At 32.1% G+C, this 52,575-nt stretch overlaps 1 protein-coding gene across 1 annotated transcript; it reads left to right on the top strand.

Annotated features, from left to right (window-relative positions):
• The first annotated feature begins 33,024 nt into the window (after nucleotides 1-33,024).
• On the top strand, nucleotides 33,025-52,003 carry LOC100790115 (very-long-chain aldehyde decarbonylase CER1). The gene is made up of 10 exons (XM_003528959.4): nucleotides 33,025-33,182; nucleotides 33,586-33,809; nucleotides 34,135-34,367; nucleotides 35,197-35,416; nucleotides 46,277-46,652; nucleotides 46,737-46,844; nucleotides 48,984-49,184; nucleotides 50,733-50,831; nucleotides 51,268-51,441; nucleotides 51,636-52,003. The coding sequence occupies exons 1-10, from the start codon at nucleotides 33,123-33,125 to the stop codon at nucleotides 51,813-51,815; spliced, it is 1,875 nt and encodes a 624-aa protein (XP_003529007.1). The 5' UTR covers nucleotides 33,025-33,122; the 3' UTR covers nucleotides 51,816-52,003.
• The last annotated feature ends 572 nt before the right edge of the window (nucleotides 52,004-52,575 follow it).

The following is a 52,575-nucleotide window of genomic DNA, read 5'->3' as shown; positions in this document are numbered from 1 at the left end:
ATAATCTGACAATAATAATTTTGCGGATTGTCCATGGTTGGAGACCAATATATTTGGACATTATTTATTTGGGCCAGGGCCCATAGGTCCAAAGGCCACATCTGCAAATATCATATAAAGCATCTAAAATATATAAAAAAAACAGATGATTTCACTAACAAAGTACATAATATAATATAAACTGAAATTTTTAACAAAGTCCATAATTTAAATAAACAACTGAACACCATAAAGTTTCTGCAAGCCAAGACAAAAAATATGCAGATTGACACCAAGTCAAAACCAACAAACATAAAATGTTAACCCATTGGTTACAAATATACATTATCCATTAAATAAATAGAAAAGAGCAAATGTTTGTATCAAAATGATCACCAAAATCATTACCTGTAGAATATTTTCATCAAAATGTTAACCCTTTCAGCTTCATTAACTTCTCTTCTATGTTAGCTACATGCTTGGCATTGTTGGCTTTCTCCATCTCCCATTTTGATCTTTCAGATAATCCAACCTATATCTTCTCAATAAGGCTTGGAATTGAGTTGGCAGTGTAAACCAGCCTAGAGTTTAGCTCAGCTTTACTCTTTTACACATCTTCAAGTGTACTGGATTTCACCAGTAGTGTCTCATGAAGTGGTATAATTTTATCATTGATTTGTTGGATGTTTAAAATCAATCCCTCAATTACAGCATTTGCTTATCTTACTTTGTGTTTCAATTCAATATAGTCCTTTTCCAAGCTGGAAACTTTAAGTTTCTTTTCCTCTAGATCAGCTAACAATTTTTGTGCCTCTTTAAACTTCCCCTTAGCCTCTAAGTAAGCATCACTTAATAATGAAATTTGTTCCACCAACTTCAACTCTACCAGTTGATCAACACTTAAGTTAGTATCTTTATGAACTTGTGAGACAAGCATCGCAACTTGGGCAACATCATCATTAGAAGAGACCAAAGAACAGAAGTCTAAAGCAAGAAAGCATGAAAGCTTCTTCTTGTGTCTAATGTCAGATGGTACCATGACTAACATCATTAGAGGGTCTAATGTCAGTGTTAGGCATACCAAGTATGTCATCCAGGGTATCAAGATACTCATCAAAATTCTGTGTAGGAATTATTTTCCCTGCTAAATGCATACCAGCTAATTCCTTAGAATGCAACTTGTCTCCTAAATTCTCACTTGCATCACTTGTTTCCTCTTCCTTCAGATCACACATGTCAATCACCTCATTTGCATCTTGCCAGCTATTTTATGTGCTCAAACACACAATAGTCTGAAAGATTTTTGAGTTAGTTGACTACAACTTTCTATTTTTCGCTTTAATTTTCTTTGTTGGCCAATGTATTTTGTCACATATGTTTTAGTCACCAGTGAGTTTAGTGGATGCGTAACGGGGAAAGAATGGTGTGCTGAAATGGCAAAAGAACAAACACATTAAACAAAAAACTCACAACAATACTTGCAACAATATCATATACATCACATATAGGATCCCAAATTAGTTCACATAATTCAAACCAAAATTAATCAGCTTTTTGAAAATTTCTACGACTTAAACAAACATCCCACCACCAACATATTCCAACCTATTCACATATACAAAACACCGACACCACATCAAATAGAAATAGTGATTTCATAAAGTAAAACTCATCACTACCATATTGTTGCTTGACTTCATACACCGCCAAGTATGAAGCAAGAGTCACTCTAAAAATAATAAAACACTATAAAAATAATGGGAGTAAATATTTTACAATTTAAGGGATATAAACAATCATGGATGAAAACAATCGACAAAAAATAATCAACCGACCCAAATAAAACAACTTTAGTGTACAAGGAAATTATAAATACTTACACATAACATCAATAGAACGCTTCTTCCAGGGTCTTCAATTTAATCTTTCCCCCTGTAGAAGCCTCAAGTAACTGCTTGGACTGCGGCCTTAACCCATTAATAAATATATTCACCTGAATTGGCTCTGAAAATCCATGAGTCGGAGTTTTCTACAGCAAGCCACATAATCTTTCTAGAGCTTTTCTCAAGGATTCATCTGGGAATTGGTGAAATGAGGAGATGGCTGCCTTTCCTTCTACAGTCTTAGACTCGGGGAAATACTTCTTCAAAAAAATTTCTACCACTTCATCCCAAGTCTTAAGATTGTTCCCTTTAAACGAATGTAACCATCTTTTCGTTTCTCCAGACAGTGAAAATGAGAACAAACTCAGCCTTACAGCATCTTCCGGCACACCTGTAATCTTGACTGTATTGCAGATTTCAATGTAAGTCGCTAGGTGTGCATACGGGTCTTCATTCGGTAGGCCATGAAATAAATTGCCCTGTATTAGCTGAATCAAAGAATGAGGATAAGTAATATTATGTGCTTGAACCTCTGGCCGCGTTATATTGGTGAAGAATTGTGGCACAGCAGAACTAGAGTAGTCTTCAAGGGTCACTCTCCTAGGTTGATCAGCCATTATGTTAGCCTCAGGTGCCTTTGTTTTAGATTCCCATGTATGTGGAAAGATGGAAGACAACTCGGATGATTAAGGTTCCTCAAGAATTGGTGATGTTATCCTGTCCTGTAGTATTTTTCTTCTTCTTTCTACGTTGTTTCTTCTACAAGTGGCTTCAATTTCCAAATCCAATGGAACTAAACCACCTGCAAAAGATTTACCTCGCATACAAAGCACTAGCAAGAGCAGCGGTTAACCAATCCAAGAGAAAAATAAATTATGAACTAACTAATTATTCACACAAATATTAATAAAGGAATAAAGAATCAATGCCTACAAATTGAACTAAACTTTCCTAAATGGAAAGAAACTCCTCTGCAACGGCGCCAAAATACTTGTTTTGCCTCTAGGACAACTGCGAAATTTATCAGCAAGTGTAGTGAGTCACAAGTAATATAAAACAGTAAGAATCGAGTATCGAATCACATGGAGTTTGTTTCATTAAGAAAAGCGTTCATTCAATAAGTAGACATTTGTGTAACATCATGAAATAGAAATGAAAATAGGATATAGTTGCAATTTTAGAGATAACTACAAAATTAACTAAGTAAATGCGAAAGATAAACAGATGATTAAAACGTTGGGCCTTTCTACTGGGTAAGTTGATGCAATTAAAGGTTTTTCTCTATTTAAGGTTATTTCTGTGTTCTATGCTGAGGGCAAATATACCAAACACCGATCCCTTGCGTGAATGGACTAATTCTATTTAAACCTAGTTCTCGGATGTCTCGTCGAACTTAGCCTAAATGAATTGCATTATGATTACAACATATTAAAAACTAAAACCCTGCACTCTGTGTCCAGTAATGCAGTTATCTAGCCCTGCTCTATCCAGTTCTAAGGATTCAAAACATTTTTCAATGCTAAAAATCCTAACTTTACACACAAATAGATGATCAAACCAAAAGCATGCAAGAATTCAATGTCGATAGAAGCAATGAACACATCAAAACAACATTAAATAGATAGTAAAGAATAATATTTACATCAAGACTCAGCAGAAATTCCCAACAAAAGCTTTAGCCTTCCATGGCAAGTTATCACCTTTCAATTACAATAGGAGGTTTTGGAAGCAAAATTCAGATTACACAGTAGTGGGGATGTCTCCTCCACCTCTAGGAACCTAGAAATCACTCTAAAATCTCAAATCTTCTTGAAAGCTGCGGTTTTTGGTGCTCCCTTGCCCTGTTGCATCTCTCACGTAGTAATTCTCTGTGTTTTCTGCCAAAGCTCCCTTCTTTTTCGCCAACTTCAGCTTTTAAGGGCTTTCTATCCTTGAAGGCTCGCTTAGCGCCATTTTTGTGCTAATCATGAGTAAGTGAATTTTGGCTTAGCGCGTCAGGCGCGCTAAGTGTCAGAAGAGACAAATGACTCGCTGGGCAAGCTGATGGCGCGTTGGGCACGTGCATGCGTAGCAGATTCTCTTCCAGATTCTCTTGACTCGTTAAGCAAGCTGATGTCTCGCTTAGAAGATGTTGCTCACTAAGCGCATATGTCTCGCTTAGCGAGACACCACCTGCAACAACCTTCTATTTCTTCATCTTTTCACCTGAAACTGAAGTTGAAAACTCATTAATTCATATTGAGGGGCATATCTACTGCATAAAAATCAAACTAAACCTAAAAATATGTATAAACCTACAAAAAGAACCATAAATTGGGGAAAAGACATGATTTTCATAAAGTTTTTCAACACAAAAGTTAGTCGTAAATGACGACTAACAGTATAACAACAAAACATTATTTATCAGAACCTTCTTCGTCTTCGCAATGAACTACAAAAAAAAGTTTGGTCCAAAATAAGAACACACGACTTCTATCATCTTAAAATAAACCTTGCATATAACATTTCATCCATCAATTGGAGGGAGTGCCATCAATTGGGGAAAATGCCAAAACTACACCTCGAGAGAGTGCCATCAATTGTTCCACCCATCAATCGGTCTGTATTTTAGACGAAACAAACAACTAAATGTTACCACACACTTAGGGTTCCTACTTTAAAGATGAGAAAACCAACACATTTAGGGTCCCTAGATAAACAATGCACACACTAACACACTTAGGGTCCCAAGGTTAACAAACAAAAGAAGTGGAAATGAACATGTTGAAAACGAAAAGGGCCCCAAGGTTACCATGGACAATAAATGGAAATGAAATCCATTTAAGTACATATAAGGTGTGGAAGACAAGAAGTCGGTGCCAAATGCCGATTAAACGCACGAGTGGTCTCGATTATGTCTTATGTGCACCTAAGGTCCGGAAGACGAGAAGTCTGTGCCAAATCCAACTCACATGCATGAGTGCTTTCCATGTTGTCTTATGCGCACGTGACGTCTAGAAGACAAGAAATCGATGCCAAAGCCCAATGAGATGCACGTAAGGTATCTATTTTATAATAGTGGGACAAAAACCGGTAGCCGTGAACAAATCATGGTCGTTTATTTTTTAAAAAACAAAACATGCGGCTAAGATTCAACTTCACAAATTTAAAAATCATCAAAAGTAAGTGACGTACGGTGCGAAAGTAATTTTGCTTTGGCACCGTAGATTTCATCTTTAAACACACTAAATAGCAACATTTGATCTCTACTATGTATGAATAATGATTGAACTTGAGAGTTCCACCTACTCAGCATGTTCAATCAATGTACTAGTGGTCCACGCAGAGTTATGCTGCAGCACGTATTCTTATAGCGAGTTGAAACGTGGCAAAAACACCCATGAATCTATCACTGAAACAAAACAAATCACGTTGCGAGGTTTCAACTTTCAAGTGATATATGTACGGTTGATTGGGGGAAGTTATATATGCATGCCACATAATTGTTAACCTTCAATTTATCTCTGCTCATCACAAATGCAAGAATTTTGTTGACGAGGTGGGGTCACCATTCAATATATTTAACTATTAATTATTTAATTTATTTTACATATAAATTTAACCAATTATTTAATTATAAAAAAGAAAGACTTAATCTGATTTTAGTTCTTATAAAATAAACGAATTTTATTCACCTAAAAAAATAAAAGAATTTTTATTTTAGTTTTTCTAAAAATATTTGTGTTTTCCTTCTAAAAATCAAAATAGTTTTCGGTCATTGTAAAATGAACTAATTTTAGGTTTGGTTCCTGTAAATTATAAAAATAAAAAATGAATTATCTCTGCATTTATTTAAGAAATAAATAATATTCAGTATTTTAAAAAAATAGAGGCATCACATATATTAATATAATACCGCAAATACTATATCAATAAATTGTTCGTCTGAGTGATCCGACTCAGCTTTCTTCGATAAGGTCTAAGGTAAAATTCGTAAATATTTTATGTCAATATGATGATGATAAAATAAAATATTACTAACACTATCATGTCACCCAAGATTATTACGTAACATTTTATTAAACACATAAATAATTAATAAGAACACGTAAGAATAGAAATCAAAAACAATAATTTCATATTTTTAAGGGTTCTGTCTAATCGATCCTCACTATATACGGTATCATGTTTTCAGCTTTTCATTATGCATTCGACCAATTGATAGTACATGTTTTGATTTCTTATGAAAAGGCGCGCAATAAGGGTTTCACTTTAAATCTTGTTAAATCTTTTATTAAAACAACTATATTGATTTCTGTTTGGGTGATTATACTTTTAGATTAAATTGACATTTTGTCTTCCTATAATTATTAATTTATGATTTTGATCTTTTTATTTTTTTATTAATTAGTTTCCCTTTTAAGAGAAAATGAAGGGTTTTTATTTTTGTGAACAGGCTTTCTCTTCCGTGTGTACACTTGAACACACATTAGTCCAAACAAATTAATGAGAGGTTATAAAATGATATTGCCTCTGAAAATGCAACATTAATCTAATAGCTCGATCATATTCAAATGCTTTACAGATAAAATGATCTTCAGACAAAGGCTTAGTAAATATACCAATCCATTGATGATTTGTGTTTACAAACTTTATATAAAAAATGCCTTTTGCACATAATCATGAATGAAATGATATTTTATTTCAATATGCTTAGCCTTTGAATGTTGCATGAGATTCTTAGATAAATTGATTGCTCTAGTATTGTCACCATATATAGGTATAATATTTTCAAAATTAGAGTAAGCTTGTAACTAATACTTTACCCGTAACAGTTGTGAAAAACAAATGACAACAAACACATATTTAGCTTCAGTTGTTGGTAAAGCGATTGAGTTTTGTTTCTTGCTTTCCCGAGATATTAGATAGGGTCCAATGTAATGGCATCCACCACTTGTGCTTTTTCGTCCAACTCTGTCTCCTGCATAGTCAACATCATAGTATCCTATTACCCTAAAATCTTGATTTATCTTATAAAATAAACTTTGGTTAATGGTACCTACTAGATAGCGTAGGACCTTCTTAACAACTTTGAGATGTGACTCTCAAGAATTAGACTGAAATCTAACACACAGACATATACTATACACGATATCTGGTCTACTAGCAGTCAGATAGAGAATGAGCCAATCACACCTTTGTAGATCTCTTATCTGTTGGTTTACATGATTTATCTTTGCTCAGAGGATTGGAAGCATGCATAGGTGTTTTCATAGGCTTAGCACCTTCCATCTTGAACTTTCTCAAAAGTTCTTTAGTATACTTCTGTTGATGGATATATATGTCTTTGTTGTCTTGTTTTATTTGATGCCCCAGGAAGAACTTAAGTTCTCCCATCATGCTCATTTCAAACTAACTCTTTATCAGGTTAGAAAAATCCTTGCATAGAAAGGTTCATTTGTAGCTCTAAAACTAATATCATCAACATAGATTTGAACTATAATGAAATTCTTACCAACTTCTCTTCTAAAAACAGTTTTTATCAACTTTGCCTCTCATAAAACCATTTTCTAAAATTAAAGAACACAATTTTTCATACCAAGCACGAGGTTTTTGTTGTTCTAGACCACACATTGCCTTTTTTAGTTTAAAAACATGATGTGGAAGAGTATGATCTTCAAAACTAGGAGGTTATTTAACATTCACTTCCTCTTCAATAAAATAAATTAAGAAGCACTTTTAACATCCATTTGAAATAAATTTATGTTTTTATGAGAAAAAATAGCAAGCATGATTCATATAGCTTTAAGTCTAGCAATTAGTGTAAAGGTTTTAGTGAAATCTATACCTCCTTGTTGGTTATAGCCTTGAGATACTAACCTAGCTTTGTTTCTCACTACTTTACCTTTCTCGTCTAGTTTCTTTTTTAACACCCATCTTGTTCCAATGATGCTTTTGCTTTTAGACTTGTGGACAAGTTTCCATACGCCATTTCTTGTAAATTGGTGAAGCTCTTCTTCCATAGCAATAATCCAGTCATCATATGTCAATGTTGTTTCTATCGTCTTGGGTTCTCTCTTTGATACTAGACCATAAGATGCAAGATCTTCAAATGATGACTTGGTTTAATTCCTTCAAATTGATCTTCAATGATATAACCTTAAGGGTGGTAGTTAACAAACTTTTAGTTGATAGTTTGAGGTTTTTGATCAGATTATTCTCTAGTTTGAGGAATAATTTCATTAGACTATTTGATTTCATCTTCTTTAGGTGCTACAGACAGACCAATTTCATATTTGCAAAATCATCCTCAAGATCTGATAGCTTCTATAAGATTGATGGATTCTTCTACAACCAAAGTTATTAAGTTAAACACTTCATATGCTTTAGATGCGTCAGAATACTCTATGAAGATTTCTTTATCCACCTTTAATCAAATTTTGCAAGTTGATCTCTGGTGTCTAGGATGAAACACTCACATCCAAAAGGATAAAAGTATAAAATATTAAGTCTTCTTTCACTCCATAATTCATAAGAGGTATTTTTTATCAATAGTCTTATCAATATTCTATTTTGAACATAGAAAGTTGTGTTCACTACTACTAGAAGTGCTTAGGAAGTGAGTTTTTGCAAAGCTTGGTTCTAGCCATTTCTTGTAGTGCATTATTTTTCCTTTCAACGAGCCTATTTTGTTGAGGTGTTCTCGGTGAGAGAATTTGTGGAAAATACCATTCCTTTCATAGAATGATTTGAACTCAACATTCTCAAATTCAGTCCCATGGTCACTTCTGATAGAGGAAATACAAAAACTTTTTCATTTTGAACCCTCTTACAAAATATCTGAAAGACCTTGAAAGACTCATGTTTATGCGCAAGGAATATACCCATGTGTATCTTGAATAGTCATCAACTATGAAAAAGCCATATTTCTTACCTCCCAGACTCAACATTCTTGTTGGTCCCAATTGATCCATGTGCAACAGTTATAACAGTATGAAAGTGGAAACAACATCTTTAGATTTAAAAGAAGTTTTGATTTGTTTTCCTTGTTGACATGCTTCACAGAAAATATGGGTTTTCCAAAAAGTATTAGGCAGTCCTTTTACTAAATCCTTTTTAGAAAAATTTTAAATGTGCTTCAAATTGACCTGCTCAAATTTTTTATGCCAAATCCATCTCTCATCTTCTTTGGACAACAAACATGTTACGTTCTTTTTGCTATGACCCATCAAATCAATCTCATATAGATTATTGTTTCATCTAGCAGAGAAGAAACACTTGTCATCTTCTGTCTTGACTATATACTAGTCTTTGTTGAAGGACACAATATAATCACTATCACAAAATTTACTTATGCTCAGTAGATTATACTTCAAACCTTCAACATACAAGACGTTGTCTGTGGAGGCTAGAGAAGGAATACCAATTTTACCAATATTGGTGATCTTTCCTTTGCCCGAGCTTCCAACGACAACAATTCCTCCTTCAACTGAATTTAGGTCGAGGAACATAGATCTTTCCCCTATCATGTGTCATGAGCAGCACTATCCAGTTACCAACTTAAACCTTGGCCTTTTCCTACAAAAGATATTTGCAACATGAACAATTTGAGATTTTAGTACCTAAATGTTTTTGGTCCAATCGCATTAGTACCCTTAGACATCTTTTTCTTCTTATGGATACATTTGAACTTAGAATGTTCAAACTTACCACAAAAGTCACATTTTTCTAAGTCAGACTGTGACTTGGAGGATGATGTCTCTTTTTCTAAGCATACACCAGACTTATCATGAGGATGTTGATTGAATTTTAAAAGCATAATTAAATTATTTGAGCTTTCCAAGAACTTGTTAAAGTCTTTTGTAAGACACGTTACCTCTTCTCTTGCCACTCCCTTTAGCATTTTAGGCTATTTAAATACCACTCCTCTCTCGATATTTTTCCAGCGCTTCACTTTACGTCTGCAAGTTCTTTTCCTTTGTTGGCTTTGGCAATCAAAAATATTTTGTGGTATGAAATTCTTTAAAGTATGTTTTATATTTCAGACTTTCCATAGATTTATTAGTGTGTATTTAAATGTGTAAAATAAAAGAAAAATTAAGTGTTTAATGTTGTTTATTTGAAGAAAATTTTATGAGTGAAAATAAAATATTTTGAATATGAAATTTGTAGTACTTTATTAATTAGATTAGGTTAATGTTGATGATTTATTAGTGTGTTAATAATTGATGAACGTTTGATCTTTCATTTAAAAAAATTGTAGATCATATTTATTTGAAGTATTTTGAGTACGAAATTTATTTTAATATGAAGTTGTAGAATTTTTTTAATTAGATTAGGTCCATTTGTTGGTGTGTTAAAAATTTATAAGTGTTCAAGTTGAAAGTATTATTTGATGATGCTTTGTTGTTTCTGGTATCATATTTATTTTATTATATTTGTAGTAATTTTGTAATTAGCTATTTTCATTTTGAATTTATTATTGTTAAGATTAATTATTTATACTACTAACTTTGTTAATGAATTATTTTATTTTGTCTTTAAAATTACTATCTTGAAATTATTTATTTTTTTTAAGTGTGTCCCATGAAATTAATTTGAAGTTAATTAAATTTTTTTAAAAGAAAAATTGAATGTCAAGTTCCAATAAAGGGACCTTTTGTGATTACATTTTATTAGTTTGGATTTAAAGTTTTATAAATCGTTCGTGTTATTTAAGTGTGTTAATGTGAAATTTATTTAAAGTTAATAATTTTGATTACATATTGATTAGTTTAAAATTACTACATTGAAATTGTAAATTTTGTTAAAGTGTCTTAATGTGAAATCGATTTGAAGTTAAATTTTATTTTAAAATAAAGTTTTATTTTGAAGTTCCAGTAATGATTTTTTGTGATACCCATTTTATAATTTATTTGACATGTTAAAATATTGTTTTTGTAGGTACACGATGAATTCGGTTATAACAGTGTTGTATTTCAATGGAAGGGTATATGAAGATAATAATGGTGTAATATTTGAAGGCAGTAAAAAAGCGATTCAGATTAAACGTGGAATTAGTTTCAATGCTTTGAAGAAAAAAATTGGAGATAAGGTAAAGTTACAAAATAATGAAATTATTTTTGCTATCAGCTGTAGATTTTTAGTGTCAGAAAAATATATTGTCTTGCAAATTTGTGATGACGAAGACGTTGAAACGATGTTGGAAAGTTTTAAACAACAAGACCAAATGTCAGTTCTGGAATTGTACATTGAAAAGGATGTGGCTGGTGGTTCAATGTTTCATTCTGCAAATTCGCTTACATCATGTGGAAATTATTTATCTAATGATGAGACACAACTGCCAACAAATATGAGCAATTTACATATTGACGAAGTTGATGATGATGATGATGATTATCTTATGTCTAACTCATACGTTGAAGAGTCTTTAGACGAAGATGACAGTGTTGACGGTATATTTGATACAGACAATGAAGTCACCGACATTCCTCAACCAGTAAGAATTGTTTACCCAGCAGAAGGTATAATTTGCTGTATAAACAAATTAGACAATACACTTATTATTTGATGACAATTGTATTTAATGCTAAATAAGTATGATTTGAATTTTTATTTTGAACTGTTAGGTGCACAACGAATTGAAAATCCCATTTTGGAATGATGCTTTGCATTATAACAATATCAACTGGAGTTATCCTGATGAGGAGGACATTTGCGGTTTGGAGATGCCGTCGACCTTTAATGTTGGCCAAGAATTATATGTTGGCATGGAATTTGATAGTAAAGATGCGGTCAAAAATGCAGTCAAACAATATGTTATGAAGGTGCATCAAAGTTTCAAAGTTGTTGAAAGCAAATCGAACAAGTATGTGGTTTGTTGCTTGAATAAAATGCAGAGTGTCCTTGCCCTTTCTATATGAGGGCAATTTTATCTAAAAAAACAGATACGTGGAAAGTCACACAATGGGGTGGACCACACACATGTCTGAATATGACCATGACACAAGATCACGAGAAACTTGATTCAGATTTAATTGCCACTTGTGTAGTAGGTACGTATTTTATGTTCATATTATGTTAATTTTTGTTAATTGTCATTTAAATTTTGTTATGTTATTGACAGGCATGATCAGAGAAGATCCATCAATAAAATTTCTTTGATTCAAGAGAGGATTAACAGTGAATTTGCGTACAAGGTGTCGTACAAAAAAGCTGGTTGGCGAAACAGAAAGCCATTGCAATTGAATATGGCGATTGGGATGAGTCATATGCGAAACTTTCGTCGTGGCTAACACACATGCAAAATCATTCTCCTGGATCATATTTTCAAATACTACATGACGATTTTATCGTTGGGAATACGGTTAGTCGCGAACACCGTCAGTTTCATAGAGTTTTTTGGACTTTTGGCCAATGTAAAGAGGCTTTCAAGTACTGTAAGCCAATCATACAAGTTGACGGCACACATTTGTACGGCAAATACGTGGGACCCTCTTAATGGCCACATCACAAGATGGAAATGGTGGTGTCCTTCCTCTAGCATTCGCGGTGGTCGAAGGTGAGACGTTGACAGCGTGGTCATGGTTTTTGGCACACTTGCGTGAACACGTCACAGATAAAAATGGTATTTGTCTGATATCTGATCGACACGCGAGTATAAAGTCCGTTGTCGCTAACGAAGCACTTGGTTGGCAACCTCCCACGGTTATCATGTCTACTGCGTGCGACACATAGCAAGCAACTTCAATCGGAAATTCAATAATGCAAACAAAAAGAAATGTTGAAGAAATTGGGTAAGATTTCATATTTGATGGTCACGTTTATTTAACTTTCATATATACTTAAAATTGTTATTCATAACTAATTTTATGCAGCCTACACTCCTTGCAAGCACATTTTTGATCAAAATTTAGAAAAATTTCGTCAACTGAGTCCAGCCATAGCAACATGGATTGATCGCATTTCAAAGGAAAAATGGACGATGGCTTATGATAGAGAAGGACGTCGATATGGCCACATGACAACCAACCTCTCAGAATGTATCAATAAGGTTTTGAAGGATTGTCGCAACATTCCCATAACAGCATTGGTCAAATCAACGTACAGTAGGTGTCGAAAGTACTTTGTTGAGCGTGGCCGCCAAGCCCAAGACAGTTAAATGAAGGCAAGTATATTGTTCAAAGCTTGTTAAAGAACTTAGAAAAAATCAAGAACAAGCTTGTTCGCACATCGTTCGCGTGTATGATATCCACTCCACAAGGTTTGAAGTAGAGGAGACCTTCAATCCTATTACGCAACGTGGCGGACAAAAGTGGGCAGTTAACTTGAATGGTCATTATTGTCAATGCGGAAGGTATTCTGCCTTCACTATCCATGTTCACACATTATTGCAGCTTGTGGTTACGTGAGCTGAACTACTACCAATATATAGATGTTGTTTAACAAATGAGCACATCTTAAAAGCTTACTCCGCACAATGGTGGCCTCTTGGGAATGAAGCGGCTATTCCTCCTTCTAATGACGCATGGACACTTATCCCTGACCCAACTACAATTCGTGCGAAAGGTCGGCCAAAATCAACAAGGATAAGGAATGAGATGGATTGGGTCGAACCATCTGAGCACCGACAAAAATGCAGTAGATGTGGAGCCGAAGGGCATAACAGGCGTCGCTGTCCAATGCAATCTGAGCGTGGGAGTTGTTCAAATCATTGATTTATGTATGTTAGTCGAGTGACTTGTATTTGTTTAAGTTCTCTTCAATGTATTGAATTTTGGGGTTGAATAAATTTGTTAGTTAAAAACATTACTTATTTTGGTTTGTGTACATTAGCTATTTGTGGGGTTCACATGAATTCGTTAGTTAAAAACATAACCATAAACCCTAAACCCTAATCCAAACCCTAAAACTAACCTAACCCTAACCAAACCCTAAGCCAAACCCTAAACCCTAAACCCTAACCCAAACCCTAAACCCTAACCCTAACCCTAACCCTAAACACCACACTAAACCCTAAACTCTAACCCAAGCCCAAACCTATCCCTAAACCTAACCTAACCCCTAATCCAAACCTAACCCTAACCTTAACCCTCCCCAAACACCTAAACCCTAACCCCAACCCTCCAAACCCTAACCCCTAATCCAAAACCTTAAACCCTAACCATAACCCTACCCCAAATACCTAAACCCTAACCCAAGCCCTAAGCCAATCCTAATCCATAAAACCTAACCCTAACCCCTAATCCAAAACCTAACCCTTAAACCCCTAAGCCCTAACCCTAACCCTCCCCAAACACCTAAACCCTAACCAACCCAAAGCCACATCCCTAATCCATAAAACCAAACCCTAACCCCTAATCTTAAACCCTAAACCCTAAATCATAACCCCTAACCTCAACCCTAACACTAACCCTAACCCTAACCTACCTAAACACCTAAACCCTAACCCTAACCTCACCCAAACCCTAAACCCTAACCCAACCTAAGCCACTCCTAATCCCTAAACCTAACCCTAACCCCGAATCCAAAACCATAAGCACTAACCCTAACCCTAAACCTAACCTTACCCTAACCTTAAACCCTAAGCCTAACCTAACCCTACCCAAACCCTAACCCAAGCCTAACACATCCCTAATCCCTAAACTAACTCCTAAGCCTAATCCTAATCCTAAACCCCTAACCCTAACCCTCAACCTAAACCCTAACCACAACCTATGCATAAAACTTAACCCAAACCAAAACCATAACCCCAAACCCTAAAATAACCCTACAACATAACCCTCAACCCTAAACCTAGGTTAGTGAAAGTGGGAGTCCAATGTGTAGTTAAGGGTATTCAAATTGATATAAAGGAGAACTATCTACAATGATGAACTATGGCTTAGTCAATGTGGAGTATCTGCACATATGGCGTTGGTGTTCGGCTTTAGTTACTAAAACTACTTATTTTTCGTTTGTCTACTTTAGTTTTATTTTAAACTTTGTTTATTATTATAGTTTGATGCGCCACATAAACTCTATACATTAGTAAGCATAATAAATGAGATGCGATAATTAACTGTCAAAATCAAATGTCTTACAAACAACAACAAATTTACACAGAGACATCAAAATCAGTCATTATGGTGTCCGTGATGTCGTGAGGATGTGTCACATGGTCGATCCATCTTCGCGCTTGACGATCAGGATTTCTTCTGCCGCGTTGTCTCCCCGCTTCTGCTTGCTCAGCCTCAGCAGAAAACTCCTGACGCAAATCAACACCTAATAAGTCGCCCATATCAGGTATTGCTCCGGGTACATTCCATTGCGGAGCAAATGGGCGTTAGGTGTTGCCATGGGGGCATCGTGCTGCTGTGAAGGAGTCATAGTGGGCCATGAAAAATGAGGTTGTGTTTCCGCAACACCACCGAACGAATGTTCGCTGCAGAAGTATCAGTGTGATGACCTTCAAAAGGATACTGATACATCTGTGAAGGATATTCGGAAAATGTGTTGGCGTGTAATACATTCCATGACCACGCTCCATCATTTGTTGGGAATATTTTCCGCTTCAACAGCTCCCTTCGTCTCCTATGCCCCGAGTTTCAACACTTGACTGAAGAATGTGAAACTCTTGTGCTGGAATTCACGCTCTGATGCTGGACCATGTGACACTGGCTCAGTGATTCTCTCTTGCTCTTCTGATATAATCGCTAACTTATCCAGTAAGGCACGAGATCATCAACTGTCCATGTGTTCCTCCCTTGTGGTGACACCATATACTGTAAGTCTCCACAACTTCACCCTGCAATTATTAGCGTCAAGAAATTAATGCTCATGCTTAAGAAAATAATTAGAAGTTAAAAATTGAAAAAAAATAAATACCAATGCAGCTGTGTTTGCATTGTTTGGGTCGACAAACATCTTTGTTTTACGCCTATACCACACCATGTAGTCGAGTTAAAACCCAGTAGGCCCTCCTGTCGAGGATAAACGTCGACCCTAAACTCAGCTCGATTGTTCCACTGACTAATCATTGGGGCCAACAGGTGGAACCAATTCTCATCTTGTTTGCCTTTGAGCGTTATGCCATGGAGATTCTGCGGTTGCGAAGGACACCCGGGAATAGGTTGTTGCAATCCAAATTGTCGTAAAACTCTATCGGGTTGGTGCACTCAACAACATGGAAACAAATCAGTGGCACCACCGCGAACCAGGCTACACTTCCAACCACACAAATTGGAGGCAACGCTGCATCACAGTTGTGTGTATGGCTCCCAGACAAACTGCATATAACAACACACTTGTCAATTTTCAATCAAACATACATATTAACATTTCATTTAACCAATACATTACGATGTTCTTACCTCATGTCGTTTCATCAGATCCAATTTGCGACGGAAAACTCTAAGATCATCATTGCAATATGCTGATTTCCACGTCGCAGCCACCTACAATAAAAATGAAATCATCATTGTCAACACGTTCCATCATTAAATATTTTCAATTCAAATCTAATTTTTTAAACGACAAACCTGTGTCCAGTGGTTTATTTTCTATGACGGGAGGCGTCCTCTTTGGAGCCAAAGTCGTGCATCGTTCCATGCCCACATTTGGATTAAGATGCACATACCTCCGATTGATTTAACTTTGTAATCGATGGCACTGCACATCTCTTCTATATAAATACGCAAGCACGGCAGGTCCCCACGCATACGTGCTGCACTGTTCAAAGTCACGTAAAAATTGTAGGTACCTTAAGGAAACTCTGCTACTGCTTTTGTTAACAAAGAGGACACCTCCTATGAATCGAAGGATCCATGCACGGGTAAACCTTTGTAATTGTTCAACGTTACCCTCATCAATATTTATGTGAGAAAAATGGTGAGCCAGCCAACTTAATTTTACCACACTGCCTTCAATTCGCCTTCCTGTGGTCTGACTCCTAATAATTCTTCACATAAATCGCCCAATCAAGATTTGTTGAACCAATTAATGGTGCCCGTCAGTACGAAGACCTAATAAAACTGACACATCTTGAAGAGTAATGGTAGCCTCTCCGCATCTCAGGTGAAACGTGTGGTTTCGGGCCTCCATCTTTCAATGAACGCACTAATTAAGGCCGCATTTATCTTTAGGTATCCCATCTTCATTATCCAATAAAACTCAATTGCCGAAGCAGAGGAACAATTTCCTCTAGTATTTGTTCTTCACCTTGATACGTCGGGACTGCTCGTCTGATGTGTAGTTTTCTGTCTGGTTCCCCATTCCAAACATGTTCTGAAACATGCTTGGGTTGCATCCACAAACGTCACCATCAATTGGACCAGACCTAGTTTGTATACTTGATGAACATGACGACGAAGATGTCATTGATCCTACAAAATAAAATATAATACAATTAATTGACGATAAAATTTATAATTAATTATACATACACAAATTATGTATATTTACAAAAAATTAATTAAAATAAATTAAAAATATACTCTCCAAATAAGAAATTATATTTTTAAAATTTCAATAACAAAATATATTATACAAATAACCTAATTCATATATATTCTATAAATAAATTAAATTACATACAAACATAAATTTAAATATATAAAATAATATTTATATTTTCAACTAAAAATTAAAATAATATATATACAAAATTAATGACTTCAAATAATTACGAGTAAAATAATTTAACATACAAAATCAATAATTTAAAATACGTAAAACTATTCTAATTTAAACATAACATATGAAACTAATAATAACTAAAACTAACGTAATATAAAAAATTTAATTCTAACCTAATTTAAAATTACTAATTTACACTACATACAATTATTCTTAATCTATCATAACAAATATTTAAACTAAATGTAATCTACCATATACAAAATTAATGACTTCAAATAATTACGAGTAAAATAATTTAACATACAAAATCAATAATTTAAAATATGTAAAACTATTCTAATTTAAACATAACATATGAAACTAATAATAATTAAAATTAACGTAATATAAAAAATTTAATTCAGACCTAATTTTAAATTAATAATTTACAATACATAAAATTATTCCTAATCTATGATATCAAATATTTAAACTAAATGTAATCTACGATATAGAAAATTTAAACTAAAGCTAATCTAAACTTAATAAGTTATGGTACCTAAAATTATTCCTAATCTAAAATTAATAAATTATGGTACCTAACACTATTCCTAATCTATTATATAAAAAATTTCAACTAAACTTAATCTATCATATAAAATTATTCCTAATTTACCATATAAAAAATTTAAACTAAATCTAATCTACCCTATAACATTAAGAATTGAAACTAAACTATACAAAATTATTAGCTTACACTACCTAAAATCATTCTATTATCAGAATATAAACATCTATATAAATAAAAACATACAAAAGATTCAATATATAACTTACAAGTTTTTAAGAGAATGGAAGAACACCAACAGGAACAGCAGCAAGCAAGTAGTTCTCTCTCCACACAAGTATTTCACTCTCTCGGATAACAAGCAAACTCGAAAGCAAGGAGCAAGGAATGCATGCAAAGAATGAATGCCATAACCCAGCTTATAAACGAAGAACAACACAAAACGCCAATGGCATCAGTGACTTCAACTGAAAGCAAATCGCCAATGGGTGTTGCGTTTCCTCTGCAAACCTGCAGAGCTAGCTTCTGTTGCTGCACCTAGGCTATTATTATTATTATTATTATTATTATTATTATGTGTTTGTAATTTACTGTTATTCGTTTAGTACTTATGCAATATATTTTTGAATTATCTTTTAATATATATATATTATTATTATTTTGATTTCCTCGCCAAACCTTAATCTTTACTGTTAAAAAAAACTTTATCTTATATTTTATACTTTTATCAAATTTCTACTAAATTTCTCACTTTTAATCTTTAAAATTATTCTATATCCCAATTCCAACTTAAGTACTCTAATATTTAGATTGAAATTAATGTCAAGTGTTTCGAGTAGAAAAAAACACAACAAGCCGCATGACCAAATTTATTTATTTATTTATTTTTAAGAAATAATTTAATCAACTATTTTTTTTTTAAAAAATGTCTCAGAAAATTTAAACTAGATAGAACTAAAGTGAGATTATAAGTCTTTTTCCTTAATCAATAAAATGTATATATATACCTCAAATATGAAAGAATCTCGTGGATAAACCTTATGTGTTTCCACTCGAGACAACACTTATTATACATAATGTGAATGAAATAAAAAAAAAAGTTACTAACAAATAAAGAACTCAAATAAATTTAAATAAAAAATACAATAATGCTCAAACTAATAAAGAGGTTGACTTAAAAAAAATTAGTACAGAGGTTTATTACTTGCAGAACATAGAGTTGTATCTCTCATTGATTTAGAAGTTGCAACGACCTTGCATTTCATTTGACATATTATGGAAGAACACATAATAAAGATTAATAATTAATTGAAGAAAAAAAAATTTCAAGAAATAAAAGACTTTTATTTTTTTAAATGATAACTCAATTGATTAAATTTTGTGAGACTTTTTTTTTTAAATTCCACTTTAGTTTTATCTAATTTAAATTTTGTGAGACTTTTTTTTTAAAGTCGATTGTGTTTTTTCTACTCAAAACTCTCGACATATTATTTTCAATCTAAATATAAGATTACTTAAGTTGAAATTGGGATATGAAATAATTTTAAAGATTAAAAATGGGAAATTTAGTAGATATAAGATAAAGTTTTTTTAACGGTAAAGATTAAGGTTTGACAAGGAAACCAAAATAGTAAAAATATATATTAAAAGGCAATTTAAAAATATATTATATAAGTACTAAACAAATATGAGCACTAAATTATAAACACATAATAATAATAATAATAATAATAATAATAATAATAATAATAATAATAATAATAATAATAATAATAATAATAATAATAATAATAATAATAATAATAATAATAATAATAATAATAATAATAATAATCATCATTAGTCACAATCTATTATTAACATTTGGATATATTTGTTTTACTTTTATACTTTCGGGGACTAAACTTTGTATTATCATCTTTCAGGGATGCATCTGTCAGCGGAGTGAAAAGATGAAAAGTCAAAAAATATTATGACAAATATGTCCCTATGTTGGCAACCTATGTTGGTCATCATTTCAGTGACAAATTTGTTCTTCTATGCCACGTAGGCGACTTTATTAACGGTGACGGATGAAAGTTAACGACGGGATATATTTGTCGCACTTTTTACACTTTCAATGACTAAATTTTTGTATTTTCATCTTTCAGGGGTGCATTTGTCAACAAATTACACATTGAGGGACAAAAGTGGCTATTTACCCTATCAAAAAATGATGGAGGAAAATACATCTCCATTGGACAAAGGACAATGACAGCCTCATTCTCCAAATCATCCAATTGTCGAGGGTCAATAACTTTGCTACATATAACATTAAAAACAAAGCACAAACGAGTTATGGCTACCCTAACTTTGTCAGGCAAGATACCGCGAATGGCTACAGGAATTAGTTGTTGCATTAACATATGACAATCAAGAGATTTCAAGCCAACCAATTTTAAATCATTGACAGATACAAGGTTATTAATATTTGAAGAGTATCCTTGTGGGGCTTTTAGACTCTGAAGACAATGACAACAAATTTTCTTCTCTATTGTTGACATTGTATGACATGTTGGTGGCAGATACGTTCGTCGGTCGTGTGATATCGGATGCAACTGCTCTCGTATACCCATTTCAACCAGGTCTTGACGACACTTCAAACCATCCTTTGTCTTGCCTTTAATGTTAAGGAGGGTGTCAATTAAACTATCACATGCATTTTTCTCGACATGCATCATGTATATACAATGTCTAACATCAAGATCGGACCAGTATGGAAGATCAAAGAATATTGACCTTTTCTTCCATATGTTTGGCTCAGATGATGGCTTCTTTTGGGTCTTCCCAAAGATATTTACGATGTCCTTGACCCGATCATAAACTTATTTTCCAACTAATGGTTTTGACACACTTTCATTTTCATGATTCCCATTAAAAGCTTTCTTCAATCGCTGATACGGGTGATAAGGTTTGAGAAATCTTCGGTGTCTGGTATATACTTTCTTATTTCCATGTTTTAGTTGGATGAAGCTCGTATTTTTCTCACAAATAGGACATGTGTAATGTCCTTTGACACTATACCACCTCAAATTTCTATATGCTGGAAAGTCATTAATGATACGAAAAACCATTGCACACAACTTGAAGGTATGCTGTAGATACCCATCCCACACATCAACCCTGTCTTCCCACAGTTTTCTCAAGTCTTTAATCAAAGGATTCAGATACACATCAATATCCTTCCCTGGCTACCTTGGACCCGCTATCATTATACAAAGCATTATGTACTTTCGCTTGATGCGCAACCAAGGAGGCAAGTTGTAAATCATCAACAAAACAGGCCATGAACTGTGGTTACTGCTTAGGTTACCAAATGGATTCATTCCGTCAGAAGCAAGAGCAAGCCTTAGGTTTCTTGCCTTGGCCCAAAAATCTAGATACAAAACATGATTGTCTTCCATTGCGGAGAATCAGCTGGATGTCGCAGCAATTAGTCCATCACTTTTTTTGCCATCTACATGCCATGTAAGGTTTTTTGCATCTTGTCCATTAGCAAACAACTGCTTACACCTTGGTATTATTGGAAGATACTGGCACACCTTTATTGGACATTCAATGTTTGTGGTTCCATCATCACTACTTTCGTCGTCCATAACTTTGTACCATGATACACCATATGTCGGGTACTTACGCATTTTTGCAAACTGATTTTTGTACAATATTCAGTCATTAGGGCATGCATGGATTTTCTGGTGCTCTATTCCCACTAGACATAAAATCTTCTTCGCCTTGTAGTGATTCTTTGGCAAGGTGTTATCTTTGAGAAACATCTTTTTCAACAACATAAGCAATTCAATGAAACTCTTGTCCCTCCACCCAAATCGGGCCTTCAAGTTGACCAAAGCTAACACCGCTGACAACCTTGTGAAAGCTGCACACCCTGAATATAGAGCCCTCTTTGAATCATTTTATATTTTTTCATACAAAGGTGCATGTGCTTGTTCAAAACCTGTAGAAGCGAGCTTCATGATGATGAATCAAGTTGATTCAAGTAGTTTTGATAATGACAAAGTTGATGACAAAAAGGCCAAAGAATGATTTCAAGATTAAGTCAACAAGAAGAAATCAAGAAGATTCAAGAATCAAGTGAAGTTTGATTTCAAGATTCAAGAAAAGATGAATTCAAGAATCAAGAGAAGAAATCAAGAAGACTTCACAAGGGAAGTATTGAAAAGTTTTTTCAAAAAACAAACATAGCACAGTTTTGTTTTTTCAAAAGAGTTTTCTCAAAATTTTCTAAGTTACCAGATTTTTTACTCTCTGGTAATCGATTACCAGTTTCCTGTAATCAATTACCAGTGGCAAAGTTTGATTTCAAAAGTTTTCAACTGAATTTGCAACGTTCCAATTGATTTCAAAATGGTGTAATCGATTACAAGATATTGGTAATTGATTACCAGTGCATCTGAACGTTGGAATTTAAAATCAATTGTGAAGAGTCATATCCTTTCATGAAAAGCTTTGTGTAATCGATTACATGGTTTTGGTAATCGATTACCAGTGACAAGTTTTGAATAAAAATCAAAAGATGTAACTCTTCCAATGGTTTTCAAGTTTTTCTAAAGGTTATAACTCTTCTAATGGTTTTCTTGACCAGACATGAAGAGTCTATAAAAGCAAGACATTGACTTGCATTTCAAAGTACAACTTTTACACAACTTTTCACATATACTTTGAATCTCTTTGAACATCTTTTTGAACTTCTTCTTCTTCTTCTTCTTCCTTTGCAAAAAGCTTTCTGAGTTTTCTGGTTTCCAAACTTTGTTTTTTCATAGAAAACAAAAGTGTGCTATATCTTTTCATTCCCTTCTCCCTTTGCCAAAAAGAATTCGCCAAGGACTAACCGCTTGAATTCTTTGTGTGTCTCTCTTCTCCCTTTTCCAAAAGAACAAAGGACTAACCGTCTGAATTCTTTTGTGTCTCCCTTTTCCCTTGTCAAAGAGTTCAAAATGACACAGTCTGAGAATTTGATTCTTCCCTTTCCCATAAACAAAAGATTTCAAAGGACTAACCGCCTGAGATATCTTTTGTTTCCCCTTCACAAAGTTTCAAAGGACTAACTGCCTGAGAACTTTGTCTTAACACATTGGAGGGTACATCCTTTGTGGTACAAGTAGAGGGTACATCTACTTGGGTTGTTGTAATTGAGAACAAGAGAAGGTACATCTCTTATGGATCAGTTCAAGTGGGGGGTACATCCACTTGGTTTTTCAAAGAGAACAAAGGAGGATACATCCCTTGTGGATCTTTTCTTGTAAAGGATTTTACAAGGTTGAAAAGAAATCTCAAGGACCGCAGGTCGCTTGGGGACTGGATGTAGGCACGGGTTGTTGCCAAACCAGTATAAAACTCTTGTGTTTGTCTTCTTCTTCCCTACACTTTTAATTTCTGTTGTGCACTTTAATTATCGCTTTTACTTTTGGTTAAGTTTCTATTTCTGATCTTTACTTTCTTAACATTATAGTAAAAGCCTAATTGAATCTAGTAACATTAAGAAGGATAGATTTTTAATTAGTAAAGGTTCATTAATAATTAATTCAACTCCCCCTTCTTAATTATTCCGAGGCCACTTGATCCAACAAAACCGTGTTGCCCAAGATCATGAATAATGTCTTCTATACGATGTCCCATGTCAACATTAACTGGTTTTGCGTGAAAGATTGTTGGTCCGTCTGCCAGTTCCCCGTGCCATATACATTTTTTGTAATTAGGAATGATCCCATGACATATAAAATGTGTCCTTATGTGATTTAATGATTGGCGTCTCCCATTTGCACAATTAACACATGGACAAAAATTTTCCACGCAAAGATGGTGCATTACGTTCAGCATATTGCAACAAGTCTTCAACACCATTCTCATACTCTTCAGTAACATGTGATGCTTTCATCCAACTCCGATCCATGTTTCCCATTTGTTGTGACACTTCTTTAAGTTATTCGGCATGCATGAAAACCTCACTTTTTCATTCAAGGTGTGGCCCTATCCCATTTAGGAATATATTTTTTTTATAGTTGATTGGTATGTATAGGTTAATTGTCTTTTGTTAAATTTGATGAAATTTTGACAACATTATGCATTGATCTCCAAGTACACGACATGAAAGTGGTGGCATTTGATCATCCACCACATTCTAGTATGGACTAGAACAAATTGAAATGCAGTACACCAAAATTTCATCAAATTTAAGAAAAGATAATTAACCAATACGTAGGAATCAACTATAAAAAATGAGTCTTTCCAAATTGTCCAAACGGACAATTCAAGATTCAATACAATGATTGATGCAAATTGTCCATATTAATTGTTGATTGAATCTCAAACGGGAAACTAAGGTTCACTCGCAATGCACATAATTGCTTAAGTAAAACAACAGTGACATATTAACAAGCATGTAATAATGATAGGTGTGGGAATATCAAATACATACCTCGTAAGATGGTGACTAACCATAACAACAAGTGTGGTCAGGGCAGTGATATATTATAGAAAACTGTCGACTCAAGTATAGTACTTGAAAAACACGACTTAAGTTGGTAAGTGTGCTTGAAAAACTTGTACCTACAATGAAAACCAATTGTTAGAGATTGAAGACTACTTAATGAAAACAAAAGGTAAACCAACTTATGTTTGCATTTATGTGTATAAGCCCAATGGTAAAAAGTGAGAAAAATATAACAAAAAATAAAACAAAACAACAAGAATTTAAGCAAAAAATGGCATATAAACATGCCATGAACACAACAAACTCGATGATTAAGGATTGAAGTAGAGAGTTAGAGAATGAAATGAACCAACTCCTATTAATTTGTTATGCACAAATAGTGACAACTCATACAAACTTGATATTTGTTGTTCTCTCTACCCTTTTTGTATTCTTAACCCGTACAGAAAAGCATGGTGATGCAACTGTAAGTATACATAAGATACGTATATTACCCTTCTAATGTTGAATATGACAGAAATTGAACCTCTAACTTATGTTTAATAAACTTGTTTCGCACCTTATGGAAGATGGGATACTACTACTAGTGAAAGTGTAATAACATGGTGAGTGACACGCATGTTTGACATCAACGCCTTGAATCATTTTTTTTCTCATAAGGGTTTATTTTCTACCACTATCTGCCCAATAGGTAAATGGCACTTGCGAGAAGGCAACATTGAGGTTCCTAAATTAGTTAACGTCATGTTTGGGAGGGTGGGTGTTTACTTTCTTGTGCCATTGCTGCTATTGTTTCATTCAAACTCCTTATAAAGATTTGAGGGATCTGAATCTGATGGTTCACTTCACCACTGGCCTTTGATGTGGTTAAAATTAGTGTCATGAGAAACAAGAAAAAATTAAGAAAATACCCATTGCTTAGAAAGGACAGTGGACTTTAAGTGGATAAGGTATGCATATCTAATTGGTGCAGACAATTGATAATTTTACATGACCTTATTGGCTTATGAAGTGGCATAGCTCCCTAAAATAATAGGGTTACAAATACTATGGTCATCTAACCACTCACACTATTGCTTCAGCAAATTACAGTTGGATACAACTCCCAAATGCAAGTAAACTTGGTTGTGGTTATTCATTTGATTAGGCTAAATATAACCTTGAGCTGGAAAAGTTGAGAATTGAAGTAAGACATGCCCAAGGACTGCATGAAGTACTTGAAAGTCATAAAATTGACCACCCAATTAAGGTCTTCATAAATCGTCAAGTTGTGTACACAAAATTAATCAAAAGCATGTTTGATTACCAATTGCATCATCATCACAATGTTATGAAAGCCCGTAGACACAATTATTATTATTATTTTGTTATGATAATAATAATAATTAATAAAAAAAGAACAAAAGTTTAGTTTGATGTATATACATAAAAGCCTAGTTGGCTAGAAACATTGTTAATGTACATGACACATATGTTCATGTTGTCATTTGGACAATTATTCCTTTTTATGTGTCTTTTGGTCTTTTGCTTTGGATTAACATTGCTTGACAATTTGGTGAGTGTGTATGGACACACGGGCATGGATGTTTACTAATAAGAGTAACAATGGGCAAAGCAAACTTAAGAACTTCTATAGCCAAAGTGACGGATCATAATGAAAAAATATATACCTAAGTCTCCCTATTTTTCTTTTAATCCATTGTATCATTGGCATTCAAACATTTGACAAGATTTTTCCATCTCTGAATCTTGTTCGGGGAAATGACCTGCTGCACTTTCACTTTGACTATTAAAAGACTTGAAAATTTTTACTTTTTATGGAAAATAAAGATTAAGGAAGGCATTTGGTTTGGGTTTTCTTTTCCCTGTCACACTCACATAAGACATAATGATTTTCATAGTTAGTTACAAACATCATTTTGCTTTCATTTAAAATGGTTGCAAGTGGAATATTACCAGTTAAAACATTTACATTTGGAAAAGTGAACAGTGTTTCTCATAGACGATTTGTTATGTTTCTACCGCTTCAGTAGTATAACAAAATATGAAACTATACAACATGGTTCAAGATTTGAAAGGTTGATGTACTTTTAGTTTTGAGTATGTTTAATTTAAAGGCTCATTTTCTTTATGAGTATTCTTGACCATGAGTTGATTTTGTCATCCTTTTGAAATTCAAAACTCAGGGAATATTCGAGTTTACTATAGAATATGGCCCTCCTTCCAGCCTAAATCCAACAATGTTGTTGATTTCATTGGGGAACATGGTTATCTATTCACTTTAGATCCAACAAAAACACTAAAAGATGGAAGGAAAGTATTTTAGTTTAATCGAGTTTTTGGTCCAACAGCTGACTAGCGTAGAGTTCCACAAAAGTTTTACTGAAATTTTTGCTCCATTTTGACTACCTTTTTCTCTTTCTTTACATCTCTTTGTTGAATTTTATTGATTTTTACTCATATGAGTTTTATAAGGATACTCAACCATTAACTAGATCTGTGATGGATGGGTACTATTTTTAAAAATTTTGCTTATGATCAAACTGGATCGGGGAAGACTTACACCATGGTAAGATTCTTAATAACATCTTAATTGATTTTAAAAGAAGAAAAAACAAGTGTTGCACTATTATCTTTCATGTTGATGAATGCAATAAACAAGAATGATTGTCTATTACATTTGCAAATTGAAAACCAGGATGTTTCCATCTAATATTTCTTTCTTGTTGTAGAGTGGTCCTTCAGAAGAAGTGACATCAAAGGATATGGGAATCAATTATCTGGCACTTCATGATTTGTTTCAAATGTATAATGAAAGGAATGACATCATAAGCTATGATATTTATGTGCAAATGGTTGACATTTACAATGAACAAGTTAGAGACCTACTTGCAGAGAACAAAACAAACAACAAATATCCTTTCGATAGGGTCAAACATTTTCACACTACTAATAAGAGATTAGGAAGAAAAATCTTTATTTCTAGTTTCTTGATCTTAATATTTGCAAATCATTTATCTGCTTAAATAACCTCAAATTATAAATCCGGAGTTGCAATGGTGACGGGTTCAACCTTCCTTATGCTAGATTGCATTTGCTGAAGTCTCCAACTGATGTTCTGACCCTCATGAAACTTGGTCAAGTTAATTGTGTCGTCAGTTGGACTTCAATGAACAATAGGAGTAGTCGTTCCCACGGGTGAAATTATGCTTTTCATTGGTTTATCTAACTGAATTTTGATAAATAAAGTAGTTGGGTTTATTTTAGGCACTGATAGGGCTGCTCAATGGGTCTCAACTTAAATAGTATGCATGTTAATGGTAAAGATTTGTTAGGGAGCTCCATTCACAGCTACTTGCACTTAGTAGACCTAGCTAGAAGTGAACAAGTTGACAAGTGTGAAGTTACAGGGGAAAGACTTAAAGGAAGCACAATTTATTAACAATTTTATTTCCTGTTTGGGAGATGTGATCACAACCCTGTCTCAAAAAAATTCTCACATCCCTTATAGGAACAACAAACTCACTTCTTTTGCAGGACTCCTAACAGAGGGAACAAACATGTTATTAAAACTCTTTTTAACTTATCTATCAACCTTGCAAATAAAGGTAGGGCCATTAGACATGGCATTGTGTCACCTTTGCTTCAATTGTTGAAGTACACAAAGTTGGGCATGATTGTAGAGGCACTCTACGGTTTGTTACTCCTTGTATGAAATTCAGAAGCAAGACAAGAGACACCGTGCTTATGACATTGACTATTAATACAATATAAAATGGGAAGTTGTCACTGACTACTAATTCAACTCCAAATGGGAAGTTGTCAATGTCAATGGTAACACATAGCATCTTAAATAGAAGCCAGTAGCTAATAATCTTCCAATTTCTTACATGTACAAATAGAAGCGAATTGTTTGATTCCAGAGTCATCACTGGATTAGTATGACACTAAGACCTAACCCACATGGTATGATTCATCACACAATGAAACAGAAGCTGACTTTGGTAGCAGAGTCTTCCTAATCCAGCAGTCAAAGATGATTGATTGCCTTAATTTAGTAATAATGTTGTAAAATAGCAACAACAACATCACATCCCCAGATCCCCAACCCATTTAGATAAAGATACTAGCAACTAAAATATGATATGATTAATACAATCCTTGAAAGACCTGTCCTTTTAGCAGTTGGCCAACAACCCAAGTTTCAATTAACAACAACTCATATTGTCATATATAGGTCTAAGTCGATAATAAAAACATGTGTTCAAAAATGAAGTTAGATAATATGTAATATGCCTGCTATTATTTGTCAAAAAGTCATGAAATGTATATAGTAGTTGTTTTTTTTGTTTTGTTTCCGGAATTGTTTGTTTGGCTTTTGTGTAATGTAAATGTGTGATACATTGCACTCTATGTTGGTTGTTTGATGTGGTGCCCCTTAATCTTCTTCTTCAATGTTTTTAAACAAGGGAAATGTTGCCTATATAGAGCCTAGAGGTTGACAGTAATCACTAATTCAGCATGGCTCTTGCCCAATTAGTTTTTAGGGGAAGCTCATAAAATCTTTTATACAAGTCTATTATGAGCTTTTGGAAATGAAAAGTAAATTGCCAACAATAAACAAACATTTATGGTGATGCTCTTAGCTATAAAGATGAACAATGCATATAAAATGCAATGCAAATGGTGTTTGATAGGTTTCTATGACTATTTTTGTATATAGCAAAATTTGCACTCCTTTCATATAGGTTTAGACAATTGTGTCTAATATGAAGAAATGGCTGCCAATGTACTTAAAAGCATCCAAAATTGTATGTACTGCTATTGAGGTTTCATGGCAAACAAACAAGTGGCTTGACTAGCAAAGTGGTGATATTATCATCAAAGGTAAGATTAAAAGGTAGCCATAGCTATCAACAACATGAGCCTAGGATATAAGATTACTAGCAAATAATAAATCATTTTTAAAATGACAAGAATAGCTTTGATATGGTTTTATAAGGGCAAAATGCTACAAATTTGGTCTCAAGTCAAAAATAGAATAACAGAGATATACTCAATAGTATCATATAAGAATAAAGAGTTACTCAAAAGATGATTGTAGAGGCCAAAATTACAAAAGCATTTTTTTGATCAACTTTTGGTTATTTAACTAGTCTCTAATCATTAAGTAATCTTCTTGAGAAGAGTTTCACACCAAGAAAAATTTAATGGTATCATACAAAACTGAATCCACATCCATAAAGAAAATAAGAGTTAACTTAGAATCCTTAATGAATTTTGTTTATCCACGTTAACTTCTATAATTACATTTGTTTATATAGTTTACCTCCAATTGAACTTGTTATTTCTAATCAGTAGTTGGGAATTGATTGGCTTATAGCTATAATGACTTCACCAAATTGTTAATTTGGTATTTCAAAAATGTATTATATATGTAAAAGTGATAATAATAGTCCTACTTTAAATGAACCTCCTTCGTAACAAAGAAGTACTCATAATTCCATACAAGTTTAATTAATAATTTAATACATGACATTTTAGAGGTTAATTCAAACCTGGTTTGAGCTTTGAAAATGGTGACAACGGCTTAAAAAATGCAAGAAATTATTAACTTCAGCTTATGGTTGACTACAACGACTTTAAACTATACACAATATCAACTCCTGCACAAGTAAATGAGCATTACTTAAACAAGAAGCCTTTGTAGTTTGTTCGTGCCAAACCAAACTTAAAATAGGTAGTACTGGTAACAATTTTCAAAGCCAAGTACTGCATAACTATGAAAGATTTGGTTTATATGGAAAACTTATGATCTATCTACAAAACATCAGAGAACCCAAACAAAACCAAAACAAATTAGAAAATGAAATAAAATAAAGTACCCCATCAAAAACACAACCAATTTTCCCTTTAGATTTACACCATTTTTACACAGGTTAATGGTTACTCAGTTATTGATTAACCAATTCTATGGTTAATGTCGATAATGATTCAATTATTGGTTCACAAAGGGTACTACATATCAGTAACAAAATTGTAGTTCATTAACCAATTTATATAAAGTATAACCCAATTATTGAGGCATAACTTAACATTTGTTATTTTGGATCACCAAAATAACAATATTACCCCAATCAAATCTCCTTTTGGAAGTACTGGTCTGCATGCATATGTATCCTCTTTGTATGGTGATATTAAATTAGTCATGCAAATAACACCACCATCTGCAAAGAGTTGTGCCACTTCACCTGAAATTTTTAAAATCGTCATGCCAGACTATTAATAAAACAACATATGATTGGTAGAAATTGTGGGAAAAATTACCCAACAAAAATATAGCTAAACTCACCAATCCTTCTAATATTTTTATAATGATCTTCTACTCAAAAACTAAGATCCTTGTTTAGACCAACTCGAATATTGTCACCCTCAACGATGTAACACAGTTTCCCTTTGGAGTGCAACCTTCGAGTTAGAGCACATGCAATAATGGTTTGTCCTGCCATCAATATAAATGATTAATGAGTCTCCAACAGAGGGCATGAGGGATGGAGTAATGACATCAATAGTCTATTCTAGAAGAATTCAAAGTAATGGTGTATCCTGATATATGTAGAAAGTAGAAACTCATCAGACAAGCTTTTATCTCATTCTTCTGAACAATTATATTTGATAAGAAACATGAATTGCTTCAACCAATGCCATGCTACAACATACACATTTTTCAACATATCATTACAAAATTTTATTAGGTCGTATGGATTTTAATCTATTTAAAACACCGCCAACATATTAAGTTATTAATAAAGTTGGATGTTTATAGGCAACCTACATGCTGATACTAATACGTTATGTTAACAAATTAGGGAAAATGATAGTAAGTATAATTTGACAAGCATTTGCCATGTATTGCACTGAATACCATGAATGACCATTATTCATTTGGCATGAAGGTCAAATAAAACACCATAGGGACGAAAATGAAGCACAAATAGTAACAGTGACCTAGAGAAGAACTTGGCGAGGGAACAGTACGACCTCGAGCTAGCTAGTGCTGAAATACCATCAAAGAGTTCAAAATACGAATTGGGTGAACATTCAACAGGGCCAACTAATGGTCTATTCAGCCCCCAGTAGTTCATTACACAATCAACCCCACAAAGAATGAAACTTAGAGGTGAAAATGAGACACTCAAAACTAACATTGAACAATGTCGGTGTAACACCACAACGGTGGCACACGACATTCAACGACTCAACGGTTTTCGAAGACACCTACAACGGTCGATGAGTCAGGGAGGCCAAGACGTGAGCTGAGGGAGGGGGAAAATGTAACGTCAATCACTAGTGACTTCAAGCGTGAGTGTTATTCACTTAATTGACAGCGCATTCCATGACAGTGTATACTAGCAACGTCATGGATTTCTCATTTCTATGACGTGAAAATAACAATCGTCATTGTATTAATATTGTTCGGTTCAAGACGGGTTGAGTAAAACTGTTGTCGTTTAACACATTATAATTACAAAAATACCACCACTTATTCTTCTAAAATGGATTCTAAGCACCAATGTTGTGCGTCGTAAAATGATGATTTTTTTAGTAGTGACAAAATGACAGAAGATTAGAGTAAATGTCCACTAAACGAAGGGATACAATTATTGAACCGCATATTTTATTTACTTTTTCTATAAGAAAATAATTTGCTAAAACAAATTCAATTCATTTTGCATGTATTTGAAAAATATTTTGCATGTATTTGAAAAATATTTTGCAACTAACGAATTGCTTCCTGGCTTAACTTGTCACTTATAATAACCGTATAACTTGAATTCGAACGAATAAATTGTTTATAATTGGAAATTTATTATAATCTATTATAAATCACTGTTATGTACTTATATTAACACTTTGTTCTAGTTTTGAAAAGGCAGAGCATTTTTTTACTCTAAATTCTTCCATATAAAAAAAATGCTTTGCAACATTATGTTCACAAAACAACAAAACCCAGCTGATAGAATTAAAATTTACCTTAAACATTTAGTTTTGTCCAATATTATGTCAAGTGATCAAAATAATTCGAATTTAAATTTCAAATGGAACAAAATAATATAGAACTAACATTAATAAATAAATTGATAAAAAATAAAATATGTTAATTAATGACCAAAATAATTTTACAAAAAAATTACCAAAATATTTTTTTGGCAGTATACTATTTTTTTTAATTTTACGTCATTATGTTTCATTAAAATTGATCTAGATTTAACTTTGAGTCCCGATTTACCCCACTGCACAGTCTGCACGGAGTGGTTAAAAATTTAATTTCTTGTTCAGACACTCCTTCTAAAATTTATTTTCCTATTCAGATGCGAATGACTGTTTAAGGAATGTTTCCGCGTTCACACGGGACAAAATCGGACTTGAAGAGATAAAGAAATTAAATATCTTAACTTCGCCTATACATCTACCCTACACGTCGCTAATCAATGCTCATAAATATAGCTCACGTACTTTCTCTTTTTTGCCACTATAAATATATACTCATTCTTCTAATATCATATATTCATATACACAAATCTTTGGTTCTCCTTCGTTCTCTTATCCTAAGTTAATTAGTGCAAAGATGGCTTCCAAACCTGGCATACTAACCAACTGGCCATGGAAACCTCTCGGGTGTTTCAAGGTTACATTATTAATTATTTTCAACTATATTTTATCACATTTTATTCTTAGCTAAATATTATATCTCTATTGTTTGGTATTTCATCACTTCTTTGCTTTATTTAAGCTGATTCCATTTATTGTTACAGTCGAGGTTTTGCGGATTCTAAAACTAATAGTATTATGAAAAAATATTAACCAATGAGTTGCCACAATTGTATAATCACGAGATATGGTTGTATAGATCTCCAAAAAGTTAATATTACACTCACAATTTCTTGTTTGAGACCTAAATTTGAAACTTTCATATGACTATACAATATTTGCTATAACCATACTCTTTAATTACCTTAGCAATCATGCATCATGTCCTATTAATTAACTTAAGACATGAAATGATGGTGATCTTGATGCTGCCATAACAGTGGGTGATTTTGACACCATGGATTGCACACAGCACTTACTCTTTCCTAGTGAGTGATGCAAAGGAGAGGGACCTTGGTTACTTCCTCATCTTCCCTTATATGATGGTGAGGATGCTGCATGACCAAGTTTGGATCACACTCTCTCGCCATCGAACTGCCAAAGGCAAAAACAGAATTGTTGACAAGGGCATTGAGTTTGAACAAGTTGATCGAGAAAGCAATTGGTTAGTATGCGGCTTGCTATCTTTACCATTTCATCATAATTATTTTTTCATAATTTTATACATTAACAAGGTTTTAAAAAATGGTTCCTAATCATGACTTTACTCGCAAAGACAAAGTTTTTGAGGTCACTCTGGCTGTAATTACGATCGCATCGACTATATTTATATGCAAAATTTCACAATATAAATTATTGCAATGAAAATTGTAACTGCAACCAACCGCAATTTAAAGTCGAAACCTTCTATATATACGTAATGAAGCTATTATTTCTCTTAATTTTTAATTTCTCTCGATCTTCATTATTATTAAATGAAACTTTTGCAGGGATGACCAGATCTTGTTCAATGGGATCATATTTTATATAGGTTATATGTTAGTTCCAGAGAGTTCTCACATGCCCTTGTGGAGAACAGATGGTGTACTTATCACTGCTCTTTTACATGCTGGACCAGTGGAGTTTCTTTATTACTGGTTACATAGGGCACTTCATCACCACTTCCTCTACTCCCGCTATCATTCTCATCACCATTCTTCCATTGTCACAGAACCCATTACTTGTAGGTTTTCCACTGTCACAAAACTTACTTTTTGTCACGGGGAGAAACGAAATGTTGATTGTGCTTGATAAAAAATAAAGACTAAAAATACGTTTTTTTCTTAATTATTTTTTCTATCAAAATTAATGGTATATAACACTAATACTTGTGCAATAAGTGCAGGCAACCATAAAGCAGGTTGATATAATCCAAAAAAAAAAAACATAACATCAAGTCATGACCTATACCGTTAAGTCCTTAACATAGCAATAACAACAGAAACAGGTGTTGCAACAAGTAGATATAATGTATACTTTTAGATCAGCTGGAATACAATAGAAACCAGCAGAATTATTTTTTTAACACAATGGTTATTAATTAAGTGAATTTTATCTATTTATCATTACGTAATTTCAGCCTACTTTTTGTTTAGTAGAACTTTACTACAAAACTTAATATATTAACGACAAAAGTTATTTTTTCATTATTAATTTTAGGATCATAAAAAAATTTGTGACGATTCTTTAAAAATTGTAGATATAAATTGGTCCATAGTTAATTTCAAAATTTCTTGTAGTGTTTACATAACATTTATTTAATACATATCTTTAAAAACATGATATTAATGGGCGAGTTATTGTCTTTGTCCTAACACATTGTCATGGGAAGCTTTAATTTTGTAACATGGACAATATAAATTTAAAAAATAATTATGTACTATTCAGCAAGGCAAGTGACTTTAATTACTAAAAAATAAATTGATTCTCGAGACAAAATTATACCACACCTCAAAACATTAAAAAAAATCAAATACATATGTACTAATTAATTGAGTTCTTCAATTTGGCAGCTGTGATCCATCCTTTTGCTGAGCACATAGCCTACTTTGTGTTATTTGCCATTCCATTATACACAACTGTGGTTGCCAGAACAGCTTCTATAGCATCATATGCTGGTTATCTCGCATACATTGACTTCATGAACAATTTGGGTCACTGCAATTTCGAGTGCATCCCAAAGGCCATTTTCACAGCATTTCCCTTCCTAAAATATCTCATGTATACACCATCGTAAGTTTCTACCTCTTAACCCTCTCCGTCATATTTTAATTGTGTTAATAAAAATATATATAGTATAAATATTCTTATTTATTTATGACAAAAAAAAGTATATTTCCTTAATTCTATGCATCTCAATTTGCTTTCATATACATATTCCTAGAACTGCTAAGTAGACTCTCTCATATCATATGACATTTTACATATTCAAAGTTAATTAACTAGCAGTAAAGTCATTTATCAGTTATGAAAAAAAAAGTGAAAAAAATATACTTTGCACCTATTATTATCAGTATAATATATATAATTTCCTCAATTTGTGTGTCTCATCATTGGGTGCTAGGTGACAAAAATTAATAAAATATCTTGGATTATTAAAAAAAGTTAATCATAACTAGTGTTCTAATGACATTGATTAAAAAACTTAAAATACTGGAAGAAAAAAATTACATTGTTGATGTTTCTTTTATATTTTCTTATGAATTATATAATAAATATTTTTCTTTAAATTTTTTAACCAGTATTTTAATCGTACTGGTTAACAAAACTTTTATAAAAGAATAGTATAAATTAATATAATCACTTGCAAAATTTATTAGTATATGAAACGTAGCTTTCATTACGTTTGATATAGATCTAGTAGGGGAGTTAGAGGACTTGTGTAGTGATCGTTATATACTGTACACAGTACACATTTACTCATTCAAAACCCGACAGCTCAATAAAAGGTGAGAAATGCAGGTGTGTGTTGCTTTCAAGTGTGATACATGGAATTGATTTCCGTCGATTTTAAAAAAAATAAAATCCATGAAACAATTAAATGAACTTTTTTTATTTAATTTAAAAACTTAGGTGTTCAAAAGTCAGTTAAATATTTAAAATTAATAAATATTGTTCAAACTAATTTGGAAGTTTTTTTTTTTTTTTACTGCATCCATTTGAAAGTTGAAACAGTATTATAAGGTCATAATTATTTGGTTACCAGTATAGAGAAGATAGGACAAGATAAGTTATTATTTCCTATTTCTCTCTATTATATGGCAAACTGATAAGATATGCTAAGCTCACTCTGTTAGTTCAGTTCATTCAACAAATTATCATATAAAGGCGGAGCAAGGAGGATAGGAGAGAGAGAAACAAAAAATATCATTGACCTTCATCTAATACTTAGAATTAACATATTCTTCATTTTTTTAATTGTTGAATTCTTAGAAAAGAAAAACTATTTTTATTTATGTGTCATTTATAAAGTTTAAAATTACATAAATTATTCTTTTACCGATTATATCATTATTTTTCGCCTAATCTTTAATTGATTTATAAATACATTTATTGTGGAGTTGAAATGAAATAAAAAAAATCTCAATTATTTTATTAAAATCAAGAAAATTTATTCCATTTCTTAATTTTTATACCAACCTTAAAAAGACATAAAAAGATACCGAGGGAGTGTAAGTTACAAATTCTATACACCAATCAGTAAATGATTTTTTTAAATCTTTTTTATAAGATTCTTAAAAACCAACATTATCCTATTTTCGAGTCGTTCATAAAAGTATTAATTGGAGCTGTAGGTATCGTATAGTGAGTCAAGTTATAGTACTAACAATCCACAACAGGTGGCTTCAATGCATAGGTAACGCAGTAATGAATTAATTAAAATATATAATGCAATTCAATCATAGGTTGTACAAACCTAAGCATGTGAACAAACGATCGACATTAATTGGTTGAAATTAGCGACACTAATTTAATGCGATCGTTGTACAAAGCTAAACATATGTACTAGTACATGGACAAAACATTTCCAAACATTGACATCTGCATAACTAATGACCAAGGTGCTCATCAAACATTTATTTTCCCTATGAAAACAATAAACATTTCGCTACTATGACACGTTTGCTTCCCTATAACTGTATGATATGTTCCACGTATATCATTAGTTGGATAGATGTCAGAGTTTGGAAATGGTTAGTTCGTAGGTTTAGCTTTGTACAACGATTGCATTAAATTAGTTCTGTTAATTTCGATTAATTAATATCGTCTCTGTTCATATGCTTAACTTTGTAGCAAAGTCCAACGATTGAGTTGAATAACATCCCATGAATTAATTCCATTAATGTGTTTCCAATATATTGAAGCCACACCTGCGATTGATCCTGTTAGACTGAGACAACCCATTACGCCAAGTCATAGTTTCAGTCTTTCAGATAACAATATTTTAATATAGAACTTATGTACATTCAAAAAATAATAATGATTAATTATGCCTATATTTTAATTGTCCCTGTTTGTTGGCCTTTCTAATTAATTAGAAAATAATATCTCATGTTCATCTATTTATCGTAAAAATCTGGAAACATTTTTTTGTCACTAAATCGCATTAATTGAACACGAATAACAACTTGCCCCAAGACATTTTTTTTATAACTAATGTTAGTTATTAAGTGACAGTTTTTTTTTTTTGGTTAGTAGGAAAATTTGAATTCACATCAAATTTGGAAGTGTCAATGGATCAATTTGGGTTGTATATGGTCAAACTCATTATTTAACCTAATCAAATTTACATATGATGATTTGGGTTGATTTGCAAATGATTTGTATTAGGTTAGGTCAATGAGTCAAAAGATTTTAGTTGTTGTTCTGTTCTAAAATGTAATATTTTTTATAAGTTAAAATTTGTATTAAATGAATCAGATACAACTGTTTTTAATTATTAAATTTTTTATTAAAAAGAAAATTTTATGATATTACTACACCTCATTCTAGTGACTCGTCAATCTATATATCCATGAGAGATAGGAAATTAGGTATATCATATTTGAGATAAGAAATCTCAATAAGCATAATAAAAATATGTTTCAAACACATTTTTCTACCAAAATCAATGGAATATTACTAAGTCTACTCTTTGTAAATAGATTCGAAATATTATTAGAAACTCATTTGAAGTGACTTCTATCACTAAAATTCTTGTTGCTTTGATCCTCAGAGTTAAGAATACATTAATGCTTACTCAACTTAAGTTAGTAAGTATATGTAATCAATAGTAAATAATATATGATTTTTTTAATTTAAAAATATATATTATATATCACATATATTAATGATATAATAATTTAATACAAATTAATGTGATAACAAGTCAGTGGGTTCAGATATTGAAGCCTGTGACCCAATCAAAAACTCAATGAGTTTGATTGATTTGATCCGGATCTGACCTAAACAAAAAAATTATCCAACCCAAATTGTTTGAATTAGTTTAGGTCAATTCGAGTTCACGGATAACGTGCACTCGCTTACACCCCTAATTAAGTCAATTTTATAACTCATTTCATAAAAAAAAAGTGTCACATTTAAAAAACATTATCAAAAAATAAGTATCATATTAGTATTTCAATATAATATTAATTGTTTTTTTCAATAATACTCCTAATAATTTTTTTTAGTTTTTTGATATAATATTAAAATTATTCTCTTGCATCTATTTAATAAAATTAGATTTGTATAAATATTATTTATTTATTTATTTATTAATTTTTCTTGGTATTTTTGAAATAACTTAGAACGATACTTATTCACAAAAGAAGGAAGCATACGTTGTCAACATGTCATCCACTACTTAAAATATCATTATTCTTATCACCATTAATTATTAGCTTACATGATATTGGTTGTTAAACATGATACATATTAGATCAGGGGTTAAATAAAGTAAAAAAAAATCATGATAGGAGTTGAACTCATGACTTTTATTTAAAGGCTAATAAACCTCTAAAAAATCATTTTGTTAAATTAACCCTATAAATACTATTTTACATGTATCATTAAAAATTAATTATTAATTTTTAGTGAATTACAAAAATTGGTAAATTAAAATAAAATATTTAACTATAATTTAATATTTAATTTCACATGTATTTATTTTTATTATAAAATCTTATTTTAATATAAATTAACAAATTATTATATATATATATATATATATGTATATATAAATTTGTTCTTATTAATTAAAATTTTAAAAATATGACATAAAATAATATATAGATTATTTTAAAAAAATCATTTTATGTAGTTTATAAAAATTTAAAATAATATTTAAATAATCTAAAAAAATAAGAAACTATTACTTTTTATAATTAAAATAAATTTTTTTATAATTTATATATAAATAAAATTTACATAACTTTTCCAAATTACATAAATAATTTAACTAATTTTCTTAATTTATATAATTGGTATTATAAATACTTATTTACTATATAGATTTTGATAGTTAAAACAAAAAATATTAACATATAAGTTTCCTTTTAAAAATTAAATATTAAAATTTTGTTAATTTTATAATTAGAACAAAAATAATTGACATATTCAAATAAATTTACGTAATTTGTGTAATTTACATATTAATTGATGTAATTATATTAATTTATAAAATTTAATTATAAATTGTTAAAATAAAAATAAAAATATATAAACTATTCAAAATGAATTTAAATAAAATTAAAAAGATTTATATATTAAATATTTTTAATAATTAAAAAAATTAATAACTATTAACTAATGATACATAAAATATAATATTTATAAAATTAACTAAATATAGGAAGTGTCTTAATGGTTCATTACTTTATTTTTAAATAGAAGGTCATAAATTTACCTCCTACCATTTTTTTCACTTTATTTAATTCCTTGTGACATAAGTTCCATGTTAACAACCTACATAAATATCATGTCATTATTAATATGCTACATTAAAGTTAATATTTAACTTTAGATCTTCAAATAATCAAAATTGTTGTTTATTCTTAAGAATAAGGAGATTAAATGTCATAATTAAGAAATAGAAGAACTAAAATTATAAATTTAAAATTATAAGAAGATCAAAATTATACTTGAACATTTTCTTTTTTAAATGATATTTTTTATGTTTTTTAGAAAATAAAACTTGATTAATAGCGATTTACTATTTTTTATTTAATTCTTTTTTCAAGTTATAGTTTTTTTTCCCGCTCGCTACAATAAATGTTCCACACGTATCATTAGTTGGGTAGATGTCAATATTTTTTTGAGAAGGGTAGGTTCGTATGCTTGGCTTTGTACTACGATAACATTAAAACTTAGTCTTTGCGGTACGATTTAATTGTAAAGACAATCATCATACGAATCGGAGATCTCGATTGTCGTAGTTGTAGATAACGTTGCTTATTTTTTTATTTGTGCAGTTGTTGAACTTAGTTTTTAAATTCTGGTGGAAATTGTTGACGATATATATATATATATATATATTATATTTATATATATATATATATATATATATATATATATATATTATATATACACTCACAAAAAAAGAGAGAATTTCTCAATAAATGGATGAAAATGAAATACAATATATACTTCTTTATGATAAATTATAAAATACCATTTTTTATTTACCAATATAAAACTAAAAGCAGTAACTTGAACATCAAAACTAAGGCATAAATACTAGATTCAAATAAGATTATGAATAAATTAATAGTGAGGTGGATATTATAAGTTATATGTGATAGATATTCGAACTTCATATATCTGTATCTGATGTTCAATACTACACTACAGAATACTAGTATGTGATTTACTGACAGGTGATACCTTAAAAAAAAAAAAAACACTTAAAAATGATACTAATAATATACGGGAGACAACAGGACCCCATCAAATAGATACATATGTAATGGAATTTCTATGTATTAAAACCTGAAAATATAAGTTAGGTAGAGACCTTTAATGCAATATGATAGGATAATTAACAATATGTTGATTGATATAAGGTAAGGATAAGTTAATAATTTGTTAGGAACTAAAGCATCTTTCTCTCTCATCGTGAGAAGTTTCTCTCTGAGGAGTCATGCTTTTAGGGTTTTCAAAAGGGGGCTTGTAGAGGCATTGACAAGAGGAGGTTAGTTGAACAAAACGATAGTGGCAGAGATGGCATAACAGAGGAAAAGACATGGTGCTAACCTGACCAGAATAGAAGCTAACAGTGAGGATGGCATAATAGAGGATAGTCACAAGGTGGATTCGGAGGTGTATTTTTTATTAGTAAGCCTTGGCAATTACCAGGGCCTGCTAGGGATTATGAACATTATCAGCTGGAACTATCGGGGCTTGGGCCACCTAAGAGTAGTTCCAATCCTTCATGATCTCATCCAAACGCATCAATCGGATGTTTTGTTTCTCTCAGAAACCTTGGTGCTTGCTAATAAAATAGATGAGGTGAGATTGAAATTGGGTTTCCATGCAATTTTTGTAGTTGATAGGATTGGAAGAAGTTGTTGGGTGGCTTTGGTGTGGAGGCATCCTTTTTCTTGGAATGTGCTGAATTATTCATCAAACTTTATTAATATGGAAGTGGTGTAGGAGGGTAAGCCGGTGTGGAGGTTCACGAGGTTGTATGGATTCCAGGAATTGTAGGAAGGAGTCGTGGAATATGCTTAGGAACTTGGCTCGAGACAATTCTCTCTCATGGTGCACTATGGGAGACTATAATTATCTGTTGTCGCAAAAAGATAAGTGGGGTTGGCAGGCACAACCTGCTTGGATGCTGCAGAGGTTCCGGGAGGCTATCCAAAACAGTGGTCTTATTCATCTCCCTCTTGAGGGATGTCAATACACATGGATCCATAAGAGACACAATGAACACTATAGAAGAGAGACTAAATAGGGGTTTAGCTAACCAAATTTGGCTTGACATATTTCCACAATTCAGGTTAAGTCATATTGTTTCTAACAAGTTGGACCACTCACCCATCTTGCTTTGCTTGGAGGGACAAGCTAAAAGAGTCTCCACCAAAGTGTTCCGTTTTGAGAATAGCTTGTTGGGAGAGCAGGATTTGGATGTTGTGGTGACAAATTGGTGGGACAAGGAAGGGCCCTCAAATATGCTAGGCAAAATTAACTCGAGCATGGAGGATTTGAAAGTTAGGAGCAGAAGGTTACGACTGAAATTCAGGAAAGATATTGATATGTACAGAAAGGAGATGGATCAATTAAGAGGAAGAAGAGATAGTCAGGCGGTTGGGCGTATGGATGAGTTGCGTGAAAAGATGGCGGTGCTCTTAGCTGAGGAGGATTCCTTTTAGAGACAACATGCTAAGTTTCACTGGCTTCAAGGAGGTGATACTAATTCTAAGTTCTTCCACACATTTGCCTCAGCTAGGAAAAAGTAGAATAGGATTTGTAAGCTGATTAGTGAAAATAGTGAGAAAAAGGTGGATCAGAAGGGGATGTGTGCTATTGCGAAATCCTACTTCACTAATCTATTCAAAAAGTTTGGTTCGGAGGTTGAGGCTATCTTGGCGCATGTGCAGACCAAAATTTCTAATGGAGATAATGTGGGTATGGTGGCCCCATTTGATAAAGAGGAATTCATATTAACCCTTTTCCAAATACACGGATACGGTTCCCGGTACAGATGGGATGAGCCCCGCCTTCTACAAGAGATTTTGGGAGACTTGTGGGGATGATATATCTTAGGCTAGTGTGGCTTGGTTTGAAACCGATGTGCTGCCTCCTTAACTGAATGCAACTAACACTGTGCTTACTCTTAAAAAGGAGAACCCTTCGGCAATGAAGGATTTGCGGCCTATATCCCTTTGGAACGTCTTGTATAAAATATTATCAAAGGTGTTGGCTAACCAATTGAAACCTTTGCTTCCTAAATGTGTTTCTTTGGAGCAACTGGTGTTTGTGGAGCATAGGTCCATCCTGGACAATGCTTTGGAGGTTGTGGAACCATTCATCACAAGAAGTGCACGTATAAGGTCAAGAAACGGGAAGTTGCACTTATAGTAGATATGAGCATAGCTTATGACTGTGTAGAGTGGGACTACGTACTTACAAGATATTATGCTCAAGATGGGATTTTGTCAAAAAATGGGTGGAGTGGCTAAGTATGTGCTTGAGTTATGTCTATTTTTCAGAGCTTGTGAATGGTGAAGGATCTAGTCCAATTGTTCCTCAAAGGGGTCTCAGCCAAAGTGACCCTCTGTCAAGGTGAGCCTCTGTTGTGAAAGGTTGTCTACTTTTATTAAGCGTGCTAAAGCTAGAGGTGACTTGCATGGGATTCAAGTTTGCATAGGGTCTCCCACTCTTTCTCATATATTATTTGTCGATAATTGCTTCTTATTCTTTAGAGTAGAGGAGAAGGAGAGTAGATGTATTAAGGAAATCCGTAACACCTATGAGGAGGCTTCGGGTCAGTTCGTCAATATAGCAAGTCAGAAGTTTATTTTAGCAGGAATACAATTGTGGTCAATAGAGAAGAGGTGATCTCAGTTCTAGGTGTGGTAGAGTGTTTGGGATGGGAAAATACCTAGGTTTGCCCTCTATGATAAGTAGGAAGAAGAAGGCAGTCTTCAATTTTCTGAAGGACCGTATCTAGCAGAAATATCAAAACTGGACAGGTAAGCATTTATCTAAAGTGGGACATGATCGAAATGCTTGTGAAGCCAGTTGCTCAATCCATCCCAGCTTATTGTATGAGCATTTTTTTCATCCCAATGTCCCTGGGGAGGAGATGGAAAAAATTATCAACTCTTTTTGGTAGGGCTCGAATAAGGAATGGGCAGGGAATAAACTAGATGAGTTGGGACAAGCTAACTCTGAGGAAGGAGTTTAGAGGGATATGCTTCCTTCATTTCCATGGCTTTAATTTAGCCATGCTATGTAGGGGTGGAAGTTGACCACTGACCCAGATTAGTTTCAAAAGTCTTCAAAGCTAGATATTACCCACATGAGGGGGTTTTTGTAGGTCAATCCCGGGCATAATCCAAGTTATTCTTGGCGTAGCATCCATGCAATGCAACCCAGGTAGTGGTTAAAGGAGCATCAATATTTGGAAAGATCCTTGGTTGAAAGATGTCGATAATTCTTGTCTATAGTCTTCCACCTTTATGGTATGCATGACTTATGTGTTACTGGTTTGATCCACCACGATAGAGGAGGATGGAACTTTGATCTTGTTAATACTTACATGCAAGATAGAGATATATAGTAAATTATGAAAATTCCTATTTGCAAAGATATAGAAGATGATAGGATGATTTGGAAGTTGAGTAGGGATAAAGTGTTCTTTTGTTAAGTCCGCCTACTTCAATATTATGGAGCACTTGACAAATGTGGCCCAGTACTATATCCCTAGTAATTGGAAGGCTATTTGGAGGCTTAAGGTCGGTTCCAAATTGCTACAATATTGGACAACCATTTTCATTGGCTGAAGCTTGCACCGAGGGTGTTTAAATGCAACATTGACGCTGCAGTTTTCTCTTATCAGAAAAGGTATATGGTGTAAGGATGTGTGCCCGTGATGATAGAGGTCAGTTTGTCATTGCCAAAACTTTTTGGGCTCATGGGGATATCCATGCGGTTAAGGCTGAAGCTATTAGTTTACTGGATGCTATTCAGTGGTTGAGAGCTATAGGCTTTAATGCAGTCTCCATTGAGATGGATTGCAAGCCAGTAGTTGATAGTGTGATCAGTAACCCGGTCCCTCAAACTGAGTTAGGGGATATTCTTTTGGCTTGTAAGCAAAGACTTTTGGTTTTTTTTTTTTTTTTTTTTTCAAACTTTGGGTTAAGTTTTATTTCGAGACAAGCTAATCACGTTGTTCATTCTTTAAGAAGGGTATCTTATTTGTTTGCTAGTCATCACACTTTTGATTATATTCCACCCTGTATTGTGGTTTTATTACCGCTGAAATGAAATGAGGTTATTTCAATAAAAAAAGAGAGTTAAGGACAAGTTCAAAACTAAGTCAATGTGACTCTTTACACATTGATGATGTGTTTGAATGATAAAAAAATGAAGAGGAGAAAAAATGTAAATTATATTTTTTTATGTGGATGATGAGAAAATAGAAATAAAAAATAATATTTTATTTTATTTATTTTCTCTTCAATTTAAATTTTAATGTTTTCTATTTCTTCTTTTTCTTTATTTGCAATCAAACAAAATGTTCAAAATTAATGGGATTCATCACTTGTAAAAGCTTTTTTTTATATAAGAACTAATTTTAACCATTAAAAGTAATAGATAGGTAATTTGCGGGATTTATTTTAAAGAATTTTTTAAAAAATGCGGGATAAGTATGTAGAACTCATTTTTAAACTCTTAGATAATTGTATCATTCGAGTAAAAAAATTCTAAAATCATAAAATTGATGTGATATAGTAGAATATATATATATATATATATATATATATATATATATATATATATATATATATATATATATATATATATATATATATATATATATATATATATATATATATATATATAAGTCTTAACTTAATGTATTGAATTTGAAAGTTATATATAGAGTGATACAGTATTTAATTTAAGGAAAGCATAACTTTTTATACTAATAGTATCTTCCTTAAAAATACATTTCTTCATTAATAACATGTTTATTTTATACATATTCCAATATACAAGAAAATATAAATTTTCGGTTACATATATTTTCAAATACTTAAAATTTTTCTTAATTAATTGGTGATTCAATTCTAAGTCAATTATCTACGTTAGAATAGTTTAATTCTTACATACTATTAATGAAAAATATTTTTTGTACTATTAGGCAATTAGATTTTATTTTAGATATTTTTAAAATTAATTATGTAATAAGTCAATATTTTTTTAGTTATATGGTAATCCATGATTTGAATTATAAAGTATTTTGTTTATATTGTCGATATATTTCATTTAAATTCATGTTAGAAACAAAATAATGCATTTTTTATTTATTGAAACTCATGTTAACAAATGAAAAAATAAAAATAAAACAAGAGTGAATTAATTAAATTTGGTTTGTAACAGGTTCCATTCACTGCATCATACCCAGTTTCGGACAAATTACTCACTCTTCATGCCTATTTATGATTACATTTATGGTACCATGGACAAGACTACAGACACAACATATGAGATAGCATTAAAGAGAGAAGAAAGTTCACCCGATGTCGTACATCTAACACACCTTACAACCCCAGAGTCCATCTATCATCTAAGGTTGGGATTTGCTTCCTTAGCCTCTAGACCTCAATCTTCTACTTGGTACCTCTCCTTGATGTGGCCTTTAACACTTTGGTCTATTCTCGTGACTTGGTTTTATGGTCAAACATTTGTTATGGAGAGGAATGCTTTCAAAATGCTCAATTTACAATCATGGGTTATACCAAGATTCCATGTACAAGTAAGTTTTGGGTAACAATATTTTCCATTTCCAAGAAGGAAAAATATTTCCTATAAATAATATTTTTTTTTTACACTTTTACAGTACCTTTTCAAATGGCAAAGTGAGACATTGAACAAACTTATAGAAGAAGCAATACTTCAGGCTGAGTTAAGCAAAGTAAAGGTTTTAAGTCTAGGACTTTCAAATCAGGCAAGCCCCTTCATTTTTTTAAAATAATTTTTATTTTATTTTTTTCACTAGTTGGATTAAAGTTTCTATTATATAGATAGTACTTGAAAACTTTTTTGTTTATCCAAAATTATTTTATATCGTCATGTAAATCAAAATGCTCAAACATATGTTTTTGTGTGTACACATGTTATTTAATAACTCACTCAATTCTATTAACAGTTAAATAATTGGTTGATTCAGTTTCTTTAGTTTGAACTTTATTATTCTATTAGGCTAATTTTGTTTGTTTGACATCCATGTATGTAAACCATATATATGTTCATTTAGAAATGATAACTCCATTTTGATCTATTCATATAATATGGCATATATCAATACATAATTCTTTCATTCCTTAACTCTTTTTTCTCAATCACCTTTTTCATGGTTGCTCCCACACCATTACCCCTAATTAAATTTAGGTCTTCCAATTGTCACTAGCTATCTACATTGAAATGAGGATTTATCTTTGGTTCTTGTATCCCCAATTCTTGATGTGCCAAGCTATCACAATTGGTCCCGCTTTAACGTCCATGTCATTGCACAGGAAGGACAGATTTAACTTTTCTAAATAGAGTTATCAGATGGGTCAATTCTAATATTGTCAAGGGGTCTAACTTAGTTAATTAGTTGAATAAGAGTGTGACTTATTATAAATCTCCTGATGCTACCTTCAATTACTATGAACAAAAAAATAATAAAAAATGAGTCAGTCTTAATCCATTTAGTCCTGACACATGTAGGCTAGGGAAAAATGACCAATAAGGCCAAGTGAGCTAGGGTCAACCTTGAGTTAATTCACTTTTAAAATTTAAGACTTAGAAACCTAAGACAAATGTTTCCTAACTCTTTGAAGATGTCTTAATTAGTTAAAGTTGAGTGAAAGATGCCTCAATCAAGACCAAACAAAATATGTTTCAATCGAGATCAAGTGGAAGAGGCCCTAACTTAGGCCTAACTGATGATGCCCTAGCCGAGACAAAAGTGAAGAGACTTTGGTTGAGGCTAAGTTGATAATAATCTAGCTGCGGTCAAGCTTAAGATGTCCTTGCCAAGGTCAAACTAAATATGCTCTAGCTAAGGCTTAGGTGAATTTACTTTGGTTGGGATTGAGTTAAAAATATTGTGGCAAAGTCCAAGTTAAAAATATTTTGGTTAAGGTTAAGTTAAAGATATTCTAATTGAGGTCGACTTAAAAATATTATTTGTATATAATTAAAAAAAACATTTTTGAAATGGTTATAATTTGTGCGTTGGCACCTTCCTTAAGTCATGGCTCCTTACTAAGTGAGACTGTGTGGGTTGGGGGCTTTTTTGCCTCCTCTTTGGTTGGGATAAAAAGCACTAAAAATTATTACAGTTGGTCAAGTGGCATGACCCTAGCACTTGGGCTAAAATGACAACTTTAGTTCACAATACAAAAACTAGCTTCTAGAGATCCTATATTTCCTTCTTGGAAAAGTTGTAATACACATTTTTTTCCCTATTGGCAATTACCAACTATAAAAATTTGCTAACTATATTCTTTTTATCAATAATTTGCTAACTATATGAACATATAGAGTAAGGAGTAATGAATTAATTGAGAGCCAAAGTATAAAACTATCTCCTCCACCTCTATAACTAATACAAATTATTATAAGTCCACTCCCTTATTTTAGTCACACAAACATTCTTATTAAGTGTGACTTGATATATACATGCTAGGAAAGAATTTGTCAGGCTCTTTGTCAATCAAATATCACGCAAAAAATAAACCTATTCCCCATTTAAATTATGACCTTTCGTGACCCACAGTCAGAGAACCAAACTCAATTAACATTCTGTATCGAGCATAGATCCCTCCATCACACTGACTTAGACAACATTGTCAACCTCTACAAGCAATTAAGCATTCAACATATATTACCATACTTATAGATTTAAAGAGATCACACAACATTGCAATCTACAAAGAAATTACTACCTCCATGAATTTAGATATAATCAATTTATTTAATTAGCATTTATCCATATAAACTGTATATTTATTTTAAAATAATATGTTCAATTTTGCTTTGTTCATAATGGTATGCTTAAATCAATGATTTAATGATAGCACGCGTTCAATGGTTGCAGGGAGATTCATTCAATAAATATGGTGAACTTTACATCAAAAGATATCCCGAGCTTAAGATAAAAATTGTGGATGGCAGTAGCTTAGTCGTAGCTATTGTTGTTAACAGTATTCCTAAAGAAGCAAGGCAAGTGCTTCTTTGTGGCAAACCTAATAAGGTTTCATATGCCATTGCGAGTGCTTTATGTGAAAGGGGTACTAAGGTATGTTTAATTTTATTTGCTGAATTTGTTGAAACAACAGGTACCTTATAATTAAGCATTATTTTCTTCACTAAAAATATTTTTTATTTCTTTAGTTCTTTATTATATTATAAATAATTAGAGCTAGCTCTCAATGAAGTGTTCATTTGTTATCATCCCAAACTTATTTGTTAATGCCAGCACCCCATAAAACAATCTTTTTATTCATTTATTAAATTATAGATTTTCAATTGACTTGTTGGAAGTTTTCGATTGTGTGAAAATCATTTAGAACAATCAAAATTAATTTTTTTTATATTTAACTCCAAAAACATCAATAGCTTGTAACACAAATATTGAAATTGCTACCATAAAATGTATAGTCACATTCAACAAGTTGAATTCTACTTGTGTAAGTAGAATTTGGGTACACTAGCATTTATGTTTATTCGAATGGCAAGAGATTTTTTTTCTGTCATCATGACTTTAGTATCATAACATTGGTGTGAAATATTTATTGATTTTATTAATAATTAATTTCTTTCAAAAAATTTTACTAACTACTTTTACTGAAGTTTCATTTCTCAAATAAGTTTTTCTCTTTAAATAGATCATACTTCAAATCTTACTTAAAATATTTGACCTCATTGTTACACAAACCAACATATATTGATGTGAGACCTTAATGATCTATTTGGTAGAAAAGACAAAAATAAAAAAAATATTTAAAATATTAGAGTGTAAGAGATATGAGACTCATATTATTTTTTCTCTATTTCTCTCTTTCTCTTGGCCCTTTATTTGCCGGCCCCTACCAAAGTGAGATTTCTATTTTACTTTCTTTATACTCAATACTCAAGAGTCAAGGCCTCAATGTAAAGAAAGGTACTTATTTTATGTTTTTAGAAGCTTCCAAATTACGTTCAAAATCTATGTTAAAATTCCATCTAGTTCTTTAAATAATCAGTAGTTGCTTATGTTCTAGAATTAATTATTTTAAAATCTTTCCTTTTTTAAATCTCCTCTCTTCTCTAAATATTAATGGTTTGAACTCTTATTTTAAATCTATTACCAACCATGTGAATCACCTGATACAAAATTATTCTAGCTTTGTTGTCCATAGTAATACAAAATTATACAACAAGATTGTTTCTTAAAGAAAGTCTCAAATTCACGTTTTATATAGTTTAATAAGAGTATGCTCTTTTCAATGACCTTACCTTTTTTAGTGTTTCTTTCCTAAAAATTACATAATGACATCCTATAATTCATCTTTCTAAATTCAAATTCTTATGATTTACTATGCATATCTTTTCATAGTCTTATTTTTCATTTTATTTAAGTTAATTATGAATATTTTATCTGTAAATTTAAATACCTTTTCATTTAGATTTCTAAACTTTTACTTTTTAAGTTGATTTAAATTTAAAATAAGCATGCGATATATGAAATTTCGATTCACTAGTAAAGCAATATGAGAATGCGGGATTGATGGGCAGAAATATTTACTACAATATATTCAAATATAATTCTGCTATATATGTCTTGATAAATGGAATCATTTTTCAGGTTACCACTATGTATAAGGACGAATATGACAAACTTCAATTAAGGATCTCCAATGAGTCCAAAAAGAACCTGGTTTTTCCAGGATCCTATACTGCTAAGGTAAATTCCTCTAACCTTTTTATTTTTCTTTTATTCTTACTAATTGAAAAATAGGCACTCTGGACCTAGTGCCTTACCTGTATTTTTTTTTTTTGAGTTAGATATGTAGTAATAACTATCATGTTAAAAAACTATTAGACGGTAATTATTGTGATTATGAGTGATTTTTAAAAGTAGTTGAAAGATAAATTAAAAATAATAAATGTATATACCAAATGAGATAATTATCTTTATCAATAATTATAAATATTAATATCAAATATCTATTAACTTTGTTTAAAACTTAATTAGTCATATTTAATAAAGTCTTTTTTCTCGAAATAAATTGTAAAGTCCAAAACCTTATTTAAAGGATACCAACCCAATTTGAATCAGACCACGTAGTGTTGGCTAATCATTTAATAATACACCTCTTTCTTTCTATTTGAATTTGTAGATATGGTTAGTAGGAGATCAGTGTGATGAGGTCGAACAAAAAAAGGCACCAAAAGGATCATTGTTCATACCTATTTCCCAATTCCCTCCGAAGAAACTTCGCAAAGACTGCTTCTACCATAGCACACCAGCCATGATAGCTCCCCCTTCTTTAGTGAATGTGGACTCTTGTGAGGTAAGCAACTACAAACTTTCTTAAATTTTCATCTCTCTCTCTCTCTCTCTCTCTCTCTCTCTCTCTCTCTCTCTATATATATATATATATATATATATATATATATATATATATATAATTCTTCAACATATATACTTTTATGCATTTTGGAGCCAAAATAAATTTCATAAGTAAGGAATTTCCATATGCAACAGAACTGGCTGCCAAGAAGAGTGATGAGTGCATGGCGTGTGGCTGGAATATTGCATGCCTTAGAATGTTGGAAGGTCAATGAGTGCGGAAATGTCATGTTTAGCGTTGAGAAAATATGGCAAGCAAGTCTTCAGCATGGGTTTAGGCCATTGAAGATTACCCTTTATTCATTTCTAAATTAATTAGCATGATATAAATCTAAATCAGCGTGTCTATAAATATATCAACAAATTAATCAACTAGCCAGCTTATGATATTTCCAATTACAATATGGATTTTTATCAAACTAGCTATATGAATTCTCGCAGCATATATATGTTGTGTAATAGAAAGTGTGTTTAAATAATGCAGTAGTGATCCTTTCGAAAAATGCATGTTTCTTAGTTCCTTATGGGAATGGAGGGGAGAGGGGGTATTTTTCTAATATATTTTCCCCTGTTTTTTTAATGCTTTAATTGTAAGGATATATTATAAAAACTTATAAATTTAGATTTGTTAAAAATGGTTGGTCCTAATAAATTAGTCTAAGTATTGAGTGATTTTAAATTAAAAAATAAAATAAGATTCGGGAGATTTTTTTTCTTCTTTTAAATGAGTTCACCCAACTCAATGTAAACTAGAGTATGCTTGGTTTTGCATGTTTTTTAGGTTACTTTTTCTTCAAAGGATAAACCTTTTGGGAAACTCTTAAAAAGCTAAGCAACTTATTTTTATAGAGCACTTTTCTTAAAAAAATAAATAAGAGAGTAGCTTTAATTAGTAAGTTAATAGGGATAGGGCTTTTACCTCTTCGATATAGCTTATACATACGGTCACCTCTTTGAATTCTAACTCAGCCTAAAATATCTTTATATATATATATATATATATATATATATATATATATATATATATATATATATATATATATATATATTTGCATTTGAGTGTTTAACTAGCTTC

The sequence above is a fragment of the Glycine max genome, chromosome 7 (assembly GCF_000004515.6).
Source record: "Glycine max cultivar Williams 82 chromosome 7, Glycine_max_v4.0, whole genome shotgun sequence".
NCBI lineage: Eukaryota > Viridiplantae > Streptophyta > Magnoliopsida > Fabales > Fabaceae > Glycine > Glycine max.
Note: the sequence above shows the minus strand (reverse complement) of the source record. Positions and strands in the feature narration are given on the sequence as shown.

Coding starts and splice junctions, on each gene's coding strand:
- LOC100790115 (XM_003528959.4), top strand. CDS start 33,123: ATGGCTTCCAAACCTGGCATACTAACCAACTGGCCATGGAAACCTCTC. Junction 34,368..35,196: donor TGTCACAGAACCCATTACTT/GTAGGTTTTCCA, acceptor TCAATTTGGCAG/CTGTGATCCATCCTTTTGCT. Junction 46,653..46,736: donor TACCAAGATTCCATGTACAA/GTAAGTTTTGGG, acceptor ACACTTTTACAG/TACCTTTTCAAATGGCAAAG.